The 72,089-nt window shown below is 40.7% G+C and overlaps 1 protein-coding gene and 1 long non-coding RNA gene across 3 annotated transcripts; one reads left to right on the top strand and one right to left on the bottom strand.

Moving 5' to 3' along the window:
* Window positions 1–3,966: 3,966 nt before the first annotated feature.
* LOC132994384 (uncharacterized) lies at window positions 3,967–43,788 on the top strand. Of its 2 annotated transcripts, XR_009676667.1 has the most exons (8): window positions 3,967–4,258; window positions 4,643–4,693; window positions 11,924–12,024; window positions 26,666–26,752; window positions 30,230–30,355; window positions 32,290–32,462; window positions 42,721–42,830; window positions 43,251–43,788. It is a non-coding gene; the product is annotated as an uncharacterized LOC132994384 (long non-coding RNA). The 2 variants fall into 2 exon arrangements; XR_009676668.1 differs by lacking the exons at window positions 42,721–42,830; window positions 43,251–43,788 and adding an exon at window positions 35,833–35,955 and having other exon boundaries at window positions 3,974–4,258.
* Window positions 43,789–51,677: 7,889 nt separating this feature from the next.
* On the bottom strand, window positions 51,678–53,734 carry bhlhe22 (basic helix-loop-helix family, member e22). The gene has a single exon (XM_061064692.1). The coding sequence runs from the start codon at window positions 53,455–53,457 to the stop codon at window positions 52,651–52,653; it is 807 nt and encodes a 268-aa protein (XP_060920675.1). The 5' UTR covers window positions 53,458–53,734; the 3' UTR covers window positions 51,678–52,650.
* Window positions 53,735–72,089: the final 18,355 nt, after the last annotated feature.

Here is a 72,089-nt window from a genome sequence, read left to right on the forward strand (position 1 = left end):
CTATTGTAGCCTACCAAAAACATTACTTTTTCAAATTACAATATCCAACAGCTATGGGTTGAATGGTTGAAAAAATAACTCGGACAGGAGTTTTTTTCCTCTATGATTTGATTGAGATTCCGGAAATGGGCGTGGCTAACAAATTACCTCACAGGTGTGCTTGTACGAAACAGTTTTGGCGGACACTTTCAACCGCTGTTTGAAATGTTTGGTACCTGTGTGTCATACCTCTGTGGAAAACTGCTTAGTTTGATTTATACGACCGACCAGTTTCAATCATAGGCTGTCTATGATTTCAACAGAGAGAAGTCAGATACTCGCAGCTTAATGGAGCCCTTGTTCTCTAACACTATCCATTAAAAACGCCGACAGAAAGGTAAGCTGCCAACAAACAACCTTTCATTCTGTCTATTTTTAGGTAACTTAAGTTTTTATAAACTTTTAACAGTTGTAAACACAATGCAGCACATATTATACCAAACACAGTAGGCTGTCATCTCTCCTTAAACCGCCTAAGATAAAAAAAAAAAATGTTGGCTACACTTTATAGCGCACCAGATAAAAATGGATTATCTGTAAACTTTAACATCTTGTAAAGAGAAATTTCAAGACATAACATATATCTTCAGGGCTGTAGAAGCATTAACCTAGTGAACCTCAGTTGCTATAGCTTCTGACAACCAGGTCATTCTTTCATGTTTCAGTGGTTGTCATAGTTACCGCAGCTGTTTTTGTGGCGGAATTAAATTGAAACTAGTGTAGTGTTTTGGTTTCAGTTTATTTCACCCTGTAAAATAAGAATTCATATTGGTCTCAAAAAGTCTTTATTTGTCATGTTGTCCACTTGCAGAATTTGGTTTTGCATTTGAATGTTACGGAGTGTCATTTTCAGTAGCAGTAAATAATTATAGGCTACAGACCATAGACTGTAAATAATATAATTATAGGCTACAGTCTATGCTACAGACAAATAAGAGACAGTGTTTTGGTTACTTTTGTTTCTTTGGTCACATTTTTCTGATGAGACAAAAAAATGTAAGGTACGTTTGAACCCTGTTAAACTTTAGAACCAAATGTTCCCTTTAGAAACCTAATAATGAAAATTTGAAGAAGGGCAATTGGGTTGACCCTGAGTGGAAATTTTGGCTTTGGGGTCTTTATATGATCAGATTAAATCACTCTGATTCATGAGTGGGATCACAAAACCCTCATTGCTTTGTCAGATGAGGATTTTAATTTGAGCCTCACCTGATGGATGCCGGTAATTTATGCTGATTAGAAATAAAGCATCATACTTTCCTTTATCTGCCCCCACCCATCCTAACAGGAAGATTTTTTTTTAGATGGGTATGAGGAGAGCAGTTGATTAGTTGTAATGTGACCGCTGTACCCCACGGGCTGAAATTTATGTCCTCAATTTGAACTGTGGCTGTGCGTGCTGTATACATCAGGTTTGTTAATGAATTTTGTCGCCAGAAGGAAGTCAATGTCTTTGGTTTTTCAACGCTGTGACATCTTAGTGTGTGAAATCTAACCTTTCAAACTTCGAGTCAGCACTTCTTTAATTATTGTCTTATTATTTTCCACATCAAAACATAAAACATAGTGCTTCTTTATGGGTTATTGCTTTCAGGCTGTTGATAAACTATAAAAAAAATAACAAATTATGCAAGTGTTATTCCATTATTGTTAATGTCTTGTCCTGTTTTTTTCTGTAAGTGTAACACCACTAGTCTGGATGAAAACAATAATCTTTTTATTAGTTAACTTGCAGCCACAATACAGTATACTACAGGACCTGCTATTTGTGTGGATGACTTGTAAAGTGAGTTTCAATGCTGTGCTGTTGTAACATGTGGAGCTGTGTATGCTGCTGTCCTCTCCATCCTGTCTATGAGTATATGACTGACAGGTGTCAGGCTTGTCATGGCTTCCCAGGCTGCTGTGGGTGAGATGTGCGAGGACAGGGAGAGATGGAGGCGGAGGAAGAGAGTCTGTCATTTCATTCAGGCTTTTCTCTTTTCTGACACGCATCCTCACCCCCGTATTGTCTATCAGCATCAGCAGATGACTGACAAAGGCACTGCTCAGATACAGACAGGTCCACATCAACGCTATGTGTGCATCTACATCATGTACCTGAATGGCTTATCCAAGTGTGAACATACACGATCGTGCCATGCCACCGCTTTGCAACATCAGCATATCCTTCCAGTGATAATCAGACCTTGCAGTGTAAGCATTCATCAAAGTTGGACTCAGCCTGCTGCCTGCTCTCTGCATGCCCTCACCTCTTCACACTCACTGACTGACTGACTCGATTCTGGCCATCATCGTGCTGACTGCTTTCCAAAAACTAGATTTCACAAATGGAAAAACAGCATCTGCTTTCCTACAGCTTCACATATGGCGGCCATAGCTGCACATATGAACTGAAGCAGGTAAAAAGGGTAGGGGGGGGCTGGCCCCTCGGGACCTTGAACAGAGGGCCTGACCCTTGGGACTCTGTTGGGCTACTCAGCAGTGAGGGCCACGCTGGCCAGAGCCAGATGAACCTGCATATGGAATGAGGCCATAGTGCACAGAGTCATGGGGACCATGAACATGTAGGAGAGAAGAGGAAGTACATCCTTTGTGTGGTACTTAGAAAAGACAAACATTTATTGCTAAGTTGAATTGATTATAAATTTGCGAAATAGTTAATGCAAGGTAATGTATTTTAGTTAAATAATATTCAGCAAAGTATAATTGTATACTTTTGTTTGGTCAAAATCACAATTTTATTGATTTTATTTCTATTTAATCAAAAGTTTGTTTTAACTTCTAAACTATAAGGAGGCGGATCGTAATCATTGTGACCTTCATCAACAAAGTTTGTTCACCTGTCAGTTTACATGAGTTCAGCAAGTTCAACAGTAAAAAGTCAATCAAAAAAAGAAGAGAAACTGAGCCATGTCCAGGGTGTACTTCAACAAATAGAGGTTTGAACTAGTGTAGTGTTTGACAAAAATTCTGATTTAGAATAGAGATGCACCAATCCATTTTTTTCAGTTCTTATCCGATTCCAGTACAAATGTACAGATACCGATACTGATTCCAATAAATTAATATTAATAAATAATGATTAGCGTTGTTGTTTGTATTATGTGTAACGCTACACAACGCTGTAGTAAACCCATCATTGCATTATGCTGGCTTTACATACAAACAGGAAGCAGCAACAACTTTCTCATCATTTTCAAATTAAATATTTTAAACTGCAAGAAGTGCAAGAATTGTACTTTTGATCATAAAGGAGGAGCTGTTCCAACTCGTCTGAATTTTGTAATGACTATTTGTGGGCACTTGCAGTTCAGTCTGAAGGTCTTCAAAGCAAGACTGTGTTGAGAATATTGTCTTAATCAGTGACATGGATCGGCGCCGTCAGTCCGATAGCTGATATGTCAATTACATCAGTATCTGACCCGCTATCGATATTAGATCAGATCTGTCCCATTTCTAATTTAGAATATTGAGGTTATTAATAATTAGACTTTAAACCAAAAGCCAGTTTCCAAAGTTAATGAATTCATGACGTGTGTAGCCTTCCCTAAATTCTTAGATTATCACCAAGCTCTAAAATGAAAGACTCAACATGAGGTGACTTAGTTTTGCACTGATATCAGTCAGATTGAATTAGACGCATAAAAATCAAACTGCTCTGCAATTTTGAGAGAGCTTTAGTTATTTCTAATGCTGAAAAGATTGTTCAGATTCTTGTTGTCTAACTCTGCTGCTCAATGTTACAGTGTCATAATGACAGTTGTATAATAATCATTTTCTAGTGCCTGCATTTTATGTTTGTTTGCAATTTACAACCCATTCTATTTCCTGTACTCCTGCTTTGTAAATCCAAGTTTTCGCATGAATACATCTAAAAACTGTCTCCAGACTGTGTCTACTCCTTGGGTCTCACATATTAAGGTGTTTTACGATGTACTTATGTTAACTTTTCTTTTGTGTGTGTGTGCAGACTGTCTCCCTCTCTCTCCCCCCCCCCCTCCTCTCCCCTGCCACTGGTCTCGCTCTAGTGGCTGCGTTACCGGTGATCACAGCCTGACAGACCGTCCTTGGGGAGCCAGGAGCACCGTTTACAGCTCTTTTGGTGTCAATGCCTCCTGTCTGCTCTAATTCCCACCTCCCCACTGTGCCTCCTACTCTTCCTCCACACTTCTCCCTACTCAGGACACTCAAATCCATTACACCGAGGAGCAGACAGGTCAGAGTGAATGTTGGAAGATAAATACACTGGTGGCTCAGGATTTTGCATAGTGCTCTCTTATGAACAAACATACAGATGCACTTGCTCTCTCACATGCACATGTATACCCATATGCAGGAATCAGAGATTAGCAATTAGTTTGTTAAATCATTACCCATTTACACCTGTAGACCACCCCGAGTAGAAATGTGTAATGATTGCTAATTGGCTTGTTAGTATGAAAACAAAGCAGCGTTTTTTTCATCAGCTGAAGGGCTAAATTATCAGGAAACAAACAAGTGGAGGGGAACATATGAATAAGGATGTTTTTACATGAGCATCTGTGGATACAGCTGCTGCTCGCTCTGACCATCCTGCCTTCTCCTCTCTGTTTTTTCTCAGGCACAAACAAACAAAGCCAAACAAGACAGCCGCCCCATGTGCCTGCTGCGGGTAAGTGTTACAATCTTAACACCCAGTTGTTTGTGACACCAGTTCATGCCTCTCTTACAGCAGCCGAGAGCCACATCCATCTACCTTTTTCATCTTTAAAAAAATATTTTGGGGCTTTCTTTAATTGAGTTTTGTATTTAAAAAAACAATAAAGAAAAGAACAACAAAAAATGGATACAAAACGAGAACCCATCCTGAACATCAGACATTTCAAGAATGTGAACATACATTATAAATAAATGGAACAATAAATACATATCTGAATACACAAGTGTACAAACGTGTGCATCTGCACACTTAGGAGTAGTTCAACAGTGTACAGTAATAAAGCAGGAAGTAATTATGTTGCACAGTTATCAGTTTAAAAAGTGTTACAGTTTTTTCCCACAAAAAATGCTTCAGAGTCTCTGAAGAAAAGAGTCAAACGCTTCCACAACAACCATCATTTGTCAGATGTTTGATTGAGGTCACGAGGTCTATTTGTGACATCTACATGTTGACCACTGGGACCTGCAGAGCATACCAGTTTAGAACTCCAGGAATACATTTTTGAACAGAAGAGGAGACAAGGGACATCTCTGTCTACAGCGCTGAAAAACCTTCCGACGTCAGGCCATTAGTATTGGAGTCCTATGAATATAACACTCTGGCTTACTTAATATTTAAATGCACTGAGGTATGATCTGATAGAACAATAGAATCAAAATGGTCGGCCTGGACTGCATGTAAGCATTTTCTAGTCTTGAATATGAATTACGAAGATGCAAATAAAATGTAAAGTAAGATTCATCCGATGCCACGATCAAACCGGAGAAAAATTGCAAGTAAATCACAAGAATGTTGTGTTAACTTTTCCAGAATAAAGAAGTGAGCCAGAATAAAGCCTCTGTAGAACTTATAGATGAATCAGCGCCATATCGCTATGGACCTCAAAAAATGACAGCGCTTATGTTGAAGTCATAGTTTAAACACCGCACAGAAACAGAAGTGTTGCCTGGAAGTTGTTTAACATTAATCACTGGCTGCACAGGAATAACCTAGATATTTGCTATCACAGAGGTTCCCAACCCCCCCCCCCCCCCCCCCCCCACACACACACACACACACACAAACACACACACTTGAATCTGAGAAAAGCTCAGCCCCCCCAGGACTGTCATGAAAATGATACACACTGTCTGACCTAACGACCTTTTGTAGGATTTAGGTCAATATGTGCAAATCTCTATTGACAGCCTCGGAGCAGACATGTTACCACAGCCACATCTTAATGATAGTGACAAATAGTACTCAAGGGAATTAGTTTCCTATCCAGGAGTGTAAAACTTTAGAAGTAGCTGCCATGCTATAAAAATAACACCCTCTTTTTTCCATGGTCCCTAATATATTTCCTTCTGCAGTTCTCTCCTTGTCCACAGACTAATGTGTTTACCTCTGCAGTCACCTGCCACTACGGGGGCCACAATGAGATTCGGGGGCCTTTTGTCCCAATCAGCTTTTCCTATCAGGCTAAATGCTCTCTGGAGACGGGGCTTATTATATGACACGATCCTCTGAGTAGATAAATGGCCGTCCATGTCACAAGCAGGACCCCGCTCGTGTGGGGGTGGATGGGGTTGAGGAGACAGACAGCTTGGGCCCCATGAGATGAAAGGAGCCCACAGCCTTACTGACGTTTTAATCAAAAACAGTTAGCACTGAATCAGAGTGTTTGCAGGCAGAGCTGCAGGGAGGCTTTTCATTGCTGCCCATTGGAAATATGCAAGGATTGAAATTCAGACCTTTCTGACATATAATTTACCTGCTGTCAGTCTGTATGGGCCTGTTTTATCATGAGGTGTTGTTGTGATCCCCCTCCCATCAACATCACCACCACCACTGACGCCTGGCACACATACACCCCCCCCCCCCCCTCCTCCTCCTCCTCACAGTCAGCCACCTGTTACAACCTCAGCTAAATCATTGAAAGAGTTTGGGCATCTCATTAAGAAGATTATCTTTATAGAGTTATCATGTCATAGACAAGGCTTCTCAACACTGTGTTATATACTCTGGTGGTCATTGAGAAAAAGGGAAAAAAACAATGTAAAGATCGTGCTATACGTATGGATGTGAGCATATTATTTGAAAGGCTCGTATGGATGTGAGCATATTATTTGAAAGGCTCTTCACACTTAACTTAGTTGTTTTCTGAATGAATTTCTTCAGCTGAATAGATCTGTACTTAGGTTGAAGGTGGGTGAAAATAAGCCGTGAATTCAGACTTTCATTTTTACAAAAGACATTTTGGCTTTAATTTGTGTACACTATTTAATGTTTTTGTCTCAGTTATTCATTAGCAAATTCTCTAATGTTTTTCTTCTGATGTTCACGTAAACATCCTCAAATTGAAGCTGAAGTCAGCACGTTGACATCATGTACATCTTTTATGTTTCAAATCTAATGTGAAAAAACAAAACGAACAACGATAAGCTGCCCTACAATGATCTTCCTGCACTAAGACCATCTGGCCACATTACCTTCAGCTTTAAAGGTTTAGCAAACATGTAATAATAATAATACTAATAATACATATATTTTATGTAGACGTGTAAATGCATCATGTAAACACAGAATTAGTTCCCTTTTTAAAGTGATGAACTTCAGTCATAGAGCCAACTGATGATTGTAGTAAGAACATCAAACATTGAAATACTGCTATAGATCCTTTAAAGTCAAATCATATAGTATGCAGGATTACAGCATTTTAGATATTGTTAGCATGTTTCTCTAAGGATGATGGGCACATGTATATAATTCATATCCAGTGTGTGCGTTATTTTTACTTCACAGTATGAAAAATGCATCACAGCATCTTTATGTTTACTTACCAGAGTCTCCTTCTGATGAATATGAATGTTACCTCGGTTCACATCCCATCTCTCCCTCAGGAAACGAATGTTGAGAGAATGTTAAACACCGGGAGGTTCAAACGTTAGCGTTTGTGATAAATTGTTCGTTTTGCTGTAATCCGACTCGGGGAAAGCTGTGAATAACTTTGCACACTCAGAATGATGCGACTAATTGTAAAACACACCCCACTGGGTTTTCAAAGATGTTGTCACAGACTTTTCATCAAACATTAACGCCTTGTTCCAATGGTTTCATGCAGTTTGCTCTTTACGTCTCGCTTTTAATGACACTCTGAAAAAAAAGAAAACATTCAAACTAATCATAAATTACTAAATGATAATGGGAGGAGGGAGGGGGAGAAAAGGCTCCTCTCCCTGGCCGGTCATAAGTTGATCATCTTAAGCTCCGAGCTGCAGGTAGGCAGTGACAGCTGCTTAATTTGGTTTTGTCATCGGGGTGACTTAATCCTGTAACGGGCCCCAGTGACTGCGGCCTCACAGACGGCTGAGAGACAGAACTGCACTCTGGTTGCCCGTTTACGGACGCAGCAATAGAAACCAAGGTCACTTTAATTAACTGCCAAATTACAATTTAAACGATAATACTAATCACTCACTTTTGAGCTAGCAAGAAGCTACTGGCTGTCATGTTAATTTAAAGCTGAGGGGGAAAATGGACGTTTCCACCTCTGCTTCACAGTGGGGTTTGAATCTGAGCTGTTCATTTGCTCTGTGTGCTTCAAGGTGCCCAAAACAACCCCAGTCTCTTTTCCCTTAGTGGTGGACAGTACCAAAGTACACTTTCTGAATACACTTAAGTTCATTCTGTGACTATCTGTACTTTACTGGAATTTTATTTTGGGGGAAACTTGATACTTTTACTTCACAACTTCTGAAAGACAAATATTATACTTTTGACTCTACTCCATTTCTATACATTTTCTTGATACTTTCTGGTGTTGCTGTACCCGTATCGCGCATCTCCATGATTGAACGTAGAGCAAACGTCACTCAGATCAGAAAATGTTGGGTGCTAACACAGATGCAGACAAATGAAAAAAGCAAAGGGCGCTTTAGCAGCCCCAGGAATATGAATATGCTGTACAATTTAATATTTCAAGAGGCCTCGCACCGACTGAAATGGCTGTTTTTTTTTCTCAGTGTAAAGCCTGGCTGACATTTTCGCTTTGATAATTTAAATTTAATCAAAGCCAAAACGCATTCACTTTCCACACCATCAAAAATAACAGGAAATGGTTAACATTGTCTCTTGAGGCTTTGAGACCTATCTTAAGGTTCCGGTTATTGGCTCAGCTGCATTTGAATGTTGGTGTAAGGCAAAGGTAAATATTCATTACAGTACAGTTTGTATATTATCACATTATAATTGAATATAAAATAAAAGCGCTGCATAAAATAAGTGATTTTTCCCTATCGTCAACTTGTATGATAAAACTGCCACTAAAACTTAAACTCTCTTTAAAAAGAGTGAAATTACTAACTCAATTTTCCTTACCCAGTTTGACACATTTGAATTGGGCTGTTTTGTCCAAAACCCATTCATCAAATGACAAGTTAACTCCTATGGGCTCTAAAATTCCAGTTTTAATACCAGCATTAAGTCACAATAAAAATCTTCAATGAGTAATCCAAATTGTTGCACTCTTGCTCATCAACTAATTGATTTCTTAGTTGATCTCTACCTTTATGACTCTGATTACCGAGTCTTTCCCCTGTGGTGGACTGTATCATGCAGTCGGGTGTGACGCTGTAGAGACTAGGTAAGGTCCAGACCATGGGATATTTATTCAAGCCAACCTCCACCCCATTACAGTTACTGCCCATCTGCCACTGCTGCCACTCGGAGCCCTCCTAAAGGTTACTCATTTACATATGGGTGGGGGGGGGGGGGGGAGCATCCACTGATAACAGAGCTTCAATCAATCAGTGCATCATGATTAGTCCCATGTAAAACCCCAGCAGTTGGTTAAAACTCTGCCCACTCTCCTCGATGCCACTTTTTAAATGAGGTCCTGGAACGCCTCGACAACAAACTGGAAACAACTGAATGGAAAAATTCATAATTTCTCAGATAAATTATGACGGGGGGCCTGAAATTGATTTATTATTGTGATCGTTAGCCATATGGCACTGGCTGCTTCCCCCCTCCTAACATTCAAAAATGTGCGATTACAGGGCTAGGTCAGAGCAACCTTTACCATTGCACAAATGAATCTCAGTCAGAAGGAAAACGGAGAATTCGCTTGTGTTTCTATGAGCTGCGATAGCACTGACACTTTGTTGTTTGACTCCATGAATGAATTAACTTTAGTTTTAGTATCTACATCTACAAGAACAGAGATTTCTTGTAAATTGGGGGCAGTGGAAACAATTTGTAAACCTTGACTTATCAAGTTTTGTGTTGATATGAGTTTATTTTTTTTAGGCAGCATGTTTCTTTATTTACACATCAGTCAGCTTCGGAGCAGCTAGCATTCATGTTGGATGCGTTTTTTTTTTTTCCGGCCTTTATGGATTTCAAATATTCACACTTCTTTTCTGCTCCACCAACTGCAGAGGAAAGTATTTGGTTCTTAAGCTATTGAAAACTACTCTATGCTCTTTAGCTTTTCCCTTTGGTGCAGAGCAGGGGGTGCACAGGGATTTTTGAGAGCCTGCTGAGAACACTTGTCTGCTATGTCCAAAAACGAACTAAGAGTGAATCCAAATGATAAATTCCTGCACTGAAAAATAAAAAAATGAGAGGACTGACAAACACTAAAATTCTACATAGAGTTTAATTATAGAGTCCTGAGGATCCTCTAAGTTTGTCACTATAAGAGAGATAAAAACACATTCTTATTTCAGACCTCTTGTACAACAAAAAGATTACAGAGGCTTTTTAGGACTCTGATTGAAATCTAGTTGATGCAGATAAGTTGTTTCTTAGGAAAAGTCTTAACAAACTGTTTAGCACTTGTTAGCATCCCTGATCAAATTGTAAAAATTGTGTTGTTTAATATTTAATGTCGTACTTTTAATCACCTTGTGTCGACATTTTTTTTTGCTGAAATTAGACTGACAATCATCTCTGTGTTGTGACACCAGTGGACAACCTCACATGATACTTTATAGATTAAATCGTTTTTTGGCCTGCTTCTCGACTCTGTCATCTTTTCAAAATGAGAAATGTCTCCCTCACGGGTCTTCACCTCTCCATTATATCGCTTAAGCAATTAAATCAAGAGTTGAAGCTTTAGGAAAAGATATCCTATTTGTAATTATTTGCATGTGTCCTGCCAACATTTACATGATCGTCTCTGTCTCATAGTAATTGCCTGGTTCTTCCCATTGGCTCAGGGCGATGTTGTATTAGATTGTTATCTCCAACACTGTTTCCTGACACAAACTTGATGTGTCACTGTGATTGGCATTGAGGAGATGACATGACAGAGCTGGTTTTGGGGGACTGACAGATAGTTGGCAGGTTAAGGCTCCCCTGTTGGGCGCTGTGCTGCCTCAGGACAGTCACCTGTCATCTCAGGTGAAGGCTCGTCATAGCTGATGACTGGGAGCAGCAGAGTGGATATAATGGGATGAGCAGACTGACACAGACGTAGTGCAGGACTCTCTTTGTCTGTGAGGAGGGGAGGAGGAGGCCTCGCTTCAGTCAAGTGTGCCGCCATGCCTGAGAAGAGTTTGAACTCTGTGGGTGATGTGCTAGCATGTACGGTGTGAGAACACGATCGATCCAAGTAATGCTCAGTTTGAAGAAGTAAAGTGTCTGTCAGTCACTTACATCAGTCCCTTCAGGAAGTTAATCTATGAAAGTCGCAACACCCAACACAAGTTTGACCTGTTCTTATGCATTTTGCGCGACCTTGCATTTATTCTTCCAATCACTGCATCCTAACTGTATATTTGCTGCATGAAAGGGAGACTCTGTATCCACATACCAAGTGTATTGTGTACAATTCTTGTAACCCTGTGGCTTTCTTTGGGAAGGTTTATGAACAATTGCCACAGTTTAAAGTATTTAAGTGCACCAGTAGTTTCATTGAAAAAAGAGCCTCAAAACATTGTAACTTGCATTGCAGTTTTTAAAAATGCAGAAATGACACATTTTATTTTCACACAGTCAAGAAACAGTACATGAAATCCTTAAGGGACTAAGTAATACACTCACATTTGGTCAATAACCTTACATAGTACATATACAACAATATATCCAATAACAGTTTTAGATAGTTGGCCAGATGTTATCTCTCGTATGACATCATACAACATGTAAGCATGCAAGAAACTCATGAAACTGACTCTCATTCTTGTTCTATTTCAGATCGATTATCCTGCTTAGTCACAAGTTTAAAACAAGCATTAAAACACATCTTTCCAGAGCTCATCTGGCCGACAAGAAAAACATCCACCAGTGACATAAAGGTATGTGCTACTAGTTTTTGTATTTGACAGTATAAGTGCATAACTGTGATTTTTGGGTGTCGGGGGTCTGGGTGGTGTCTGTGTGTGTCGACTCAATCGTCGTTGCCATTTTAGCTGAGTTGCTTCAAAAGACCGTCCTGCCAAGCACAGAGGGAACATGTGTCCATCAAAGTCAGGCTGATATGAGGCGTGAGGGCTGAGGCCTGCTCCAGAGATGGAAGGGTGGGACTGACTCACACAGAAGATCAGGAATCAGCATGTCACTCTCAGCACAGTGCATTGTCACATTGCATCATCACACACTGAGTCTATGGAGAAACTTCTGCAGTACATTCAGATACAATATGTAACGAAATCAAGTGATGAGCAAGATAAATATTACCAGACAAGAAGAACGATATGTGCCATGGCTTAGGTGGAGAAAAAGTTTAATATTTGTCACCAAACATCAATAATCAAACCTTATTCTTGTGTCTCTAATTTGGGGATTTTCTCATTAAAACAAGTCATAAGAGTAAATCAGAAGAAATCATTAGAAGTTGCAAAACAGCATTATTTAATATGATAGGATTTGAGGAAGCTTGTTCAGTTACTGTAAGTTTCTGCTTAACTCTTCAGCACATCTAAACATCATCCTAATAGTTAAAGAAAATTCATAAAGCTGACATAGCGGAAAAAATGCAAATCATCCAAAACAATAAATAGCTTAAAGCACAATCCTCGATGTTAAAAAGATATGTTGAAGTTTATCAGCCTGGGGACTGTAAGGTTTGTATCATTGTAGTTAATTACACAGATGAAAGGCTTTACATGTTTAATTAAATATCAAATGTACTGCATGAATTTGTAAAATTCTTCTGATAATTCCCTTTTTTCTTTTGAGTTTTGATGAGAGCCGTTGTAAGAACTGACAATTTTCCCGAGCTTTATCACATACTGCTCACACTTGCCAGCTGGTGCTCACCTGCCCGCTGTCCACCTTTTCCATCGTAGCAGGTTTCTGTATCTCCCTGTCAAATCATCCTATCAGTCCCAGAAGTCCCCCTGAGCGTCCATCAGAGAGGCCTGTCAGTTATGAGGTCTGATCTGTATTCATAACTTCTGTCAAAGCGTTCAGCTTGTCCTCCGAGATTCTGTGAAGAGCAGCAGTCACAGTGTTCACTAACCTGGAGATAATCTCTGTAACCTGCTCAGTTCAGGCTGCTTTACGTTCAGATACAGAAGTGCGCAGAAGTTTAAATGTTACCGCTTGACCTAAACAATGTCAGAAAACCTCAAAGCTCATGAGTCGAGCTACACCAAGAGCTGTTAATCTAACCTCTGACTGTCCCTCATCTGAATCATTCAACTTTTAAAAGGCTGTATTTTGAATGCTAGGGCTTGTTTTGGTTTGTAGATTAACAAGTGGGCACATTGATGATGTGCTATGATATACTGTATATATTTGTCAGTGTTTCCCCTAGGTTTACAGCGCTGGGGGGGTGGGGACAGGCCGACATGCTGACACGACGACACAGACACTTGAAGGAATCTTGGTGTTCATGCGTTACTTTTAATGACAGCTGTCCATTTCTATCGGAAAGGTATCCTTAAATGACTTCTTTCCCTGGTTTCCGACTCTATCCACTATCCTATCTCTACAATAAAGGCCCAAAAAGATTTTTTTTTTTTTTTACTTGACCTTCAGGGGCAGGCGGGCCGCCCCCCTCTAATATAATGATAGGGGAAATACTGTTTTTAATATATTTACTGATACTTAAGGATCTTTTTAAATATGTTGTCTTACCAGCTCATGTAAAAAATGATGATATATGCAGTACTATAATAGCAGAAATCAAAGGTAGATGTGTGATCAACATCACAGCAAAGTCCTGTATCACTTTGCAAGAAACTTGTTTTCACGTTGTCTCGTTGATTTTTCTCTTTTACTCTGTACAGGGACAAACTGTTATTAAGACATGTGTATTTTCAAAATGGGTTTGTCTGTCTTGGCAGTTGTGTTTCTAATGTCACTTGCTGCCCTTCAGAATATTCGGTTTAAAGCTCGCCACAGGAAGGTTGGTTTCCACCCATGTAGTCCACATAAAGGTGATGCCCACATTATACCTTTCCCTCTGGGGGACGGATTAAACAATGTTCAGTCAAGAAAGCCACTTGTTTGTTAATTAGACCTTCATGAGAGAGAAAGCCATACAGATTCACAACTTGGGAACAAAAATAGCCTTTGCCTGAAGGCTGTGCTGAGTATTTATTTGGTGTTTTTATTTAGCTTGTTTTCTTTTTTTTCGTCATTGAAGGCCCAACTGGGGGCATCTTAATTCTCTAAATGACTTTTTAAGTAGTGCTTCTGCTCCGCATGACCCAGCTGAGTGACAGGCCATTCTAATCCTTTTTCACAAGGGGAAACAGCCTTTATTGCAGCCTCTGGTCAGTTTGTTTTCCCCCAGCCCTCAACATACGGCATTTAACACTCTCATAATTAAGTAGCTGAAGCCAAAGTGCTCTATCCAATCTGAGGCCATCGGCTGCCTGGCGCTGAGTGACAGACGAGCAGAGGGGCAAGTCCTGCTGACATTTTACACTTTTTTTTGTGCACAAAAAGAATATTCAAACAGTTTTAAGCAGACCTGAAACAGTAGGGTTTTTGGATTACATAGTAATAACTGAGAATAATATTCTCATATTTTATGTTGTTTGATCAGTCCGCTTTTTAATTCAGCAAAATTAAAGTATTTGACTGAGATAAGCACTCACGCAATAATTACATGCAGTATCGGGGAGTCTCGACAGCGTCCCTGCTTGCCGTTTATCCTGCTCTTTTCTAGCCAACTGGGTGAAGGATACTCTGCCTGTTTCCCCACCCAAACTCTAGGTCCCATCTGCTCACAGAAAGGCACAACATTTGTCAAAGTAGACTGGATAATGGCTTTGGCATCCTTATTATAATCTCAGCATAATCTTCATTTGTCCACTTTTGGCATTGGGACACTTCTGGGTTTGGGAAATCGGTCAGGACTCTTAAGTGTCCTCGTTTCGTTTTCATTAGCTCAAATCTAGGCATGAAAGCTCATTTAATCCCAATTTAAAATACAACAGTTCTGTGTTTTTTTTAGAGGCACACAGAGAGCTCAGGTTGTTTTGTCTTTTTCTGTGATCAGGCTGGAAAAAATGAAAAAATACAACAGTTGTAAAGAAAAACCCCCACCAACCTATAAGTCTGATTGTGCTCAATAATTCAGGCTTGTCTCTTGACAACGGGTTCTCTCTGCACATAACAAAAGTCGTAGAGCTTTTTCAAAAACCTTCCTGCTATCATGAAATAGTCAGAACAGTAGAAAAAACCAATACAATACTAGCTAAACAGACTTCATTTCCACCTCTAAGTGTTTACAGATAATAAAGGGACAAACTTGATAACGTGTCTCTCCATTCCCCATTAAGATTGTGGCTCTCGGTTGACTACTGCTCCCCCTGTATGTGGGTCACAGACACAGTTCCCAGCTGTGCAGCCCAGTCAGCTGTGCCTTTTGCCATGCCCGCCAACATCTGCTCCACAAAAACAATATCCAGCTTTTAGCACTCAAATGGAGGTTGCACCATATGCCAGCAAGCCACTTAGTTTCTGCCAGGGGAGCTGGGGCCTGGCTGCACTCGTGGAGGTAACAATGAAGGAGAGCATCACTAGGATGTGAAGGAGAGCTCATCTCTCTCTTCCTCTTTTCTTCTAATCCTTACTTTACCTGGAACCCTTATTTTTTCTTCTCTTTTTTTCCCCTCAACCTTTAATCTTTTATTGCACTATCATATTGTTTTGTGTAAACCTTTCTGTCCCTTGCACTGCTTTCTCAGCAGCTCGTCACTCACACCATCAGTGTGTGCCTGTGTACATCTGCTCAAGGTGCTTTGGCAGCGTCACCTTTTGAATATTAATGCACCACCTAAACAACAGAATCTGCCACAAGGTCTCAGATATTTGAGAATTGTTTTGTTGAGACACTATCAAGCATATATTTTATACGGTTGACATGAAGGCTTGAACTACTTTTGACATTTTCTTGACTTCTCCTTTAAGAGAACTGGAAGACGAATTGCAGGAAAAGCAATTTGGCTGTTTAATACCAATTAAGAGTGCAGTTCAGGATACTTTGGGCTGTAGTGCTGCTCACTATGCTGAGAGGTGATAATGGATTTTTAATTAAATATGGGAACCAAAGGTCCCAAAATGGGGCTTACAACTAACCAAGCAGTGACCATTTGGTGACTGTACAGACAAGGTCTATTATAGTCTCTCTGTCGAGCCTCCTCACTTCTCGCTTTGCTCTCATGTCCACACGCTGTCCTTTCCTTCATGACAACCAACACAACTTCTTTTTAATGAGTAGAAGTGGAAGCTAAAAACAAGGTCGATATTACTAGATCAAATGCAGGATAGACGCGGGAATGTGGGAAATAATTCATTTAAAGGTGTTGCTTTGTTAAGTGACTTGTAACTTAATTAATATTCATATCTATATATTATATCTGTCATCCTACAATGTATATCTGTACAGTGAAACAATTATTATAATTTTTTTTTACTAAAGCAAACAAAACACTGATGTTTTCACACACACACTGACACGTCAACATATTGTGCCTGGGATAATCTTATTCACTTCCATCCAAGCTCTTGTCCTTGTTCAGTCTTGGGGGAGGCAGGAGAGGAGGAGGGGGCGAGACAGACAGAGCCACACGCTAGGGGGGGTGGATCCACTGAGAAGCTCTGGGACGGAGGGTCGGGGTTGCCTTCTGCAGGTCACGGTTTCACTTGTGGGTATTAATTTGGGAGGGCCCAGCACACAGCAGCTGTGTGTGTGTATATGTGTGTGTGTGTGTGTGTGATGGCCATGGTGAGAGCTGTTGGAGGAGATGTGAGAAATCACCTTGACAGGGCCTGTACTGTATATCATACTTGGAGCTGATGCCTTTCATGAATGCTGATTGAGAGTCGACTGAGGGTTTAATTACTTTCTGCTTAGTTGTTGTTGCTGTTTGTGGTTTGAATCTTGGAGGAGCAGTTTGTACAGACTTTGAAAAGATGGAAAATGTATCTCTTTGGCTTGAAAACATTTTTTTGAGCATCATCTATTTACCAGCTGGTTGAGCTTAGAAGTATAACAACACCAATAAAACTGGAACCAAAAGGCTGTGCTGGCAGCAGAGATATATTTTTCCTGTTGAAAGATAATTTTGTTAGCAACATACTGTGATTAATTTTCCAAGTTGTTCATAACCACCTCTAGCTTGTATTTATTTAATCCTATGACTATTTTTTTTCCAACTTCACACATTTGTCACATTTCTTTGATGAAATCATGATCGTCTCAGAGTCACTGCTCGTGTCGTAGAAATGCCAGCTTTTGGCAATGGCGGCAGATTTCTGTCAGTGTCTATCTTTGAACACCTCCCACATCATTTTCTGAGGAAGTGATTCCTCTCCACTGCCAAAGGGGTGCAGTCCAACTACAAATGGCACTGGATGGGTGGGGGCTGGAGCGGGATGGGGAGGGGTCTTGCAACCACAGACTGTGCACTGACAGCAAGTAATGAAAACCAGTCTTCAAGTCACTTTTTCTTCAGACATGTATGAACTTTAAGCTGTGATGAGGAGCAGTTTTCTTGGTTGTGTGCACTTCCCTGGACAGTCAGAGGAGGGCAGTGCTTAAGTGGAAACAATGCAAAAGCAGTCCAGATACACTGAGCTCCATACAATGTGTGTGTGAAGCTGTGTGTGTGTTTATATTCTGTGAGCTGTGTGGATCCCTCACAGGTCAAGACAAAAATGTGTGGTCTGCTGTGATCTGAGTGTGTAGCATGCTGCTGGATGTCTATACAAGGCTATTGTACTATACATCACAGTAAGTAACACGGACAAAGTAGAACAGAAATTATGCTAATGATGACAGTAATTATGTTAATATGACTTTACCAGTCCTGTGCAATGTGGTTGAGCCTACATGATTATGAATAAGATCACAACATGTTAGATCATGTAATAGTTATGATATTCTTGCGGTCTATATGTGAATTGTCTTTGTTAAAAAGCTACACACCAATTTAGGAATACCCATTTGTAGTGCTTTTAATGATGCAAATATCTGCTTCTGACTTGAGGTACAATATAGCAGAATTTAATATTTTCAATTCTCAAACATATCAAATCGATTGATTTCCTTCTTTTACTTTTAAAGGAGAGTTTGACATGACGTCTGTGTCACATTTAAGGTGAGAAGAAAGAGGCTTTTATCTTCTCTGTCCCATCTGTGACTTCTCTGAGACATCTTTTTTTTTTTTTTTTTTTTTAAGGAACATAGCATGACTTGCTCAGAACGAGAGTGAGACCTCAACAAATGCGTTTGGCCAGCAACCACATCTGGGTGTGATGCATCATGAAGAGCCGTCAGAAAACTTTGATCCTGATCAGCGTGAAAAGTGTAGACAAGGATGTAATATTGAACGTCCAGATGGTTTCCAAGCACAGACAGACGTGCAGTGGCTCGATGTTATCTTTAATTCATATCTGCTCAGCCGCTCTCTCCCGGCATTGTTAGGCCCTATCTCTGGGTGCTGTGAGACGCTCAACTAATTTAATATGGGGGAACAAACAAACTAACTTTAGTCAGTGTCACTTTAGCTGGCACTGCAGCTAATTTGTGTTAGCAGTATTGTGTATGATATAGTGCAACATGGTGAGTGCTTCCACTTTCAATTGGAAATGACTTTTTGGGGTGTGTTGCCAAGAGCTTGATGATGATGATGCTCAGAAGCCCAGTATGGTTCACGCCTCAGTGCTTCAAACAAACTGCTAAGCTCTTTTTAATGAAATGACATACACTGTTATTGTGGTTGACTTAGTCTCATATACATGTAAATGCCTTATTTAACTACTTCCTGCTTATTCATACACAAAACAAAGACTACAGTTCCGGAAAATACCAACTACTCACCAGTGCCGTCTTTCTCTGAGCCACAGATCATCAACCCTGTAGGTCTTGGAGAGCAAAGGTGATAAAAGATTCAGATGGTTGGACGTGCTCATCTGCTATCGATTATGGTGCAGATGTGCATGCATATTTGTGGCACTTTGACTGGCGTGATGTGAGAGTGCCAACAACAGAGCAGCACGCAAATGCATGTGAATAAGTGTTCCACCTGCAGGGCGTGCTGCTGTTTGTACATCTCTTAATTGAGTTGTTAATTTATTCAGTAAGATATGGATACACTATAATCAATGTTTGATTCCTTTTTTGTGAGACATACAATTTCAATGCCAATACTTATCAGATGTTGTGATGATGAACTTTCTCTCCTCGGAGGATAGTTGGCCTCCAAAATTCAATGCATCTGCTTTTCAGACGCAAACTGACAAATGTATGTTAATGTGTTGGCAGGGTTTAAAAAGTGAAATGAGGCAGCCCATCTTTTCAGATCAGTCATGTGTCACAAAGCCAGAGCCTCAGCTCTTCCCCCTCTCCTCCACAGGGCCGGCATGACCTCAATAATTAAGTGACAATTTTAAAATGCATTCTAATTTTCTACCAGACTGAAAAGCTTTATTATGGAAAAGCTGACAAAAACCCTCCCCTTGAATGGGGGTGACTCCTGGGCTTCCACTAAACTGGTCATGAATGCACAAACCATCTGTTTTTCTGGCCGTTTGTCAGTGTGAGCGTGGCGGAGGCAGCTGTCGGAGTGGCCCTAGTTTGAATGATGTAGCACACAACCTTTGTTTTGCTCGGCGGTGGCTTTGTGAGCTCTGGCTCGTCCCGCTCAAGCAGCCCTGCGCCGGAATAAGGCGCATGGTTTCTGTTGTAGGACCACCAGTCGCCACCAAGTTGCCAGAAAGACCGAGTCACAGAAGCGAGAGATAGACTTGGAGAGAGCTCGAGGAAATTAAATGAACAGAGCCAATGGATGAGGGGGAGAGAAAATGAGGGGATGGACAGAAGGGATGTGGGGAGAGAGTTAAAGAGAAGAGAAGGTGTATAGCTGGTGAGTGCATTGTGTTGCTGAATGAGGATCTGGGGCATTGTGTGCCAGCCAATCTGTAGCTCAGTGGGTGAGGTTGTCAGGAGCTGGAGCCAAGGATGGGGGCCAGAGGGCCAGGAGAGAAAGGTGAGAGCAGCCAGCAGGGCTGAGGAGAGTGGAAGCATGAAAAAAAAGATTGAGTAGAGAGAGGAAACAGCAGAAGAATGTAGATTCATTTAGGCTTCATGGCTATGGTGCTTGGTCTGGAGCATTTGGCGCTGTGAGGTAGTTTTGTGTCGGGGATAGGAAACTAAACTGGGAAAGTAATAAAAAAAAAAGTGGGCAGTTGTTTCATTTGTCTGTGTTTAAAGGGGGGTGTCCAAAAAGTACACATTCAAAACTATTTCCAGGCCACAGTATCATATTGAGAATTTCAAATGAAAGGCCAGCACTTTGTGTGACCAGCATGTTGTTGGATGTTTTGGTATCTATCATGCACAGCATCACTCCTGCTCTATATGCGTTATTATCTGTTGTCTTATTCAGTAAGGTGATTCTCTCCGAATATTTTATCTCTGCGCCTTTATTCTATCTAACATTTATTAAGATACTGACAATGACTGTTGCCCCCCTGTAAGTGTTACACTGGCCAACATGACCTAATTGCATACATTTCCCTGGCTGATTCACTTGACCGGAACAGAGAGGCTGATTTTAGGATACAGGGTCAAGCCGTGCAGAGGGGGGGGGTTAGAGGGTGTGCAGCGTGTGTGTCTTATATCCCCTGACACTAAGCCAGCATATGTCAGCACTATAATCTAATTATCATAAGGGGTTTCCTGTGTAGAAATAAAAGATTGCAATCATTGAGTGACATCGTTGAGGTTTTTTGTTTTAGTTATTTAAGAAAAAAAAGTTTATGACCTTTTTATGAAACTAACTTTCTAGCCATGGTCAACGATAGAGTTATGGATCAAAGTTGCCTGAAGGCGCCAAAGAAGATTTTGTCCAGCTTTTCTTATTATGTGTAGTTTAAGATCTAAAAGGAAGAGGAGCTGAAAGGGTCTGTTGTTAGCGTCACAAAGCAAAGCTTATTTCACCTGATTTGCTGTTTAGTCACAGACTTATTGTGTCTGTGCTGAGAAAGTGGCCTCTTGCTGTGAGTGGTTTAATGAAGTGGCATGCATTATCCTTTGCAGTTTATGAGCATTTGTAGAAATTGGTAAGATCAGTAAGAGCAGATGGTAAAGAGTTTTTGGGTGGGTGGAAAATAAGACTTAGTTTTATGGGTTTTAAATTGAATGACAAACAGTATGCTGATTGGACTTAATGAAATCCCAAAGCTTTGGAATTCCATTACTTCTGAGCTGTATGTAAAATTTTGGTTGGTGTGGGTGTACAAATATAAATAACTTCCCTTTTAATAGTCTTATTGCCCCATATTTTCTTGTTGAGGCCCAGCCATACAGGCTGTGGGCTGGTAGAGCTTATGGTGGTAAAGCAGAGCTTAGCAGAAAGCAGTTGTGTTCTCTCACATGGCAGTCTGAGCATGGCGTTTTTCTGTAGCCCCGGGGCAGCCAGGCACCCAGCGCTAGCACTGGCCATGCCCGGCCCCTCCCCATCTGTGTGTCACGAGTCAGATCTGGTTAGGGATGACGGCTCTCTGATGTGGACAAATTGTCACTAAGGGGGGACCTTGAGACTGAGAGACACAGCTTTGGCTACTTCGAGGGGAGAAAGTGTAGGGGAAATGCGTGTGCAGAGGAGGCCCCCCCAGAGACGGTTGGAGGGTGAATACTGCAGTCTGCTCCGTGCTGTGAGGTGTGGAGTATCTGTGGGGCCTCATCCAGCTCCTCTGTGGTCTCATGTGTAGATAACTGTGTGTCTGGTGCTTATAGCAGCCAGGAGCTTTGGTTAGGCTACTAGCTGCATTTACTATGAGACAGACTAGTCTAGTTTCATCCATATCATGCAAATGCCACATGCTCATGGCACCACCAGGATGGGTACTTTACAGAGATGTCAAAAATATATATATCCCAATTTGTTTGAAAATGAGAACGTACTTCTTTTTAAATGGAACCACTCCAGCAGAAACAAAACAACCCCTTTCCCCTTCAAAATGGATGCTTGAATTGCATCAGGTGCAGATTCTCACTTCTATTGTGTGGATGGAAACCTCCAATAGACTGCCAAACACTCATTCATGATCTCACACTTTTGTCTCTTAACCTCGACGGCCCACAATAGACAGTGTGGTGACAGAGTGGCCCCTCTTTTAATGGTTAACGGGCCAAGAGAGGCCAAGCAGCAACACCAGGCTCTGAGAGGAGGCTGGAGAAGCATATGGAGCTCTAAATAAAATTCGGATCAAGCACAATGATAGCTGTGCTCTGCTTTGTGTTGGGGTGACATGGTGAAAGAAAACGGGGAGGAGTGGAAAGTTAGATCCCCATAATGAGATCGTGAAGCATGAGCAAATGAATGTATGACTCTGTAATTTGGCGTGCTTTGGAGGCAGGAGGAAATTTGCAGAAGCAGTGTTATTGTCAGACAAACTCTGCTCTTTATTTCTCTTCAACGCTTAGATTCAATGAAGCCTCATCAACTGCCCAGAGTTCTGCTCCTAATCAATGACACTGACAGTTGACAGATTTTCCAGGCTTGCAGTCTTTTGTTAGAGGGTGATGACCTGAAAGGGCTTGGGTGGTAAGGCAATGGAGAAGATGTTTAAAGCTAATAAATAAACCCTCCAGAAGCTCCTATGGTGTCTGTGTGTGTGTGTTGCAGTAGAAGGGGTGTGTGTGTGTGGGGGGGGGGGGGGGATTTTTCCTTTTTTTTTCCTTTTTCCTCCCTTTTTTTCACACTTGCAGAATCTGCGGCCTTTGAAGGACTTGTGAAGCCGAAGGCGTCCCGTTGCTCAATCAAACAGATTAAGTCAGTCAGACAAGCAGCGATCTGTCCCATTCAATAAAGTTACTTTTGTCATGCTAGATCTCAGAGGGCCTCATATATGCATAACACCAGGCTTGGACATGTCACTGTTTTATCACACTGTGATGGCTTGGAGATTTATTTTTTCCTAGGTTATTAGATAGTTACATTTTTTTTTAATTTTTGCAAATTTAAAGCATTATAAAAAATAAGTGTTTTATGCTAGACAGGGTTTGATTTCGTTATACCACTAATTATTTTGAGATAACATCAAAAACAATATTCAAATAAAAAAAAGAATCTTTTAATATTTCTTAATCCTCTAACCCAGGAATAGGGGGGCATGTAGTATTTCATACGCAAATGCAACCCAGTAATGAGGACATCTGTTTTCATATGGTCCTTGACACGTAGCACCAGAAATTTGATGTCATCCTGTCCAAACTGGTACATGGCTGGCAGACAGCATGGCATCCTGTGATTGGTTCTGACAAGCCAGTGACAGCTCTGGAGGTGAGGAGGGTGCATGACAAAGGGCAAGCAGGGGATGAGGGGGAAAAGCGTCAGAGTAGAGGTCTGCTCCTCTGTCTGTCTGCCAGTCTTTTCTGCCGCCTTTACCCGCAGCCGCCTCACAACCTACATCATGCTAATAGACAGACAGGCACTTTTGTTGATTGTCACTGTCTAAAATAACACCACGGAATTTGTTTGCAGCATTCCCAGCGTTAAAAATTCTGGACAAAATAAAAAATGCATTCCTAGCTATGTACATATGGAAAAAGTTGTGCTACATTGAATGAGTAGAGAAATAACTTAACTTAATAAGACAGTTATTGTGCAGTGAATATAAAGGAAATGGTTAAGGTGCAGTGACTAAATAAATACTTAATAAATACTAATATTGCAGTTGCTTAAGGAGTCAACAGTTATTGTGCAGTGACTGACTAAATAAATAAACGGTAATACCAATAAAAAACAATTTGTTATCAACACTCACCCTCTGTCAGTGGTAATAATCAAACCAATCACAGCCCTCGATATGACTGTTTTGCCCTCTTCATTTACTGTTGAACCAGATTTAGTTAGCGTGCAGAATATAAGGTAGCATAATGTGTTTTTACAATCTTGTTAAATGGACCTGGCCACTGTTCTATGACAGATATTGTATGTAGACCTATTTAATGTAGGCCTCCAAAGATGGCCACCTGCCATTATGAAAATCAGGGTCTGTTATGCTTTAGCACACAGCTGAGCACTATGGGAGCTGGCGAAGCCCCCTTGACATTGAGCGTACAACAGATTTTCTGGCAGTGATATCTCTTTTATCATTTTCTCCTCACACGGACATAAAAGGTTCCCTCTATTTTACAGAAGCGCCATTTATTAGAGCTGCTAATGAAAAAAGGACCCTGTTTAACACACTGACATTTTATTGTAGGGCATGATGACTACATCAGTAGTGTGTGTCTGAGTCGGGCTCATAAGGCAAATTGTATGTCTGTTTTCTCCTCATGTGGCCAGTCTCCAGTGTGACCTTGCATTAGTGCATATGCTCACAGCAGGGTCACTGGTTGAGGGCATGATCTGTCAGCCTTTGTTTATGAAAGGCAGACAGCACAAGCCTGTAAGATAACATATTTCATGCAATTAGTTGTCTGCTGTATTGCTTTACTATTCCTGTGCAAGCCTAGTAACAAGAACATTAAAGTGTTAGTGTAGTTTTTATTTATATGCATTTCTTAATGTGGTACTTCAAGACTTCATTTTTTCTCCTCTTGTACTGCTTGACTTTGGATGATATTCAATTTTAATCAATGAAACACTATACAGAATTGATGTAATAAATATTGTTGAATCATGTTAAGGTATAATTTAAAGTATATTGTCATTATTTAGTATTCAGTGTTTCCCTTAATGGCGGCAAGTAGAAATATTGGCTCTCCTGATTTCTCATTTGAGGGATTTGATTTACAGAATGTTTGCAAAAAAAAAAAGTGTTTTGAGTCTGGGAGGAAGGATGGATTTATGTTCAAATATGAGACCAATAGTTTGAATTCCAGAGCTATTCATTTTTTTTTTTAAATACAGAAAATATTTACATTTTTTGCACGTTTGATTAATACGGTAAGTTGCATAATGAAGAAGCAGACAATCAATTAATCCCTTTTTTTGTTCAGTTTTAGTTGTTATGGCGTCTTCAAAAACCTCCATGTAATCTATTTAAAACGACCATATATGGTCACAGAAAAGTTACATTTTCATGATGAAATATGAAAACACTTAGTTGAGCTCAAAGTGAATCATTCATCAGAAAAGAATAATGATAGCCTTCAAATGTTTTTGATGTAGAATGTATACATGTTGGATCTGTATACTTCCTGGGAGAGTTTGATGTTCATATTATTGAGACGGCTTGGATATGATAGAGAGAGGTTGACAGAGTCTGTCGGTGCGGAGTCGGCAGCAGCTCTGACGACTGGCGCCCTCTGACAGTCGCTCTATAAGGCTTGGTAACCAGCCTTTTTCCTGGGAGGTGTTTACTGTCACTGTGCGTTGTGGGCGCCTGGCAGCAGTATTTCTCCAGGCTGTCAATCTCCACAGACACTAACCTGCCATGTTAGATTTGACCTCCACAGGGGAGATTACTGTCTGCAAGCTTTGGAGGCATCCTTCATTTTTCTTCTGCTCTATAGGGATACCTGGACCGGACGATATGCGCAAGCACGCGATATTCTCAACATTCAGATTAGGCCTTTGTTCCCTTAAATAAATATGATTTTTCCTTTTTAAAAACACAATACTACACAGGAGCTGTTTCACTGTAATAATAATCAGATTTTGTTTTTTCTTGAAATGCAGCACAACAGTTCATTTATAATGGAGTTGATTTCATTTTCCAAGAATACTCTCTTACAACAAGCAGCAAGTGTTGCAGGAATGATGGGTTGTGTAGTAGCACTTCATATCCTCATATCCTTGTTTCTGTAGAGCAGAGAGGAGTTTTGGATCAGGACATTGGCTGTGACTTTGATGCAGTATGTGTGTGGGAGGCCTTCGAAGCGCCTGTTAATTAACGGTGTTGCATGATGACTGTCGGCACTATCAGTATAGGCTCCAGACAGAATGAAGCTTCACTAGCTAGTATTTTGGGATCTGATCATTTTTGGAAATACACCTTTTGCCTTGTTTGTGTCGTTGTTTGTTGTTCATTTTAAATATAAGAAACTAAATAAAAAGAGGTTTGGGAATGTATTGCCTATAAGAGCTTTGAATATTTTAGACTTTACCCTTTTTACCTTTGACTTCTTAAAAATGTTGATCTGATCTACTGAGTATATATCTCCTCCTTCGTTTACTCTAGTAATCAGATGTTGTTTTGACACATTGTTAATTCATCTTTGAAACAATGTCTTTGTCAATGTCATAATATCATTCTGTTTAATATCAATTACATTTCTTTGGTCATTGCAGGCCACCGTTTATCTGTTTTTCTAACCCCTGAAATCTTCCTCAAACACTTTTATGTTCTTGATCGCAATGAGATCCATGCAGCGTGCACTGACACCCTGCACATACAGTTACATTTATTCACTAAAAAAAATGTTTTTTCTTTGTAGGCATCTCTTTTTTACGCTCATAAACAACCCACACAAAAGTCTGTCTGTTTGTTTGCTGACTTCCAGTTGACTTGTGTCACCAGGGCAAACAAACAGGGCTGAAGAAGAAGATGGCACTGAAGCGCCCAAAACTGTAGTCCCTCAAGTGGGCACTTGAGGCCTGATTCAAAGTAAGTCAATATTTATAGGCTTCATATTAAAACATACAAGTTACCGATAAAATAAACATGATTACAGTCCTTGACAAAAAAACAACTTTAGTCTCCACAGTTATCATCCATAGAAAATAAGCTGTAAAGGTGTGTAATATTTAGAGAAGTCATCTGTTCATTTACATACAGTAGAGGCTGTCATTTACAAGTTGCATCACTTTTTGAGTGGCAGACGGATTCTGATTGCTGTCTGATGGAGATCACCTCTGCAGGTTTAGTAATACAACTCTTCCACATCCAGATAGTTCAGATGTTCTGTCGTGATTCTGAATGGGGAAAAGGTCCACCTGGGCAGTCGTAGTCACATGATCTTGTAATGGGGAAGCTTTCTGAAACCATTTAAGCTAATTTCACAAACAATCATACTACACTTTAGGGAAGGCATGATTTTTTTTAAAACTGATAATGCGATATAGCTTTTCTTTTTGTGATAAGATATATTGGGATATTTCTGAATACAGGGAATTATACCAGATAAATCCAATGTATTTAGAAAAAAGTTACAAAATTAAGTTACAATCATCCTTTTTTTTTACATTTGGGACTTAAAGTTAATCCCCACACCTCACCCCCACCTTGTGCAAATATAAAAGATTAATAAGATAGCAAGACATAGTGTAAGTCTGTGTTCAGATATTACCCTTTTTGTTTCTTTTACATTTTCCAGCTCAGGATGAAGGTTTTGACAAAGATGCTAGGAGTCTTTTTTTTTTACAAACTTTTTCTAATATCCTCTTAAAACAAGTTCAGAGTGTCTAGTGTGGAAACAGCTTCCCTACCAAAGGCTGGTTCAGGCTGTAATAATGTTGTGTAAGATGGACATCACATAAATTTACAGCTTTCTCCATCCTTATCGTGAATTGACTGGGGCTCCAAGAACGGCGGTTATACAATCATATAAAACCTCTGGTTATGGCCTGTGTTCTGTTTAGTCCTTGATAGAAACGTGGTGTTGCTTCCCGCTGTATTTCTGATCATGAAAATTATAATATGGAACAAAGATTAGAATGAAATTATTGTGGCCGGAAGGCATTTACACGCCGTACTGAGGCACACTACGCGGGGTTAGGGGAGGGGGGAAAAACCCTGGTCCCCAAGAATAATGATAATACATTAGGCTGTGAGCGTGCTGGTATTATTGCTGTACATTATGTATGTTCCATTTATACTACCTCACACAGCCCAACCGCTGCTGACGGATAGGTCATTACTCCCCGCACCGATGAACACTTATCAGGCCCCACTGCTGTTTATGGCCAGAATGAAGAGCACTTGTCAGTCAAGGTCACTGCTTTGTGTGTCCTCTTTAATAGTTCCTTCTTCACAGTTGTTGAACTTTGTATGCTAGCTCAGGCCCCCCTCTAAGTGCAGAGAGAGAGATGGGCCGGCTGCTTAAACAGCGAGATTCAGGCTTTTATGTTGTGTAGAGGAACGTCTCTTCCGACTGTGTGAAGAACTGCTGTGTGTTGGTCCTGTGCAGATTCTGGAGAGGTCTCTGTGGTCCAAACACGTTGGAATTATTGTCCTTTGTGTGGGTGAGATACTGTTATTTATATGAGCGTAGTTTTGATAGTGATACCAGTGCTGGAATTGTGGGGATGCTGCTAAAGATTTTAGATTGAGTGTTGTCAAGTATACCTAAGTCTGGCCAGCATTCTAACACAGTGTTTTATAAATCCGGGTATACTACTGTTTTGGAGCAGCAAAGAAGAACTAATGAGAGGCTGCAAGCCAAGCTGCTGCTAATGTTATCTTAACTAGTTAGAAGTTGTTCTGCTTATTTGTAGGTAAGCAATTCCCTATTGGTCATAAAACAGTTTTTAATCCAGATCTGAATGTAAGACAGAGGTCCTTTTTATTAGAAACAAACTGAGCTACAAATTGAAAAACAATAAAAAAAAAAAAAAAAAAGATTTAATATAGCAGCTCTACTGTATAAGTTAAAAATCGGTTTCACTAACTCTGTCAAGCAGACTCAAAGAACAGAGATATGTCAAACAAATGTTCTCCATTTCAAATCATTATTTGTACTTGGATATGTTTATTTACATATTCTTCCTCAATTACAACTGACTGCCAAACGTGGAATATTAAAAGTTCTGTCATACATGCGAAAATGAAAGCAATCAAACCATATCAATACAGAGTTAATAGTAAACAGCTGTTATTTAAGTCTTAAGCTTGAACTGGATTGGTATGCCGTATCAGCCGATTCACAAATTACTGTCAGTGTGTTGGAAATGAAAAAAATATTAAAACAACTCTAATTGATGTGCCTCAATATATATATATATAAAAAGACAGAGATAGAAAGAGACTGGTATGAAACCTATTAGTGTCTGCGTTATTGCTGAAGCAAATGAGCGGCTTTTTCTAATGTTTGTGTGTGAGTGTCTGGCCGCATGAATTTCTGTGTGTGCGTGTGTGTGTGTGTGTGAGAGTGTATGATAAGTTCGGGTGACAGGATCCTAAGAGCCAGCTCTAACTGCAGGGCCAATGCTAATGCATGGCTGGTTGCGTTACACCAGCTAGTGCTGAAATCAGAAGTGGCCCACAGTGCAGTGCAGAGTTTGGCCCTGGGACAAAAACAGATTTTTGGTTGCCTTGGATTTCTATAGCCTCAAGCCTGCTAATATTTATCATCACTGCACAAGTCATATCTGTGTGTCTTGTAGCACTATCGGCCTGCGCGAACAGAGACACACACACTTGTTTATCTAGACTGCTTAAGTAAAAAGGCTTGCCCCATGGTAACTGTCCATGTTGTTTTATGTTATGTTTGGATCACATTTGTGCCTGCTGTACTTGTTTTCTTCACTACAAAAAAATCATCACTCTATTTTGTAGCTCTTGTTTTATCGATACAAACCTTTTATTCTGTAGTGTCCATTTTTCATAAAGACATTAAACAACATTTTCAGATATACTGATTTTTACCATTGTGGATACACGAAGCAAAACAAACACAAAGAAGACGAATGATGCGTTAGATTTTACCCACCAAAGTCTAAAGTATTCGTAAGCACACTACAAACAGGAGAATTCCAGTGTCATGTTAGGTTAGCATCAGCATCGTTGCTTATGAGATAAGAAAAGTGGATCCCGTAAAAATCACTCGGGTTTGTCTAAACAGTCAACTTCAGCCTCTGTCACTTTTTTGACTCGGCTGTCATAAATCCAAAATGGCCGAGTTTGACAAGGTGCTTTTCATTGTCACCATTTCTCCTGTAAGTCACCCAACGTAATTTACAGTCCTCACCTTCCCACCCTGTTGCCCCAGAAACCCTCCTCCACCCAGTCCTACTGTCTACTGTAGAAATGAACAGTTCCTGTTTCTCTGCTTTGATGCAATGCTGACAGGAGTCACTTTGATATACTTCTGAGTATGAAATTTCGATCTGTCCTGTTTCCCCCCCCCCCCCCCCCCCTCCCCAGGCTTCATCTTTGCAGACATTGGGAGCTGTCATTGCGCGACACCCTGTGACGTGGGTGACACTCAGCCGATATGACAGGTGCTGGACAGCAGACGCACTCCCAGGCGAGCTGGCTATATTTCTTCAGGTAAAGTGCTGAAATGTGTAAATATATTATCTATAAATTTATCACAGTAGATTTTTTTTAAATATAATTTCCCACATTAATATCAGAGACGTAAAATAATTCTCTAAAAGAAAAATGCTTAACAATGCTTAACAAACATCAGATTTTTTGACATGGTTGTTATTATGAGCCATCTAATTCTTAAGCTTAACTCTAACAACTCGTATCATTGATCAGAGAGTTTTTTTTTAAAGATTCTTATTGGACCTTAATGGATAAAGATATTTAAAAGATACCCTCAGGCTATTTAGTTAGGCAGACTTTCTTATTTACTGCACAATCACACATTTTAAAAGTCTTAAAAAAAACTCAAATGTGAAAGAAATTCATGAGAAATCTTAGCATACTAGAATTTTGTTTCGGTATATCAACAGTTATGGCTCATTAACAGAAAAAACTGTCTTGTTAAGATGGAGGATTTGTTGCAGTGTATTCTGGGGCGTTGGTTCTGCAATGCACTGTGGGAGCCCACAGGGTGTATGTTCACAGTGTTTCCTGGATTAGACACCTTAGTATGGCCTGTGGAGAGATGTTGGTCGTCCCCTGTTCACACAATCTGCCTGCTACAGCTGAGCTGCCCTTTGCCAACAGGCCTGGAGACAGGACGGACAGATTTAGATCCACATGTCGCAGTTCTCTTTTGCTGCAGCTCACCACTTATTGTACTCACGCTATTTATGCTATTATAGTTTAAGGAGATCTTTATTGGACAAATAAGAACCTCTTTTCTTTTATACTTGGCGCATGAATGTCTTTTGGGAAAAAGAGACTTTGCGGATGTTTAGATAGCTCTGTTATTCAGCAAGTAATTACAACAAGTGGTGTTACCAGTCCATCTGTGTGAGGCCAAGTTCTGTGTACCAGTCAGTGGAAGAATGTTCCAGAAGTCAGTACACATGCATTGTGCGATAGTGTGCTTTTATGCATTTTTTTTGTTGTGTAGCACAAGTATCTGCTGAGATGTACCCATGCAACATTTTCTGATCTATACATTTTGGTATCGACTGACTGGTTAAAGTGCCAGTTCTGTCCGTAACAGGACTGTTCACAGCTTATGAGGCCTATTGTTTCACCACACACAAGCACACACACACACACACACACACACACACACAAACATGTTGACATGCTCATCTGTCACTAGGAAAACTGCCACAGGCTGTGGCCTTGGCACAAAGACATTCTCTGAGCTGAGTGAAGATGCTTGGAGCCAAGATGCGCCCAGTCAAAATGTTAAGAATTTCAGATGCCAGAGTAGACAAGCACAGGCGTTGATTTGAGGAGAAATGATGTTGAAGCAACTGTAGATATTTATTACAGAGATGTGATGCTTGTTTCTGACAACTGTGTGCGCTCACTGGTTGCTTTTGTTACGGCAGTGAAAATGGAGAGGAAAAGGAATGTGTTTAACGATGAAAGAAAGAAATAGTTAGCTCTCACATAATAAATCTGTTTAAGCATACACTTTTTTCACACTTATTTTCTGTGACAAATCCTGCCAAAACCCCCTCGCTGCCGCTAAAATTAAATCACCAAAAGAGCTACAGCAGAGCTAATGAGACGCCATGTGCACAGGGTGTGGTCAAGAAGCGTTGTTTACTTCAAAGCAGGAGCTGTAAGCAGGCGTTATTATCATTATTTTGCATCTGCATTCGTTCAAGAAACAGCTGTTGAATTTTGAGCGAGATTTAAAGTGGCAGGGCCCGGAGTTGTTCTTGTTCATTCAGCTAACTTAGCCTTGACATGATGGCTTCTGGCAAAGGTTTGTGCTGAACTCAACATCTCTGACAACCGTCAGCACCACTGACCAGTCCTCCCTCCCTCTCTCTGTCTCTCTTTCTCTACTGTGTTTACACATTTCTCTTCTCTGTCCTCCATCTTTCCCTGCCTTCCAGGATTGCCCATTCTGGGGGTTAAGACCAACATAAAAAAAGTGGGAAAAACGGGAACCTCTGATGCCACTAGATCAGTTTCCTCTGCCAGTATTCATCTCCATCACTGCCACATCAGCTGGTCCCAAGGTTGTGAGGTCATCCAAACATCTGGCCCCTCCGCCATGTTTCCTAAGGTCAGTGGGTAGCATCTGTTTATGGACCCCACCACCTTCAATGTCTGACAACCAGGATCACACTGAGAATCAGACAAAATGCTTTGATCAGTCACAAGTGTTGACAAGCTTTAAATCTGATGTAGGTTAACCTGTCACAGTCGATGCTATCCCTCTACTTATGGTGTGGTTATATCAGAGTATATCAAACCAGGATAAAAAAAAACAATGAATCAATGCTACAAATATTGTTGTACACCTAACAAAACCTGAAAATCCTTGGTGAAATGGAGCTCAATTGTTATGCAAAATCTATAAAAGCTCACCCGACTGTTGCACTGGGTGACATTTTCCTGCCGGAAAATATAGATGGACAATGTATTTTTTTTGTTTCAATCCCAATTGCCCTTTCTTTCTGTCGTAAATACTCACCAGCACACCGAATAGAACATGTTGTCTGTGTAAGTAAAATGAGCTTTCTGTTTTGGGAAATTACATCTCAAGGATAATATTTTTGAGTCATTTCAAAAATAAGTGTGTGAATAGGAATACATTGGCTTGAGTTGAAGAGTCAAAGCAAGGTTCAAATGTATTCAAAGACAAATTGATACATGTTCAACTTTGAGGATTTGTAGGCATGTGAAAATATATTTTAGACTTCAAATGATTAAATGTTTCAAATCCAAAAAGCATAAAAAGTTCCAATGGTGAATCTTATCAGTTGCATCAAATTTCTGCTAAGCTGTAAAACATGGACGTAGTCTCAGTGACATCACCCATTTGTTTCTGAGCAGGCTTTTTGAAGCCCAACTCTAGCAGTTGCCATATTGGAATTGCTGACTCCAAGGACATGGAGCTGAGGCTGGTGAATGAATATCTGGTCTGTTCAAACACGCCCATCTAGCTCGAATAGCTCGTCCACAAGTCGGCCTATTCCAAACAAGAAAAACAACGCCATCAAGTCAGTAACAGGATTATGTTAAAGTGAAGCCTCCTGGTTAACAGTTTCTACATGCCTGCCTGTCAGTCAGCCTGTCAAATTACCCTTTATCAAGCCTAGTAACTCATAACTCTAAGCCTTCAAATAGATAAGTCACACAAAGTCCCCCAACATAACATTTTGACGATAAAGAAATGACCTATAGAGACTACAACAGTTTTTTTCACCAGGTTGTTACCATGTTAATTAAAATGTACATTTTTATATGGGCTTTAATGGAGATTCCTTGGCTTCTGGTGCCAGCCTCAAGTGGACACTTGAGGAACTGCAGCCTTTTGCACTTCCACATTGGCTTTATTTTCCAACCTTGCTGCTTGTCCTCAACATAAACTCGATTTTTTAGCAGTACTGTACAGTTTGAGCTCAGGTGACTCTGCCTCTGTGTTGTTTTTATTTAAAGCTCACAGATCTGTTCATTGGTTTGCCCACCCCCATGTACATGACACACAAACATGATGCAGGTATTTAAACTGCCATGTTGCTGCCAATTTATATAATGTGAAATCTAAAACTCTAAATCTAAATAGGAGAAATAAGCGTTTAGGTTATGCTCACAATGTCTTTTTAATGTTTGCATTATGTTTCGCTACTATCAATATCGTTTCACTTTTTTATAAAGAAGGAGATCATTTATTTGACATATCCAGGAACGACAGGGCCTGTGATGTAGGTGATGCATGTTTATAAACCAGATGATTTGGTAGCAGGCACCTGTCCCTTCGTGTCTGGTCCCGGTGAAGTTTGAGCAGCAGCCGTTGCTGTGATGTCAGGGGCTCTTAGGGGTCAGGACAGGAATTATTGAACAGAGGGTGGCTGACAGAAGGAGCTGGCACTGGGAGCAAACAGATGTTGCAATCATAAAGAAATACACAACCTCTGAATTAAATATGAAGAGTGGGGGCAGCAAAGAATGGGCAATGCAGGTGACTTCTCTGCTTCCTGGCCAATCACAGCGGTGTATTGTTAGTTAAAGCGCCACTTATTGGTCAGGTTTTGTTGTTGTGATGAGAAAAAAAGGTGTGTTCTCTCAAATTATGCCGCTTTCTTAGTAAAGACCTGAGAGATGTGACAAAAAGCCTTAAAAAAAAAAAACTTCTTGCAAGAAGACAGCTGTTGGGAACATACTGGAGATTCATTATTCAGGAGCAGAGGGTCTCTGGACGCAGCACGTTATGTCAAAGTGTTTTAAAGCATTTACGCCACAGCAGCTCAGTGATGAAATCTGTAAAAAAGAGAGGAATCTGACAGAATGTCCTCAGAACATTGTTTTACCACAAGTGTTTTGTTTCCCAGTCATTTTACAGGGCTCCTCACCCACAAGAACTACAAGTCAGTCTGAATATTTGATGGCAGCAGAAACCATTCCTGTCTTTTCTAAGAGAACGAGACAGTTGAACGACTTCTGAGCAGATAAATCACGTCATTTGTACCCCTAGTTCTTAGAAACAGTACAAGTGAGAGAGTGTAGTGCATCTGTGTGATACTGTTAACTCTGAGTCATCCAGTTTAAACGTTCAACTCTATTTGATAACTGCTTGTAGAATCAACAAGAAACAAATTCAAATTTGATTGGTGACATAATTATACAAAGTACAGTGCACTGTGAGATGGTTCAGATCAATCAATTCCCTCTGGTCTTTTTTCTGTGTTAGAACAAGAAGTATGCAGCAGGGGTGGTGACAAAATACTGATACAGCAATACATCCTCATCCTGACTGGCATGATACAAGTATCAAATTGTTGGTGCCAAATATCAATATTGTACTTTAACTCGTAAGGGGCATTTTGTATTCTTTAGTGAATTAGATATTGTGATGTATTATTATATGATTATTCTGCGTTATATCAATTATCACAGAATTGCTGTGACTTGATATTATAGTTCTGATGGACCTAATATCACATACAGTATCATAAGCCCTGCAGTTCCCACCCCTAGTGTGTAGTATGGATAAGTATTCCTTCACAAACTATACATTTATCATGTCATGTTTAAGACACAAATACATTATTATGTGGAAAATCACACATTAATGGACCAAATGAGAAAGTCATACACAGTATATTAAGAAATATCAGAGAATCACTGCTTCACACGTATGGAGAAAATTATTCAAAATATTGCAGAAGATATTGTAATATTATATAAAACACTAAAAATGATGCCCTAGTAAAAGTGTCAAAAGGTCTATAATTATTTGATGTGTTTATATCATCGTTTTGATCATGCTAAGTATGGACCTTAAGCATGCAGTTTAACTACACCTCCAGCAAAGGTTTTCTCATATATTGAGATGCTAGCTAAAGAACACATTTAAGATTTCTCACTGAGAGCACTCCTTTCAACAATTTATGATCTTAAAACATGATGTATTTGTGCCTCCAACCCAGCGTTAGATATCTCTCCCCGTTTATCTCCGAAGTGGATGGCCTTCTGCCAGTTCGGCCTGGCTCCGAGTGCTGCAGTGTCAACAGTGAAAAGTGAGGGCCAGAGGGGTGATGTAAGTATTGATACACTCCTTGAAATCACTTTGTCACCGCCCGAGATACCAAGCTGCCGCAGAGACACAAGGCAGGGAAGACGATTGTGAATTCTTGGCAGAGGGTCGAGGGATGCCATTAAAAAGGCAAATGTGATTAATTTTTCGTGAGAACGCCCTCTTCTTGGTGATTGTCAGCGAGGTCGGGCTAAAGGGATGTGACACAGAAATTACTCTTCCTCCTGGCGTCTAATGTGGCTCGTCACTCCGCGGAAATGTCTCTGAGACGGGGGAGAATGACAAAAACGCTCTCATCTAATAGACTAACTATTTGTCCGGGGCTCATGCGGCAGAGATCTGGCTCAATAGCGCTAAGTGATCTATTGCTTAAACACCACAGATCACTTGTTATTCAACACAAACAAAGGGGTTTTATCTCAAATCAACGCTGAGAGCTTCTTCACATTTGTATGGATGGGGGACAAAGGCAATTTAAAACATTCAGGGAAGCATTAAGTATGCACACAACACATTCTCAAATTCTCATGGTCTCATTGGACCTCATATTTTGTCCTTTTAACACTCAGAGTGTCTTGTTATGTGTCAGTGCTGTCAGGGTTCTCTTTAAACCTCTTCGAAATGAGACAACACCCCCTGTGGAGTGACATTTTCCAGGCAACACAAGAGCGCCGGCCACACTTTACCCGACTGTTCATAAACACAGAGGCAGCACTAAGGCCGCTGCACCTGTCTCTTCATGTACATGTGCTAACAACAAAAGACAACTCGCAGGTCACACTAAAGGTTACGTCTGTATCCATTTCGTGCAGTTGCAGATGCATGCTTGTTATAAAATGAACACGCCACATTTTCTGTGAAAGTCGACCGTAAATACATTGGCAGCAGAAGTTATTCCAGGCAGCCTATTGAAGAAGCACATGTAGGCTAAAAGGAATTTTGCTTCTTGTTCCTATAAATCATTGTGGGAGTTATTGATGCACTTTTTAGCCTCTGCAGTTGTGTTGTGTTGAGCATTTGTCTTCGATCCAGAATTGATTGCTGGATGAGAGTAATTGTAGCGCAGTAGTTTTAATTATCTTTACAGATGTACCATTGTCTTACATCTCATGAAATCAAATAATCTTTTTTTTGTTGATTGTCACATATGTGCATGTACTTGGCCCAACAGTGACAATAGTTTTTTTTTTATATGGTTATTTTTAAATGATATTTAACAGTTTGTCATTTAATTGAAAAAAAATTGAATACAAATGTTGATGATTCATCCTGCACTCAAGGTTAAAACCTAATTTGCATCAAATGGGGCTTCTGGTTCAGGCCAGTGAGTAGAGCGCGCTCCTGTTGTTACCCTAACCCAGAGGTTACAGCAGAGTCAATACTCCGTCCTTTTAAGCATGTCTCCATATTTACAGTCTATGGTCTCCATACTCTTCTCACCACATTTATTGGCTTTCTTCCTTTATCCTGTCAATTAATGTAAAAAGGCCCAAAAAGAATCATCAAAATAACCCCCCCCCCCCCCCCCCACCACCACCACCACCATGTAAAAACCAAACACATCAACAACCACATGTCCTGCTTCAAAAGGAAATACATAAATATGCAGAATTAAAATTAATTAAAACTTTATAGTTAACATGTTCAAGAGTTTAAAGTTTAACTATTACAAAAACTGACTTCCTAAGTCATTTTTTACAGTTGAAATAAACCTCACACAACACTGACAATGATTACAATTTTCATGGCGAGTTGTTAAAATTGTATTAGTAGTTATTTACACATCCATCCCTAACCCTAACCCAACAACAACTATATTAGTATTTATGTAGCATCTTGTAAGTACTGTTTATGATGTCAACCAACTCAGGTTTCTCAGAATGTCAGTGTTTAAGTGCTAATAGAATAATCTAAATGTTATATGTGCTAGGAAATTGCTAAGTTGAACAATGTATTTAAACCTCCATATTTTTCTGTCGCTGATCTGCAACTGATCCCCTAGACAGCCATGTACAGAGCTCAACTTTCGATCTGATCATTTGATGAACCTTTAAACTCCACACAGAGATGTGAAAATGTAATTTTGTCATCTGGAAAGAATAAAATTGTCCTGGAGGGTAACAGTTACCAGCTGTTCTCTCTGAAAAGGAACATTTTTCTGAGTGCTGAAATTATTATTAAAGTCATATTATAGTCCATCAGAGGTGACAGTATCTTACACCCTTTTTGCCCATAATCCTCTAGTAGTCCTAGGTTTGTGTGTTCTCTTTAAGATATAACTATCCCGCTGCTACAGGCTGGCAGGACAGGCTTCTGCACACACAGCGCTGTAGTTTACTTAGCGAGAAAACTGCTCACGTTCTTGTATCCCATTACCACGACCACCTTGAGATAAATGGCTCTTTCTCCCCTCTGCCATAAGGTTTTATATCTAACGACATGTGTTGAGTATCTGACTGCGGGTTATATTGTTTCTGCAGAAATAAAACAATCACTTCTGCGGCTGTATCAGTGCGCCTGCCTGTGGTGTGTAACCGCTGGACCAACTATACACACTGTTTATAGATGTAAGGAGGAGGACAGTGGCAGGTGACAGGTTAACTCTGCTCTGTAAATTCCTGGGCCGTGTATGATGTAGCCTGTGATCCTGCAGGCCTTGATTAGATCTGAGCTAGTAAATATCCTGTGATTAATCAAAAGGGCTTGTTCTGCGTGTAGCGTCCCTGTGTCACCTTCACAGCTGGGGAGCCAGGCCGCGTTGTTTACCGCACTCCACCTCCATCTCAGACCCCATCCTTATTTCATCACAGCTCACAGACGGCTGGAATAACAGGCTTCATCTTATCTTAAATCTCAATGCAGTGGACACTGTGGTTGTATTATATTGCATTTAACATGAGGTGGGACAAAATATTGATACAGCAATATTTCATCATCCTGAATAGTTTGAAACAATTATCGAATCACTGGCACAAAGTATGGATATTAAAAATAAATGCAGTGAATGAGTACATTAATCCTGAAGTTTAACTTTTAGTCAATCAGAAGTCATGATGTATCATTAAATGATTGTCATTTACTTCCTACATAGTAGAGTCCCACCATCTCATTTCTGTTGCACATAAATGTAAAGAACTATTTAGAAGGTACATATGTATTTGTGATAAGTTTATTTTTATTGAAGCTCATTTAAGTACAAAACCAAAGACTAATTTCAACTAATAAAAAGTTTCCTTTCCTTTTTTTCCTCTGTTTAAACACCTTCTTTTTTTTTTTGAATTACAGTTGATGTTAAGTAGATCTCACACACACCATCCTGTCACCTAAAATCAAAGTGTATTCATCCACCGCTGAAAATAGCCCCTTACTAATGTTTAAGTAATGTTTACTGAATTTCAATGTCCAGCTTTGTGTCTCTTTGAAAATGAAAATACATTAACCAATTTTTCAGATTGACATCTTCAGCTGAAACACATTTTTATCGAAGCCGAGTGCCACAGGAAAGCGTGGATTGAAGACGTTCTTGCTCATTGTTTGCTTTTGGCCTTTTATAATGGGATTTGTTAAGACGCATAGAAACAAGAAAGGCTTATCCTCACAACACAGAGTAATTAGCACTCGGAGAATATCCCCTTTGAAGGGCTCTCCTACAGGCTTGTAACATCCATGAAGCTTGTTCAAATGAAAGCCAACATGATAATGGGTGATTATAGTAATTAATAGTCTGAACTAATTACTTTATCCAGTCAAGATTAATTTAATGCTGATGAGTAAGTGGTGTGTTTTGAGCAGCGCTTGTCCAACTGAAACTGAACCATTTTAATTACCCATCATGCTCTCCTCCTAACTTACAGTAGTGGTAACATTTTGTTTCTTTGTATTTGTTGCAAAAAAACTCCAGTGTGGTGTTTTCGGCATCTCCTTTGTACGCTTTGGAAAATGCGCCGTGACGTCCCGACTTGTCAACACAGTCTCGTCCTCAGAGCGTGATTTAACTGATTGCTGCCCCCCTTTTCATGATGACCCTGTGATTGTCATTCGAAGACGGCGTAAGGGACATGCATGTCATGTTAATAAAGACATTAGACCGCATGTTTCCCTCCACCATAGAAGGAAGTCTGGACCTGTCTGGGAATATAGATCTTTAATTGCTTTTGCGTGGTGGTGCAGCAGAATTGTGCTTCGCAGATGTCACCTCTGCCAACCCCGAGTGCACGTCACTGTCAATAGGCCTGAGAAATCTTCCTAACAAGCTCACGATTACATAAATCTACGGCCGCTGTGAATATTGCACTGAAGAGACTGAACAACTTTCAAGGAGACTTTGTGTTTGATGTTCCTGGGTTTGATTACTTTTTAGAAAGGAAAAAAAAAAGAAACCTGCTCTATTGGCAATGTGTCCAAACAGTCTAGGTTTGCTAATTTTGTCATAGTCAATTTGATAGCGTGGCCGTGAGAATGGGCAGCGATGGAATGAAGTTCCTGAGTGCTTTGCAGAGGGGCGTGAGTGGGTTTGACAGGCCCGGTGAAATATGCTCCTCTGTACCTTTTTCCATTACAGGAGCAGGGACCAGAAATGCAAATCGGAGTCCTCTCTCAGGAGGTCATTAGAAAAGTGACATATCAAACAACTGGCTTCAAGTGGCAGACACAATCTAACATTATTGCTACATCAGTGTTTTTCATATTTTAATTTGTGCTGTTATTACCGTAGCTTTTCAAACTCTCTCACTCTCAAAGAGAGAGAGAGAGAGAGAGAGAGGGCGCTGCTTTGTTTTGAGCAGCTCTCTAAAGTCATTCTATGGATCGAGTCTGAGCGCTCACTTCCATGTTTAACATGGCAGAAGTCCTTGATGATCAGATTAGTAACCACATCTTTAAGAGAGTTACTGATAGACTGGCGCTGTCTCGTGGCCTTCTATGAGGAGGTGATGAATTGGCTTAATGGCGAGCAGACCAGAGTGCAAAGCTGAGGGGGAGTGAGAGGGGACATTAAATGACATGGTTTTATAGCCTATCAGCATTGTCATACCGCTGCTGTAATTTCAGCCTCTATTTTCTCTGCACCATAAGGCGGGTTGGATGTTAGGCCCCAAGCTCGGTTAAACACACCACTCTCAGGTATCTGGTACCTAGTGGTGCCATGTGTCATCACCTGTAAAGGAAGTTGACGTGCTGATTGAAGAAGACTCTCCATTCATACAGTCCATCACTTTAGTCCAGACTGAAGTATCTGAAAACTGTTGAATTGTCATAACGTTTTGTAATTGCTGAATGCTGAAAACAAATGTAACCACCGTTAAATAACCCAAGTTTGTTTAACAGATGTTCTGAAGCCTCAAGCTTTTATTTGCACCCGCAGATCATTTTGGTTGCAGGAAGAGTCACATGTACTTAATAAAGCACAGACAATGCAGAAAACATAAAAAAAGTGCATATGCACGGTACATAGGTGAATGTACTGTTAGCTGCAGAATGATAATGTTTTGTTTGTTGTTGGTCCTCTTTCTGTACGTAGTCTGCTGTCTTACAGTTGATTGAAAATGAATCAACTTTTATTTACAAACAGCTTTTACAATAATTAATTCACCGTTCACGGTTTCTTAAATGTGAAATAATGATGTGTTGTTGTTTTTTTTGGTCAAATGAACAAAGGAAGGTTATCATATTCAGCTGAGAGGGTTGAGCAGGAGAGAGAACTAAAAGTAATACAAGTTATACATGCTTTGATCAAAGCTAATTCATTAGCTGGCTAATGAGCTAGTTTAGCAAAGTTACAGTAACCCTGTCATGCAAAGTTCAAGGAATGCAGAAACAGATATCTTCTGATTTAGGCTAAGATATGAATACTTTAACTTCATTATTCAGCTTCGATCACTATGCCCACCTTACATCAGCATTGCTGTTAATGAACATAAATCATTAAACTAAGCAAACTGTGCTGTGTAATACTGACTCAACTAGCAGTGTGGCTACAGACTGTTAGCATGCCGCAAGATGGCCAACAGGAACTCCAACATTAGTGTGACCTAACATGTATTCAGTTTCTGTTGTTTTGAACTCACTCTGCATGCACATCAGAAGCCATGAACAGTGAGAGCCATTAGGGCGAGTATTTACCAGCCTGTTTTCAACACAACTCATTATTTGTGATAAATGTGCGGGCCTATTAAAGGGAAACGCTCTAATTTGTAAATGAGTGGGATGCACCTGTCATTAAGACTCATTCACTAATAACGACTATCCACTGAATAAGTAACGACCTTTCTAATTTCAGTTGACTTCTCAACCGTCTGTCTTGTACGAGTCTACCGTTTTTCTGTTAGCTGCAGAATGATTATTTTTGTGTTTGTTGTCAGTCCTCAGCCTGTATTTAGTCTGCTGTCTAACAGTTGATTGACAATAAATCAGAAACCTTTAATAAGAACAGACTAACCCAACAGGCCATACTGTTTCTCAAATGTGAAATTCTGATGTTTTTATTTTTTAGTCATATGAGCAAATTATTTAAATGGTTTTGGACGGTTGGCCAGTATTTAATCTAAGGCTGTAGAAACCGGTTTCTATCCTTTGTCCTAACATTTCATAAATAAATTGATGTTTGGACAATGAAAATAAGCACAAGTTGCCACCTTTGAGGCCCCCATATCAAAACAATGTCTACACCGTCACCGGAACTCAAATGATTGATATCTAAAGGCAGAACATTTCCATAGAAACTGTGACATTGTACTCTGCACCTGAGACAATTTAGTACAATTTAAAACCCTCTTTTATGCAGATCATGGAAAGTATGAAAATCATAAAACATGAAGAAAGAGAATCTGGTTCCCTGTTAAAAGATACTGCCCTGTAACTTTGAAAAACCTAATCATAATACAAGACAAGGGGGTATGTGACCTTCAACCATTAAACTGTTCTGTTAATTGTCTAATAATAAAATGTTTTTATTGTTCTGAAAGTCTTTGGTGTAATTGAATTTCACTCATCTTCTTTTTATTTCTATCTTTTTGCTGAGGCTGTGAAACATCACCATTACCGCTTATAATGATAGTGTGGGATTGGTTTTTCTGGATTGCTCGCCATCCGTCCATCCACCTCCCCACTTTCCTCCCTGCAAACTTAACATTTTAACCGCTCTCATTACAGCACAGATTACAGAGTCCTAATGGTCCTTATTAGCACCCACTGATCCTTGGCTGGGCCCATGTCCTAACATCTTTTAATTAGCATTCTAGAAATCTAATCAATGTAATAACTCAGAATAATCTCCCCTTTTTGCACTTATTTTCGCCTACTCTTTTATTCCAGGATGTTCTTGGCTCCAAGGCTCAAAGGCTGATGGAACAAGGCCCAATTTCTGAGGCTGCCAGGTACATGACCAAGGAGGTGAGGAGACCTTGAAGAGCTCATAGTTGAAGGGCAAACAGGATCATAGAGCCAGTCTGTGAGCTGTGATCAAATACATATCTAGACAACACAGATTATGCAAATGAGATACAGAAATAATTGTGTTTTTTACACCACGTGTTCAGGTAAAAGAAAGTAGATCTTTGAACTAACATGAAAGGCTTTATATACCTGTTTGTGACAGAAGTCGACAGAGGCTGAGGTTTTCCTCTTAATGCCACGTAAAGCCTTCAGTCCTCTGCCCGGCCCTCTGGTGTGATATGAAGTGAAAGCCAATGTGGGGTTTGGCACTGGACGGCCATTTTGTGTCTGGTCTGATGCATGGTTTCACTGGGTGTCACTTTGGCTACATATCAGAATCCTCGGTGGCGGCGGTGAGCGAAGCTGCAGGTATCATTAAACCATTTTTACGGCAACAGTTGAGCAGAAAAAGACAGACAGTTTGCAGGGTTATGGCATAAAAAAATCAAATGAATAGAATATTAAACCATATTGCTCCCTCGATTTGTTAAATCTGGTTGGATGTCAACTCAGTTGTATTCTTCCTGTAAAAAAAAAAAGAAAAAAAAAAAAGGATGCAGTTATTAGGCCATTGTGACCAGCATCAATGTGGGAGAAAGTAGTCCCTGCCAGCCTCATATTCATACACCTTTTGTGAACAGTGCAGTGCTGTTTCTATGCCAGGTATCCAGGGCAGACATTTTGGCGCAGCTTTGGCAGAACTGACAAAGACACCAGGGTATAATGGGACGCAGACCTGCCATTTCCCAGCAGCACTGGTATGCCCCTCACTGTAGGATGATGAATGGTCACATGCTTACGACACACATTTGCTCATGCACTAAATGACACACATACACACCTACTCATATACACGCTAACTTACAGGTGACCCTCCTGGTTAGGTCAAGCAGATCTTGGCGTATTAATAAACACACACACAAGCGTACAATCAAACCAAAAACAGGCAGACGTTCTCACTGCAGCGCTGTATTATTCAGAGCCAGGTGTAGGAGGAAGGGGGAATAAGGTTGTGTTTATTAGCTGCTCCCTTGGTGTTCCCTAAATTGCCTTGTTTGCTCGGCACAAGCACACAAACAGATGCTGTCCTCTCTGCTCTGGGTAATTCTCAGGGTCTCTGGGTATTTAGTGAAAGGCCTACTGTACCACACACACACACACAAACAGGCATGTACACACACACACACACAAGCTTATTTGTGTCTGCACATACGGTCTACACATGCAAACACACATCAGACCAGGCCACTTGAAAAACACATTTGCGTGCTAATTCTGCGCTGACATTCAGAAGTTCAGTTTGATTCATGCAAATAAGAAGACATTGTCTCCCCACATAATTGGAGGACCCCCATACAGCAGACTTCACAGTCCCCAACCCTCTCAGCAACACAATTTCACTCTTATTAAGAAAATCTGCATTTAGGAGGGACCAATGCTATCAGTCGAAATTAATCTGCTTTGACTGATTCCTAATGTGACCACAGTCATCGAGTAATTATTGTCTGGATGGCTGTGCACCAGTCTCATAACCACTGTCCGCCTCCTCCTCCATCCTCCCCCCTGAAATAGGGCCATTCTTGGTGTGCAAGTCCCTCTGCAGTGGGCTGGTTACAGTGGGTACGGCAGGCATGTCATTTAGCGCTTGATCAGTGAGTCGTGATTAGCCTGCCCTGTATTATTGTGATTAACGTCCACCCGGCGGACGACTGTCCTGTTGTCACCAGTGATACCATCTGATCTGAGACTCTGGGATCAGGGCCAGTGGAAGAGCCGGGTAGTGTAGCAACACGAAACTGCTCACTCTGATGAGCTTCTCTTAAATGCACACAGAAACACACACTTCAACTTCTTTCCCGTCAGTCACAAAATCTAATGCACGTAACAATGCACGGCTTCTTCACCGTGCAGCCATGTTTTGCCCGTGTGTCCGCTCGGATTAGTTAAGCCACTAGCTCGTTCTGCAGCCTGCGTGTTGTAGAGTATTTCCATCAGGCTGGATGTCTCTGAACGCACAGAAATCCAAAATCTCAGCTTACTACAGTCCACTGTTTCCCTCCTTCATCTCACACTCCCTCGGCCAACAGTCGATCTGACCACGGCTGATTATAGTAACAAAGGCAGTCCAAGAGAATATGCATGTTCTCACTGTACGTCAAATTAGATCACAGCAAGGGAGGGGGGGGGGGGGATGCAGCATGCTGACCCCCGTCTCTTCTCCTCAGACAGCCGGTCGCTTACACAGAGGAGGCTTTTGAAATAAGGCCTGTGGACCAAACTGTGGCTGTTGGCTCATTGCTGCAGTTTACAGGACAAAGAAACGTGTGGGGAGATAAAAGGCTCAGATTAGATGGCACCTAGTTAAAGTGTAAGTCATCTTTTGGAGAGTTTTTGTGCTTTATTCAAAAAAAGCTGCACTTCAGAAGCAGAGAATAGTCGTCTTTTTACAGTAGCATCACTTTTTTTTTAAAAAGAGTAAATATAGAGAAACAAACTTTTTTTTTTGTTCACTTTCAAATATTTCTAATGCTGAATAAGGAAATTCCAAACAATTCTGAGTTTGTTTTTCCAAAAATGATGATTATATTGATTTGTCGTTTTTGTCCAAGAGCCTCTGTGTGTTGGTTTCATTTCTCTGTAATTACTCGCCTAAACTCAGACCCCTTTCTCATGGCTGTTGTGCATCCGCTGGTGGAAAAGAGTCAGTTTTGATTACAAAGTAAACGCTGCAGCATGAGACAGGATGGGGGGTGGAGGGGGGTTACATGCTGATATGCATTCTATCAGGATGATTTATGCAAATTATGCACATTATTCCCGCAGGAATGTCTCTTCTGAAAGTGCCAGGATAAATTGCCGGAAATTAGCCATAAAATTCACTGTGCAGGGAGTGTGAGGTGAAGGCCGCCGCGGAGCCAAGGACATTGGGCCGCCTTGGTTACGCTTGGCCTGGCCTGCCTCCCCCATGCTTGGCATTCATGGCTGTTAAAGACCTCTGCTCAGACAGATACACTGAAGCCTGGAGTAGCACTCTGCACATCAGGATGATCAGCCAAGCAAGTGTTAGACTAACGGCCGCAGTTTCATGCTCTACTAACATGACAGATTTTTCAAGAGGGAAGCAGGTCGCCTGTTTTTTCTCTCCACATGTATGTCAAAATCCACTTTATAATCTTATATCCCTAGAAAGCATGCCATTGATTGAATTTCAGTGAATGAACTGGAAGCAGTCCGTGTTTTCATTGCTTTTATGCCTTTGTTTACTATGTAGTTAACCTTGTATGCTGTGCATCTTAATCTTCAGATTAGAGTCTAATCAGAAATCTGTCCAGCAATCAGGTAATGAATAGTTGTTTGATAAACACGTAAACAAGTAGCTGTCTGTAACCACAACACACAATTTAGGCTCTATGAGACAGTTACCTCTTTATAGCTTCAACCATAACTCTCTCTTGGTCAAGCCTTTCATTTCTCTCAGGATATCTGAGCCTGTGTGTGTGTGTGTGTAAGAGGGAAACAAAGAGAGAGTGTGTGGGTCTATGAAGTGAGCAGTGAGTGATTCACGCTGTTATTGTGTCATCTCATGTCTTTATTTCAATCTGGAAGCCAGAGTTAATGACTATCAGAGAGTGGAGATGAAATCCACCTCGCTTTAGCTTTAATGAACCCTGAGAGGGCTCGGGATCTGCATATTGATAAGGACAAGTGATCCCCCAAAACACACACACACACACACACACACACACACACACAAGTGCCCATACACACACAGACCTACAGCACATGTAGAGAACCCAGCAAGCCTGTAGTGTTACATTTCCAAATTCATGTTTTTGCCCCTTTTATTTCAGTGTGACTGAAGTTTTTAGTACTGTTGATAGAGTCCCTGTGTTTTTTTTTTCCAAGTCTGTTCACATGATCCAGAGAGGCTGCAGTGTCAGTATGAGCTCTCTAATCAAACAGTGGTACATTATTTCAATGTGAAGGTCACAGGAATGTAAAGTTCAAAGCTGTCTAGGAATAGGCCATAATAGACCAACAGTTAATTTGGTGGTACTGTATAATTAGAAATATCATAAACTGTTAATTGCATACTTAAACATATAAAATATATTTTTTAATAATATATTTATTTTGACCAATTTAAGAGACATTTTCAAGCAGTTTTCTTGAGGAAAAAAAAGATCAGATAGAAAATCAAGGTTTCTTTGAGCGACGGCGTAACAGAACAACCAAAGACTGGATGAATCGTCTTCAGTCAGCATTTCAAATATAATTTATTCTGTTTTGATATTTGCGCAATGAAAGCACTTTACTCTAGTGCACCTGTGTTTGTTTACTCAAAACCAGAGTGAATTGTTGTAGTGAAAAAAAAAACAACAACAGTCGACTCAGTCCAAACAACATCACAAATGCCTGCGCTCTGCAACGACATGTTTCAATCCCAGAAGAATAAAAGAACATCAGATTACGGCCCCAAAGACGGAGCCATCGGTAAACAGGGATTAGGGGATTGGGACTGTAATCTGATTAATATGGAGGCAGTTGGAATATTAGAGATGTTACTCAACAATTGTATTCCAGATGAGAGGATAATCACTCGTTACTACGTCATTTATTGTACCCTGTTAGAGCTTTCAGAGCTAAACACGCCACCATATGTTTACCTGACCTCCAGGCTGCTTTAGAGAGGAAAAACATCCCACTATAATGAATTAAGAGCTCATTAGGTAACCAGCAAAACATACAATTAGAAATGTACAGCAAGCTTTTTGTATTACAAGAAAATTGGCCTGTTGGAATTTCTTCTTTTTTTTGATGTATTAATGGTTTTAAGTGTCTGAAGCTAAAAACACGGTTTCTTTATATCCTGGCTGTTTTAGTCATTCTGTCAGATTTTTGTATCATACAGCTCCGAGGTTCTGAAAACAATCTCTGAAGGGAAAGACTGTATCTGATTTTTCATATAGAACAAAAAAACACACAACAAAAACAGGGAAAGATACAGGAAAGACGAACTCAAATAAAGCTGGAGTGTGGGGACTGTCCCTTTAAAGATCAATGAAGGCATCGTAATATATCGTGTTAACAGATGTGATAAAGATCATCTTTGAAGTTTAAAAGTTAAAAAATGAAGTACATTCATGATTTTTTTTCTGCCATTTAAAGTGCTGTATGGCTTTGTTAAAACAGGATGACAACAGTGTTACTGAACCAAGAAGAGGGAGAGAGTTCATTTGGCCTCGGTTAAGTGTCAGCTGTTGCCGGGATCATCAACTTATCAGACTTTTGAAAATTGTGCTACAAATTTAGAACAATACCAAATAATATGAACAAGGTGAAATGGGAACCTGTCTGCACTTTCAAAGTCAAGACTCTATGAACGTTAAAGAAACACAATTGAAGAGTCAGACTCTGTAGTAGGGTTAGGGTTAATCTACCTACCCTAACCCACACTGAAGTTTCTTGTACTACTTAAATCTCTGATCATGACTTCTCCGCTACATCCAATACCAAATCCATGTGCTGTGCGTTTTTTTTTTTTTTTTTAATACATGGAGAATATTTCGAGTACAGTTGTATAAATACAGAAGAGGAAACTGAGCCGTTCTGTGTTTCTTGGTTTGCTGTCACGAAGAAATTGGTTCTCTATTGTGGAAACTATTCCATATGTAGAGCATGTGTATGTAGAGCTATTTAATTAATACTACGCCGCCACAGCTTATCATAAAGGATAAAGTCTTTAAAAGTACTTGGAATACATTAAACCAGATTTAGTCCTATAGTTGCTCTGTTTTATTAGCCTGCATTCTGTGTACACGATACAAAGACAACATTATGCACTGCTATCAGTGGCCTGACAAAAGTGAATTACCAACCAGCAGTTGATTTGGAGCCTCAGCCGGTGCAGCACATATATCTCCAGACTCAGTGTATGACACAGCATGGAGGGATCCATCGCCCCAGTTTGGACTCTTACTGATATGAAGAGGGCATTTCAATTCAACACTCTTATGTATATTTTGACTTTCATGTTTATCATCTTTGGCATTCATCACAGCCGCGTTATGAATAGACGCCCTGCTGTCCCTTGATATGGTAAATTGGACATTTTATGGTTTATGAAAAGGGGCTGTTTTTTATCTTCCACTTTTATTCATGAGCCCCTAGACTCGCTGTAAACGCCTTTAAGACAGATTCAGCTTTATTAGACTCATGAATAGAAGCCATGTAGCCTGTTATGACTGCTGGCTGTGTTTGGTGGACACTAAAGGAAACTAAAGCCTCATGATTTGACTCTTTTCAGTCCTGTCTGACCCACCAACATAACATTTCCAGGACCTTTACATGTAACTCTTGTGTTGCTTCAGCCAAACATGATCTTCCCTTTTCTGGATGTGAGATTGTCTTTGCCTTTAAACTGTTTTTTTTTTTTTTTCTCTGCTGTGGTTTGCTTCCTTTGGAAGTGTGTTCTGTTTTCCCCACGCATATGGCTCTGTCTCTCCCCTGGGGAATCTCCTCTTCTGGGCTAATGTGAATATTAGTATGGGTTAAATGCTCCAGTCATTTGTGCATTAATGCATATTGCATAATTAATGCTTATTGTGAAGTCTCAGTTACCAAACAGTATTTCTCTTTCAAGTAGGTGGAAATATAAATACATTTCTACATGACAAGTTAAAATATCAGAGTCCAGATGAACCCCCAACTGTGCTGCTGACAGGATTTTCATGCCAGAGCTGCTCTGATGTCTCCTGATTATTTCCATTCTTGATTAAGAGCTGTTCTGTGAAGATTCGAGGCATACAGGAGAGCATGATGGGATTAAACAAGACACTGTAATGACCCTGTTGTCCGAAAAGCTCTTCACACTGACACAAAGCTGAGATCATCTCGAAAACCATAGTTCGCTCTTCAGAAAAATGTTGTTGTTGTTGTTTTTGAGGAAAAAGAGATAAAAAAAAAACAAATCATGGATCAAATGTTCCATCTAATCGTTTCTGTGGTTTGTTCTTATTTATCTGCTGCATTTAAGTCCATTTGGAGAAATGGATATATATTTGGATGGATGTAAACTTCTCTGGTTTTATTCACTTATAACTGAAACATTTCTTCATCTGGACTGAAAACAACTGCAAAGAAATATATTTTTTATGCTTCCACAGAATTACTAAGATGTGTGTTCGTCTCTTTTGTGCTTTAAAATGATCCTCACTATCAGATTCAGATTCCTTTTATGACACAACATTAAATCTAATATAAGGAAAGTATAAAGTCATAAATACTAAAAAAGTAAATACTCCAATGAGTGAAATCTATAAATACTAAGATGTCAGGACACTAATAACGTTATTTCTAATTACATAATTGCACAATAGGTTTTGTTAAAAATCTGTTGCCTCTGTCCATGGTGCTGAACTATTTCAAACGCACTGGCTTTACTTTCTCTGTGGCAAAGTATTTCTAGCCTAATCCTCAATGAAAATGTGGTTTCTATTAGGCAATGACAACTTTTCAGATTATGAGTTGAATACTAGTCTCACGGGATTTGTGCTTAATGAGAAATATAGTGACCAGTTGACCTTACAGGGATTCCACCAGATTCAAAAAGGTGATGTCTTGATTCTGAAGATCGATATTCACGAGGAGTTTCTGCTTTTAGTTTGAGATATGTCAGGGATGTTTTAGGACTGTTGTCTTTATCCGGATGTTATGATGTGGACAGAGACAGTAGGAGGACAAAGGGCGCGTGGATGGCTGATGGCTGCGTTATGATTAGACACCAAATTACGGCAATGATCAGCGTCGTAATTACATTCCTTAATCACATTCTGGAGCTCTAATTGCCTTAACGATGTGTTTCATTACGTAACGCCAGGTATTACAGTTTAGTTTTCATGCGCACTTGTTTTCGAATTAACATACTATTACACAGCGACATGCTAATTCTTTTAACAATCATAATAATGGTCGCTGGAGTTTTTGTTTAGTTTTTATCCGAGGAGGAAAAAACATTAAGTTTCTGCCTCAAGATGAAATTCACCAAGCACGACTGGACCAAAAAAAAAGAGAAAAGTTACCGGTCCTGATGGAACAGAAAATGAGCATACTGGACCCTGGACTGACAACAACAAAGCTTAATCATCCCCTTAAACAGACACGATAAATGTCTAATTTTTTAGAACAAACGCTGAAAAATTGTACAACCAAAATAAAGTAACAAATTAATTTAGAAGATTCTTTCAAAAATTAAATTAAAAGTCAGTATACTTTGATTCCACTAAACGTCACACCAGATAAAAAAAAAAAAAAAAAGAACAAAAGTTTTCTGTTGTTCAAAATATTTTAATAAAGCTTTTTTTTAACACTGAAATACATACAAATGGCCCTCTCCGTTCATATAATAACCAAAGTATCAACAAATAGTCCACAGCTTGACCTGACAACGCGATTCATCCGAAGATCTCAATCGTTTGTGTGAGAAGGAAAAAAGACGCAACAAAAAAAACAAAAAACAGCCTACACCAATTTAGAGACTACAATGTGCAATGCAGCGAAATATCCCATACAAATAGCCAAATAAATAAATAACAAAAAACAACAACACATCGTAAGAGCTGATAAACCTGGAGTCATGCTCTTTTAATTTGTCTGCCATTTTTGCGTCACAATACCTCCAAAAAGAACTTAAACTCTCGTGAGTAACTCTTAACACTGTCTGGATTAGCACATAAATATCTGACTGATCTAAAGACTTATCATTTTCATTGAACTTTTCCTTGACCGTGACATTCCACGTGCTCAGTCGAAAAGTTCATTCGTCAGGCCTTCAACCAGTTAGCAAAGCAAAAAATGTTTCTGATGTATGAAACAAAATAGGCCCAATAAAATAAATAAGGGAGGAAGCAGCAGAAAGTGAGGATGGAAGGGGGAAAAGTCGCAGGTTGTCAGGTCACCAAAATCTCCAAAAGGTCCAGAACAGAGCAAGTGATCAACAACTCTCTGTCATTCATAGGCCTACTGACTTCTGTTTGGTCTTCTGTCATTCATACCAGCACTTCAAGGATGATTTATATACACAATCAAGTATTGTTTGAACAAAAAAAGCGCGTTGTGAATGCATTTAGTAAATATTATAAAAGTATTCATCGGCATTACTTCTTTGTCTCTAGCCTACTGACTTGGACAACAGCAGCCTCGCAGGTTCTCCTCTCCAAAAGTGTCCTTAAAAGTGGTGTCTCTTCTCTTCTGTGCTTCTTAGTGAGTCCGTGAGCCGAAGTTAAGGCTTGTCAGTGCACTGTTTGCAGAGGCTGGAGGTGGCATTGTTGAACAGGGCACATTTATCGGGACAGGAGGACCCGGCCACTCCGGTGGGGAAGGGGTATCCGGGCGGCTGGTCGTACGCGCCCAAGCCGGGATTCGCAAGCGCAGTAGTGGCGGGTATGGAGGCAGCGGAGATGGCCTGGCCCTGGTTGAGATACGCCACCAGCCTTCTCATTTCTTCCAGTGCCTGTGCCTGCATGAGGATGTAGTTTTTCGCGAGCAGCAAAGTGGCAATTTTGGAGAGTTTGCGCACCGACGGACTGTGCGCGTAAGGGATGACCCCTCTGAGCTCATCCAGCGCGTCGTTCAGATCGTGCATCCGCCGTCTCTCTCTGGCGTTGATGTTTAGCCTCAATGTTTTCTGCTCTTTGGTTTTCTTACCTCCCTCGCCTTTCCCCGCGGGCACCGTCCGCCCGTCGGCCAGGAGCACCATGTCGCACCTGCCGTCGCTGTCATCGTCGGGACTCTGCTCTCCGCCGCTGCTCTCGGCCACCGAGGTCCTGTTGGCGCTCTCGCCGAAGTTGACGCACAAAGATCCGGTGGGCAGACCCAGCGGCCCCCCTCTACCTCCTGCCAGTCCTCCCGGCTGGATCGGGTCCTGGTCGGTCTGGTCAAAGCAGCTGATAGGTGACTGGCGGTCTCTTGCTGGCAGTTCTATGCCCGCCGACGACCTGAAATGGTCCATCTTTTTAGTGGATACTGCGCTGAGAGTTTTGTGAAAAATGTCCGCTGCGCCGCCGTTCAAGTTCATCCTTCTGTCCATAGCCGCGTGGATTCCGCCCCTGGAAACTCTTTACGCGTCTCTCTGAGTTTTTTCCCCTTGTTTGACTGTAAAGAGTTTAGTTGTGTGAAGTTGCAGGCTGGCCTGACTTGTCAGCTGAGGTGTGGAGACGAGGAGGAGACTCGTGTATTAAGTGCTGCTCTCTCCTGCCTCTCTCTCGCTCTCTCTATCTCTCTCGCTCTCTCTCTCTCTCTTTCTGTGTCTCTGATTCACCTTCACCGGATCTCCACGATCATCCTCGTTACGCACGAGACGCCCGAGTCTTTTTACATCATTATCTCGAGGCGGGTTATTAAAAGGGATTCGCCTATTGGGATAGAGACACCCTCTCCCCCTCACACTCTCCACCCAATCATGTTAACGTTTTAATTAATGGCAGTTAAACGATGACAAACAATACCGCGTGCGCGCAGTCTCTCCCTCCGAGTGTGTAAAATACTCTTCATAACGGCGCTTTGTGCGAGGCCATTTGGTTTTTCAAATGAACAAATTCAGTGATTTCATTGTAGGACATTTATTTTGCGAAGAAAATTTTCAAATCAAATGAATGTTTTCCTTTTGTCAATCTCAACCTAAGCATTTATAGAAGGGGATTTTCTTTACTTAGTCACAATAATTCACAACATGAAGACTTTTTTTTTTTTTTTTTGGCGTGTTTAAGGACTTCTCGTTGTTCTCTTTGATTGTGATACCACAATCCATGACATGTTTCAGAGCAAAGATCACATTTTCTTTTTAAACTTTACTGATTACGCTTCAGATTGTTGTTGAGATTTTGTTTCCCAAAATCCTAGCACTTAAAAAAAAAGAAAATTCCCAAACGTGCTTTTACTTCTGAGGTAAATTTCTACAAACTTGAACATGGATTTCTGTTTCTGGTTATATATATGTCTATCTTACACAAAGTATCAGAGTTCCCATTACACAGCGCCCTCCCAAATATTAACTTGTGCTTATACTGCCATCTAATGGGCTGTGGGGTGTAGTGCAACTGTAATGGAAGTCAAACTTGCATCAGGATCATCGAGATTTAACCAGCTTTTTTTTTAACCCCATGATCCCTGTTGGAATGTTGTATAAAGTAAAAATAGCAATATATTCTTAATTCTAGTGAATATTTCCATTCATTATTTAAAGTGTGTGTAAAACATTCATCTTAAGTAACAATAAGCTTTAAACAATTGTGCAGATGCAGAATATGCTTGACGTTTTACTCTGCCTTTGCTCTTTTAAACTGATAATCGATAACATCACATGTAACCTCAGTGAGCTTGTGAATTCAAACTAAAGGGAAGTCTGGATGTCTGGGCAACAATCTGCCAGAAGTGATGTAAAGAAAGTTGTTTGATTGCATATTAGCTTGCATTAAGAATCTTATTGGCAGACCCCAAATATTCTGAAAGCAAAACTTAAAATGACTTTAATATTCCATTTAAATGACAGGCAGAGATCTATTTGCAGGCACTTTAGGCTGTCGGTGGATAGTAGAGCTGTCCGTGGTGCTGTTATGTCCTGAGCTCTTTTACACAACAGACAAGTCTTATCTAAACTCCAAAGATATCTTCGCTGTTGCCAAGGGAACCCCAAAGTACATGTGACCAACTCTTGCACAGGGGAAACATTCTTCTTCACCTCAGACTTGCACAAAAAACATTTTCTGTAATGACTCTCCCCTGGAAGCCATTTGTAGATAACTGCCTCAAAGCATTAAGTACAAAAAAAAGTCTTTCCACTTCCAAGTTACCATGGCTAGTTACCATGGCATGTGTGCTGCCCACATTAAAGATACCTTTAGCCGTGGTAGCAAATGACCCCCATATATATTAAAACCACAACCAGTGTGGTGTGGATTTTTTCACCCTCAAGAGATGCTACCCTGGCAGATACATATTGTGTTGTTAGATCAGAGCTGTGAAGAAAAGTCTGCACTCCCCCCTCCAGTATGTCACACACTGAAGACAATAATGTTTGCCAAGAGAAACGAGAAGAAGAGAGTTTGTTTAGAGTCCATGTCCATAGTTTGATAACATTAAGACAAAGAGAGAAGGGAAATGTGCAACATTTGAATGTTTCTCCGTTTAATCATTGTCTGGTTCTATAAATAATGCTGAAAATATATTTCACTGCTCATTCTGAGTGCAGTTATGGCATAGGTCATCGTATCTGTCCTCACACAGAAGTTTAGCTCATTTAACCTAGCTTCATGTCGGGCGCCCATAGCTCCCTGTTTATGTTTCTCTTTACTGTAAAAACCTGTGTACTGTACTTCACCACTTGTGACTGCTAATAAAGTTGAAAGAACAAATCCTCACCACAGGAAAAAACACTTCTGACAAATCTTGTTGATCACAAAAGGTCTCAACAAGAAACAATATTTACTCACTGTGTTTTTGAGACAACTCAAACAAGTCCCCTGTATTTAAAATGTCAATTAACATCATTCATGATTTAAAAATTTGTCACAAATTAATCCCAACTTCCACATCAACTTATTACTAACAATGACATTCTTCATCAACCACATGACGGGTGCAATGCAACTCTTATTTATTCATTGATTTTAGACACATTAAGTATGCAGTATATAATGTTTTGACAACAATACCTCCTTGTGTTTAAAGATATATATTTTTGCATCTATTACTTTCAGCTTTTCTATAGGTACTGTCATGACATTTGCCAATACATTATTTTTGAATAATATATACACTATGGGAATTTAAATACCAAATATCTGGTCTGCTTACTTAATTTGTAATCAGAATAAAAGTGTTTTCATGCTAAATTGTCATATTGTAAATAACTGGGGCTGAATGTTTTTTGCAGCAGCATCACACATGCAATAGGCCAACACTTGCTCAACACATCCAAGGTGAAGGTTTTATCCCCTTTTCCAGCATATTTCAATTAGTGTTCGTTTGCTCTCTCGGCTCAGGCTCCATGAGAGGCCATGGAGGGCAGAGTAGTTGAGGAGTTATGATCTTACGAGTGGCAGAGACAGTCACTTTATCCTGAAACAGCAAGAGAACACCTTCATGGCCAATCAGGTTCGGCTAATGAGACAAGATGGGCCAGGATGCTGCTACAGCCATTACAGCCACAGTCTGTCAGCACTTTGGTAATGAAGAGACCATTGAAGGCTAAACTGGGTAAGAAAAGAGAACAAGTGTCCATTAAGACTGGAACAAAAGACAAGTTCAGACACAGAGTGTGTCTCAGCTGTTTAAAACCATATTTATACTGTGAAGGATTTTTACCACATACTTCTTTTTTAGCAATAACAGTTGTTAGACTGCATAATTCCAGATACAAAATATATACTACTACTTTCAGAAATATGATCCAATTTCGCTGTAATTGTTTTTGTTGTATGCTATAAATATAAATATAAGACTTTATCTGCTACTATGTTATTATTTCGAGCGCCCTAGTTTTATAGTTTTCTACCACTAGAGAGCATCATTTGACTTATAAAGACAAACGTACTTCTTGCTGGAGGGGATGATGGGAAACAGGAGCATGATGAACATGCTTTACGGCATCCCCGTGGATTTGATTCAACTTTGAAGATGTTGGTTATCAGTGGAGGCCAGACTCTCAGGCTGTACAGAGCAGATATGAAAATTAAATTCGGTCATGTTTTGCTCTAAATCCGGAACTTCCAGTGTAACGTATTCATGACATGGCATGTAGGCTGCTCTATTTATTTAATAGGAAACCAAAATGCTGTTTTAGTGTCGCTCCCCACCCCCCTCCCCCCTCCCCTCCCTAGTTCTCGTGTTATTACAGACGCTGTGGAAGTTGATCATACCTAATATATATTTATTAATGCCTCTTTCCTTTACTTATTTGCCTCTTTTTTTATCACTTCTAATTTCAGGATGTGTTGTTTTTTTATTTTTTACAGGATTTTTATTATTAAAGTTGTTTAAGGAAATTGAAACACACACACGCACACACCAATCATGCCCTCCATAACGTGTGATTAATCAAAATCTGATTTATGGTGTGCAGTCAAATTCCGTGAAAGAAAGCCTGTGTTTTTATTTTTTTTTGTATTTAAAAGCAATTAATTATGCATGCTTGGGATAGTGTAAGTTTTAAGTCTACAAATCTTGTCGCGATTTCAGTTGTTCTATCGTGAAACGCTCAACTCTGGGGTAAACCTGCGTCTCCACCACGATTTAAAACAGGGTGCAGTTCCACAGAGGGCCGGTAGGCGGCAGACTGAGACAGGAAGATGTTATTTGATCCGATAAAAATACCTTAACACTCTTTCAGTTGCTGGACTTTGTCTCATCAGTTCCATCAAATGTTGTGTTTCTAAAACATCTTTTATGGCGATTTAATCGGACATTTGAGTTCGTTACTGCTCGAGCTGCTCGACCAACCTCCTCATTTACATTCACACTCACACCGACTGCATGGAAATTAATATGCAGATCAAATAAATCATTATTTAATATCCATGTCATGCAATGCCCGTTTTAGGTTATTGCAGAATGAGGAAAATGTACTTTTTTTTAATTTTTTTATTTTTTTTACAAGTACTGCTTCTCATGTCGCTGGAACACGATGTTCACTGACTTCCACTGCAGATTTGATCACTCTTGAAATAAACGACAGTACATTTGAGCTAGGTTGTAAGAAAAATAAGTAGGCTATGACGTTATGTTAAAGATATTAGAAGACATAAATATAGTATTAAAGGAGAGACTTGAGACGACAGAATTGACACCTCTTTCACATCCTTGTTGCAGATTTTCCCTTTCTCATTTGTCTACAGACATGTCTTCAAACGAACAGCTAGACGTAATAAAAAAACAAAAATGAAGGTTTTCTGGATTTTTTTTCCACACCCTCGCTTGTGTTGGTGTGTTTCCTGTGTACATTCAGGTAATACGTCGCCGGGTCCGGGCTGCATTCCTGTACCACTGTAACACAGTCGAGGCCCTTTTCCGCGTGTGCTCTGGCAGGAGAGTGAAACAAAAGGCTGCTCGGTGGTGCGCAGATTTCAGCACCACAGAGGGTGGACAGCGCTCCCCGGCAAGCCTGTGTGTGTGTGTGTATGTTAATGGACAGCTCCAGCTGACACACACACACACACACACACACACTTCACAAACGCACAGTAGCCATCAAATGAAGACAACATAGAAAACAGAGCAGTAAAATGGTTGTGTGTATTCACTTTATTGTTGAAGGAGAGGGGAGAGTGTGCAGTACATAAATCATGCGGTACATTTGGAAACGACAGAAATACCTGCAGTGTGTGAAAGACACAAATATGCTGCCTTTTCAACAAATAGAAACAGTAGAGATGTGACAGATTCCGAGGTAGGAAGGATCATCTCTTGGCATTCACCGCGTGCCTTAATTGTAAGACATTAAATCAAGGTCCGCTGTGAACACGGAGAGACACAACCCGCTTGTCTGAGTGTGTGTATGCATGCACGTGTGGACGAGTGTGTCGACCATCTCTATTCACTCTACTGTTGGAAATAGGTACACACCTTAAACCTTCAGCGTTACTCAGACTTTATAAATATCACTTTACTATTGCAGATTGGAGGCCGTTGTCATGAAACTACAACATGTATCAGGATGTCAAGTTGGGCTAAAAATAAAAAATAAAAGAATGCCAATATTCCCACACGTATCCAAAGAGATCAAATCCTCTCCCGGTTGGTGTGCAGGCCTACCTTATTTTGTACAAAATCATTCAACATGAAGGGACGAGGTTAAGTTACATGACTTGGACGCAGAACGACCAAGAGGTAGTTGGCTGACAAAATGATTATACTTCCCAGGGAAGCTCTCGCAGTCGAAAAATGGCTCCTGTGATGGTTCTTATTCGACAGCTTCTTCCAAAACTGCAGAAAGCTTTAAAGTCCTCTTATTATCCCAGAATGTTCCTGCAACAAAAAAAAAAGACAAGAAAAATGCGTCATGAACTTCAAACAGAAATGCAAATTGTAGAATATCATATCCCACATTGACCTGTATAAATTAAAAACCACTTGGCGTCCATAAACCAGAAAAAAAAAAGTCACATTCCATGTCCGAGTTATTGATTTTCCTTGTCACGCATTTTTTTCTCTCTCTCAGCACGCACACAGACACACACGAGCATGCAGCGTCTACTTGCGGGTCACACGTTAAAACTGCCGCAAATCACACTTAGAGCAGCCGAAGAGTCTTGATAACTGCGGGTTTCCTAAACACAGCGTATAGGCGTCTCTGCACGCGCTTCCCACCACGGAACACCGACCGGAACACCACGAGCCCGAGCTGCGCAGCGCGAGCGCACCATCGCCGCCGCCTCAATGGGACTGATCTCTCTCCGTCCGGTCTTTTCCTCTGACTTTGGGATTAATGGAGCTTCAGCCAAACAAATGAGGCATCTGCCTTCAGCACAAGAGGATTGGGATGAGGGGGGAGGAAGGGGGGGGGGGGGGGGGGGGTGACGTCACTGGGCAAACAGATGTTCCTCTATATTACCCAGCGTCCTCTTCATGACTGCCCCGTGTCCTTGAAACTAGGAGGGAAATTGACGACTCCAATTCGAAGTATTATTAACGTTGATCGCCGATATGTGGTAATAGTTCTGCGGGAGGGTTGGTATACTCGGGGCGTGCGTGCCTGTGTGTGTATGTGTGTGTGTGTGTGTGTGTGTGTGTGTGTGTGTGTGTGTGTACGGACCGGCAGAGGAAATGCCAACAATGGCCCCGCAAATTGTGAAGCCCTAAATCTGGCATTGGCTGTGAACGGTTATGCAACATTTCACTTGTCAAAAAAAAAAAAGGGAACACACGTGTACACTCACACTCACGATCATCATACTCTTACAATTGGACATGCGCACATGCACTCTTACGCTCTCTCTCTCTCACACTCACACACACACACACACACACACACACACACACACTGATGTAAGTGTAGGTTGCTTTAAAATCACTCCATGTGATGAGCTACAGTTGATGATTTGTTGTCATTGAAATAAGATTTACATAATAGTCTGTCTGTTATGATAACTAAAGGGTCGATTCATGTGATAAATGACTTTAATGAAAATAGTGACACAGGGATGACACAGATGTAAATGCAGTTATAATTTGGTATAATCGGCAGTGCTGTAGCATACACAGAGACTAATGAAGGCTAAGATCTGCTGAAATTCAATTGAAGACAGTGCTGTCTTGTCATAATTAGAGTCTCGCCTGCTCTCAGGTCTCATCCTGTCAGAGCCTCTGAGCCCATAATACAGATGACCACTTCTCCATCTGACAGCTCGTGTTCCACCATCAAACATCGGAATCCACTTGCATGTGAATCAGTGTTCTGCAGATACAGTAGGAGTGAAGAGGCGCAGGCTCGTAGATATGGTAATAGCACAGAATTACCCACTCGCTGTTATAGAGAGTAGAGGGATGCAGAAACAAAGGGGAACGCCATTTTAGACGGAACGTCCCCATCCCCTGAAAACCGCTCGACTCTCTCGCGTCGACTGTAATGTGGCGCTTTATCGCGGCGCATCGTCGTGTTTCTGCTCTCCGCGTTTCTGACCACCGACAGGAAAACGACCTCTATTGTCCTAAAGCACCGCGCAACGGACAAACGACGAGGCTCGGAATTGCATCGTCCTCCTCCTGTCTCTTATTGATTATGCAACCGTCGACATAAAATATCTATCCGCCCCGCTTGATGTTTCGCTCTGCTGTTTTATCATCTCCTTTCTTGAAAATGGTGTAGGGTTCCTTATAGCCCGCGATAACAACGGCAAGTGCAACGTGCAGGGGGAAGAGTACAGGACCAACATCTCTCCAAATGATCAGCATTCACCTCTAATGCATTGTAATGCACATACACGCTACTAACGCGTAAAGTAAGATTGCAATTCATTTGATCCATACATGATCAAAGAATCGAGCATTCAAGCGAACGCAAGCAAAAGATACTCACCAGGATCTTGCTCCACGCCATATGGTGGATCCCAGCACACCGTGCACTGTGCTAACATGTATCCTCTGCTCTGCTGTTTGATTTCGTCTTGTAGGCGGTATCACTTCGATGCAGATCTTTACATCACTGAGGCATCGCGGTGGCTTGTATTCCCGGTTTCCTGTCGGGTGTGCAGAGGCGGGCGAGCAAAGTGTCCGTTCACCTAGGAGCTGGAGCTACTAATGAGAGCGATGCTGGAGCCTCCGCAAAGCATGGCTGCGCTTTCTCGCCTTCTTTTTTTTTTTTTTTTTTTTTTTAAAAGAGGGCAGGTCGTTCTGTGCATTACAATAAAGTCTCCCTCTCTCTCCCCCCCCTCTCTCTCTCTCTCTCTCTCTCTCTATCCTCACATGCACACGCACACACTTTTATGCATACGACTGCGCGCTCGCTCACACTGACAGGCGAATATTAATCCTATTCGCGCTTTGCAATAGGCCTTTCCTATATTCCTGCTTTGATGTTATTATTTGTGCATGATAGTATGTAATTGTTTGCATTCATTTTACGGCTACTTTTGTGGCGTTCATAGCACTCTGCTGTAGGACTGTTGTATTTTACATGTGCATAAATATTATAACCCAGGAAAGCACTGTACTGTAGCCGGCCACACTTAATCACGTTCAATGCCGTTTGTCTTCAGAGGTCCATTAGTGCGTAGCAGTTTCACGCACCAGGCCGCTAGGATTCAAACACAGGACCCATATGCTGTGGAAGTCCAATTTTACATTGAACCTTGCAAGACAAACTGAGGGAAATGTATCACCAAAGATTGAAAATGAATATGTCCTGTCTGCAGGCATAATGGGAAAAAAAATCTTCTCTCCAGCGCATGTTAAATGTTTAAGTTGTGTTTTCTTTGACAGGTCTTTTCTTACATGCAAACTATTTCTCCTCAAATTAACACGTGCAAAATGTGAGGAGCTCTAGTTTTCTTCTTTTCTGCTGCAACTGTAGGTAGTAATTGATTAAAGCAAGTGGCAGTCCTGCACTGCTCGTTTGTATCCCCTTCACTTCCTGTCGTGATTGACTCCCAGGCAAAGATCCAATCGAAAGCAGGAGCCCATGCATGATGTCACTTAAGTAACCTCACTCACCCTGAAACACACAGGCCTGCTAATGCCTACTTATACCTTCAATCTATTAATACTAACCTGATTCTAGCGTCACAAATAGCCTGTAGGTGTTGTTCACGTTGTTTTCCCATTCTGTCAGTTCATCCACACCCTCTCCTTTCACAGTTTCTCTCTAATAGTTGTTTTTTTTTTGTTTCACTCTGTTACAGTGTTGGCCTTTTGACGGCTGCAAGATCCCACTCTGCGCAATGATGCAACATTTGTGCGTGATGCAACACGGGTGAAGACACCATTTACAGATTTAACGTTTTGTCAACATGTTTGATTCCTTATTTAAAGGGTTAGAGGGAAAGTCTGCCGGGGCTTGCATCAGGCTACATGTGGAGGGAAGTTTGAAAGCTGCATAGAGGTGTGTGTGTGTGTGGGGGGGGGTGGGAGAGAGCTATTGTTCCCTCTGAAACAATAGGAGCTGCGGGGCGACATGCAGCGGTGCACAGATGAATGGCAGGGCTCTGGGATGTGTGTGTGGGTCAGTGGCCCGGGGTCTGCGTCCCAAAAGCCCCCTTTCCCAGAGCCTCACAATGAACCTGCACAAGGTCGGGGCTCCTAGGGGTCACAGGGGCCACCCCCTTTTGTCCCGCACTTCAAAACACATAAACATTTATGAATCAAGAGGCAGCCACTGGGCCCCATGGTTTCAGAAAAAAAAGGGGGAGCAGGGGGGGGAGACAAAAAGAAGTGAGGGGGAATGAAAGTAATAACTAGTGGCTGCAGATGCAAATTCCATCATTTGGACAGAGGATGAAGTTTGTAAAAGTTGAGGTTGGGGCTCTGCGCACATGGAAACAATCGGCTAACTGGATTTGGACTACTTATGAAACTACAGCTCGTTCATCTGTTTCTCTCGGCTGTTGGATTTGCCTTCCACGTCTTTGGGATGGGATTTCTGTCGCAGTCAGTGAGACGTTGTTTTCCACACTTGAGGACTCAAAGGACTAAAGGGGGTATAACTGTCTGCACGGCGCTGAACCGATGTGACAAAGTAGCATCAAATAATGCTGTGAGGGGTTGCGTTTTCTCATTTTGAATAGCATTAGTTTGCACCAAAACACACCGGAGCTGCCGGATTGTAACGCCCTTCACGTGCACAGATTTCTTCACACGGTGTCCACGTGAACTTTAAGACATTAAAACACAGTGTTTCCACGTGTATTCTACGCCGAAAATACTTCTTAGTTGTGTTCTCAAAGCAAGGCTTCTTCTTTAGGTCGGCCGCATGAAACGCACTTGTTGGAAAATGCAATAAAAAAAGGAAAAAGCTTTTTTTTTTTTTTCACTCGCGATGAAATAACCGTACGCACGCTACAAGATAACGTAGGCTGCATGAAATGCAAAGAACGGTGATTGTGGGCATTAAAGAATCGGCCTTGGTCTTTTTGGGAAGCAGTGTATCGAAGTGTAAATGAAAATCTGTACGTGTGTCCATAGGGGAAGGTGTCCATGCTGCTACAGGCTGTGTGCTCTGCAGCAGTAAACGCTGTAGTTGCATCAGTTTTAGCAACGAGATGCTTTAATAACAGCAGACTTTCTGTCAGCCCCCCCTTCATTTTTTGCATCATACATCGGGCCTCCCCCACCCAAACACACACAGCCCAACGACGCTACTCTTTGTGCTATGCTCTCTACACCAAGGCTGCTTAGGTTGATAAATCTAACCTAGTATTTATCACACCAAAATTGTAAAATAGTATGAATTCGTCATTTAGCCTTATAAGTTTGCTTGGAATTTTTTCTTCATTTTCTCCTCAGTCATAATTTGATTTTAATGAAGAAAAGCTCGTTGTTTTGAACTCAAACCTGATTTTAATATTTTTTTTTAGCTTTCGTTTTTGTGTTGATGATAAATCTAAAAAAGCAACTTCAAAGGAAGTCTTTCTGTCTTTTTTTAAAAAACAAATTCTAATATATTTCCAAATGAACTTAATTCTATATGCTATATTTATAGTAATTTTGTGGTGGAGCAGTCAGTCATATCCTGAATATTCATGTTGTTAAACTGGAACAAAAAGTTATTGTTTCCTGCCTTAAATGAAATATGACTGTCTTATGTTAGATAAGCATTACAGACATGTAAGCATAGCTGCATAACCAGATAGGAACAAGGGGGCATACTGTATATTTGACTAGAACAACATGAACTATCAAATAGTGGAAGATTTGGAGAACAAGTTTCTTAAATAACGATGAAGTCTTCAGTCATATTTGTAATCTAAAAATATTGAACATTATGAATTTGAGAACATTTTGCATCTACTACCTTTAATAAACAATTTGAAATGGTTTCTTATTTCCTAAAGATAATTAACTTCATCTATAATTACAATGCATTCTCTTTGTGTTGGAGAATTTGTCACATAATTGAATTCAGTTTGTTGATAGAAATATTTATATAAAAAACTATTTATGGCTTGTTTTTCTCTCCAAATAGTAAACACAATTTTCCTATATATCACAGCATATGTGTGGTTGTCATGGGAACTGTGCAGTGACCACAATAGCAGTAACACCAATTTAATTGATTTAAAGAAGTAATAAGCATCATATTTTAGAGCCACATTTCTTTAGCCTCTTGCCTCTCATAAACAGCTTTGAGGCGTACAATAAAAGTATATCTTTAAGTGTAATGTAAACAAAGACTATGTGGTTTGTGATGTTGTTTATTCAGCCAGGCCTGACCTAAAATAAGTACTACCCAAATTTTTTAGAAAAATCCAGGAGATCCCTCTTTGTTTCAGGACCTGACCTGATTCCATTTTATGTTTTTTTAACAGACAAATCCTGACTTCACCGTGCGCCTGCCTCTCCTGAGCAGGGACAGTACGCTCCCCAATCTAACATCAAACACCAAACAGCAGTTGTTATTTCATGGTTGCGTGCAAGCAGAACCAGGTCATCTGCACTGGGTTACAGGCCTGCTGGCTGCATCTGTAATGTTCTCTAAAGTTAGCAACTTTGCTTACAGACGATCATTCACATTCTTTTATTGTTTTTCTTAATTACTTTTAATTATGCCAATTTAACAATACCTGGGATCTCAGTAAAAAAAAAAAAATATTGTAGAGAAAGGGAATAGGAAGAATCTCGCTTCTTGGGCTGAAATTTTGTTATTTGACTTAAAGTAAATTTAAAGGACATCAAAATGTGATCACCCACACCCTCATATTTCCTGCTATGATGCATTATCAGTCTGTTTGTTTTTGCAGTGGAAACTGTAGCTTGAATTTTATTGCAATACAAAGCATACATGGTTTCTAAAATTAGGATATTTTGAATGAATTGCATCTTCTGCTTGATAAAGATAAAAAAAAAAACAGGAAACTGTAATAACTGAGACTAATACCTGGCACTAAGCAGCCTTGTAGTGTTTTGTGTGAGTGAAGCAAGGGTGAGTGTGTGGGACCTTCCCCCCATCTGACATTAGCAGGGGGTCAGATGTGCATGTAGGGCACCTGGCTCTGCACCTCCCCTGTCTCTGTGATGTTAAATGTCAACCAGCAGCGTCCACAGAAAGCAAAGTGAGCCTCCATTCTGATGCTTATGCCAGAAGAGGATCACATCCCACTCCCAGAGCCATGTTTCTCTTTTGTTGGGCAATTAAAGTTGTAAGAGAGGGGAAATTTACAGAATCATTAACCTGAGGTTTTGTTTTAAGTATAGGAAGTGATGCAAGGGTGGATGTCTGTAGGGAAGACCCTTGGTTTTAATGTGAATCTTAGACATGGAGCATTATCTTAATTTGTTGTAGAAAGGTGTATTTAGAGCTCTAAATCACTTGAAATGCAGCGGGCAAAAATAAATATTAAATGAAACAAATATATTGTGGCCACAGGTGCCCATGCTTCTGAAAATCATTTTGCTCTAATTCTTGTGTTCCAACACCGCGGTGGCCTTGCGTTGTTTGTCCACTGTAATATTTTATTAAAATAGATGCAGCAGGAGTGATATGATCAGATTGCTTATTTTACAAGGCGCAGTGCAGATTAATATAAAGCTGAATAACTGCATTGCAAGCTTATCCAATTTTCCCTCTGATTGGAGATACAGTCCAGCATTGGTGTCTCAACCCAGGTGAAGTAGAGGGGAGATGTAAATCTGCACTATCAGTCTGAGGAGCAGCAATGGCAACAGTCAGGACCTTCCTCTCTTCCCTAATAGAAAGCCTATTGAGGCCCAATCAGCTGCTCTGTTTCAGGCTTGTAAGTGGATTTCTCCCATACCCCCAAGGTTTGTGAAATGGGGGTCAATGGGTCTGTTATTGTTTTTTCTCCGCCTCTTTATCCCCACATAGCTCTGTGATGTCAACAGTGAAGTGACAGAGAGAGGAAAAAAACCCAGAGAGGAAATAACTACTATTACTGTGTGTGTGTGTGTGTGTGTGTGTGTGTGTGTGTGTGTGTGTGCGTGTGCGTGTGCGTGTGCGTGTGCGTGTGTGTGTGCGTGCGTGCGTGCGTGTGTGTGTGTGTGTGTTTTGACTCTCAACCAGGCTGCAATTGTTCCAGTGGGCATGGGCGCGTACCCTTATGAAGAAGGGAGAGAGGTGGATATCACTTATCCGACAACAGGAGGGAATGAAACGGTAGTCGCTGAAACAGAGCTGCTGAAAGTATTGAGTTGAGGCTGAAATTTATCAGTAAGCATAACCCGTATTGTCTGTCAGGCTGTGTATGGTTCACTGTGCAGTAAGGTTCCACCTGAATGATTTAATACGGAAACAAAATTGTCGCATGGGCCATTTGTAAATGCATTATACTGTATATTTCAAAGCAGGGGCTCTATTATCTTCTTTTTATTAACATTCACTAAAGCAGTGTGCACATTAACTTTGATGCTTTCAAAGAAAGCAGGAACCAAAATGTATAACCTCTAATGTGACACTAAATACAGACATTTTGAGCTGATCGCTTTCTGTCAGAGGCAACATGGCATTGTTTTCTGTTTTCTTTCAGCCCTACTGCCATTTATTAAATGAAAGTGGGTATCCGTTATGAGGTGGAATTTTATGCCTCTGCCTGCAATGTGATCATTGCACCAAAGCAGGGTCATAAATTTCCTTTGATATAATTGTATTAATGCAGCGAGTAATGGATGAGCATATGTTTCACACTGATTACTATCCCTCTCTGACTGTGTGTCCTAGTTGCCTTCCCATCCCCTGACTGTCGGAATGAGGATATGTGCCTTGAGTTAATGCTGATTGCAGCAGCTGCCAACACATGAATCTCCATGGCAACAATAATGGTTGCCAGGCAACCATGCTCTTTTAGGGACACTGAAAGAAGCCCAAAGGCTTACTAAAAATATGTATGGCTATAGTACTTCTTCCACGCCTCAGCAGTATGCACGTTATGCACACAGTGACAGACAGTTAAATGCATTAAAACTGTGCGTCTTAGTTTCTTCTATTCAGCTGCAATGTGTTACCCTGATGTTCCCCTACTTTAGCATGAGCGCTCTGCTCCAAATGGCAGCCACAAACACTGATACTTCTCATGACATTAGCACACAGAGGCATGACGGTGGAATGAATGCCCCTTTAAGGTTATGTTTTGTGTTCGGAGCCGTGGACAGCCTGCTTCCATGAGATAGTGATGGTTTTTTTATGCACTTGGAAAATGGGGCAACTGTCAGCCATCTTGGCTCCTGCATTGAGCTTCCCCTCGCAGCTCGCGCAGACCCAGGTGGCATGCGCACACGTGGAACAAAGCATTCCATCAGCGCAAGTGACATCACTGCAGTCAGCTCAGCTGTTTCTGCCTGCGCTATAAATAGTGAGGCGGAAAGAGCGGCTTGCCTATGCAGAAAATATTTAACTCCTGACCCCGAGCCTTCAGAGAAATACTCTTTTTTTCTCACTCGGAAGTGGTGAACTGGATCTTTGCCAGTGCATCAATCATGAAATATTGGTGTTTGTTCATGCTCGCCTTGTGGTTGTAATCCTAAGTGGCTGAAAAAGTGTGATGTATTATCTCATGCTCTGTGCTGAATCCATGAGCAGTGACTAAGCTTTGAAACAGAGAGAGGGAAATTGTGAAGGATATATTCATAGTGAGCATCCGTATTTAATAAAAAGGGATTTTTTTTCAGATGAAACTGAGTTAATTATAAATATGTATTAATAGATTTAAAGATCTTTTGGGTCGGTTTTTATCTCTATTGTTATTTTATTGTGTACAGAATCTAACATTTTGCAGCAATTCATATTTTGTACAACTTTCCATGGATTTCTTCCATCTTGTTTTCTTGCAGGAACACACATTGCAGCCTCTAGTTGTGCAGCTTGAAATTACACAGAGCAGTGACATTTGGATACCTTAAAGTGACTCTTAAATAGGTCAGACCTGCACCTATGATGATAAAGCACCGTGTATCTCAGACAGGGATCCTCCTCTTGTGGAGGGGGGGGGGGGATAGTTGGGCTTTTAAAGCAGGGGATCCAATCACAGTCATCGATAATGTAGCCTGTCAGCTGGCCTCATGCACACTCCAAGTTCTCTTTAAAACTAACACAAAACAGCTAAGTAGCACTGGAGCAGCCTGCCAGTCCATCCAGCCAGGCTGAGGGTCGTGGTGTGTCTGGATGGGCGCCAGGACGTGTGCAGGGGGCTCTGCCATGGCGTTGGCCCTTCCAGGCTGGCAGCATTGAGGAGCGTAATGGCATTCAGCGGCGTGAATGTCCCTTTGTCTCAGAGCAGCGTGCCAGGCTAGCTCTAATGAGGCAACTCTTTGTGGCAGGCCTCTCAACATCAAGTGGGCTGGTGGACTCATTAACCTGACTACTGCAAATAAAGCAGGCAGGCACAAGAGACGCCTATGATAGCACACTTAAGACCCGGCTGAATCCCCCCCCCCCCCCCCCCCCCCCTCCTCCCTCTCCTCCCTCTCCTCTTCTTCCCTCAAGTCTCTCAGGCTTCCCAGGGCTCCTCTGATAGGAGGAAATCAGCCTCTGGCCTATTTCAGGTGTCCCGAATAGGGATGGGGGAGATTTCCACTTTCCTTCTTCGCTCTCCTTCTTACCTTGAGCTTTAATCAGTTCTTGGCTCAGATCTGTAATCTGGTTTTTGTTGAAAAATAAATGAGCTGGGATGGGTTGCTTCTCTGGAACAGATGTAGCGTGTTGGTATGGTTTCTTGCATATTTCTTTATTGTGGTAGAGAACACACAAGTATCATGTGCAAGCTGTCAATACATTTGGAGCAAAGGAAACAATTGGTGTGCAAAGCTTTTTGTGGGTTTGTGCCCTAAACAATGAATAAAGTGATTTGACTAGAGGTCTATATTAGTTACATTGCCATCGCATCAATCTTTTATTATCTGCTGTCCTGCTGCTTCAACGTTTCATTGCAGTTTATACTTTATCAGCACAGCACAAGAAATGTAACTACAATGAGTGTGGAATATTTTATGGGATGGTTATTCTTAAATAAATTAGAGGAAAAAAGAATGATGTGTGTGGTAGATAATGTGTATTTCTCCTTTATTTGATAAAGCAGGTCCAATTTCTGATATTTTTTTATTCACTCTTTTCTGATTAATTTGTTTGTTGGTGAAAAATCACTTCCCAACACATTTGAACTACCGTGTGTCTGCTGCTTTCATATTTCTTTGACTATCAGTTTGAGCTGCTGTCAGTCTGATTTCAGTTTCACGGTTAATGAGTCAAGTCTTTTTTTATAACATCTTGAATCTTTTAAACATATCAGCTTGGGCAACGTGTTGATCAACTTGACTTATTGAGGTCAGCGATGCCTTCAAGAGTGCTTTCCCAGCTCATGTAGCAGTTGTAATGTTGAAACCAGAGATTGTAAGCAAGTCTACTGCTATAGACTCTTTCCCTTGTTTTGATGAATATTTTTACAGTGGCGTGAAGTCGTACATCTCTCCTCTGTGTAATGTATCTGCGTAAAACTGGGTCACAAGCAGCTGTTCTCTGTTCTCTGACAAGGACAGGTCAGATGCTCATGTCACCTATGATAGTGTGTTGTTTTATATTTCTCCTTATTATTTATTGCTCATATCTCGGCCGGTTATTAACGCTCAGCGTTATTGCTTATGGGTGTGGACCTCCCAGATATTGATTTGATGTTAATGTCATGTACTGTTTGATATATGGCCTCTGAAATTGCTCAAGCATTTGATCAGGTTGCTTGTATGTAGATTAGATCCATTAGATATTCCCCCCTGCTATTTTTCATGATGTTTCCCGGCATTCATTTTAACGGCCTCTCGTTGTCCTCCCTGCAAAGTAAATGATTTTAATCTGCTGCTGCTGTGGACTCGGGATAAGCCCTACTCAGACTCAGGCAGCAGCGCAGGAGGCAGAAAGAGGCTAACGCTAAAATAAGCACTAATCGAGCAAGTGCCTCATTTTCTGAAAAGGAATATTCATACCAACATCAAAGGGCTGAGCGCTCCTGACACTGACAAATTACAGATGAGGTTTCATTAATTAAGTAGGCCACTAATGTTTATTTAAATGAAATTTTGGAATTTCATTATTTATTTGCCACTGCAAAATTATCTGACAGGATGCACATGGGTTGTGAGTGGTAGCTGTCTGCAGAAAGTGGGAGTGTGGATTGGGGGATGTTTGGCGGAGGTCTTCATGGGTTTGAAGCCTCAAAAATCTATCATGGGAAACACGGAGAAAAGTGAAAAGAACCTGTTCATCAAGATGCCTTTACCTACATATCCTCAGAATAAAGCCAGAGATTGTCGTATAAAGGGATGCTTTGGTTACATTTAACTTGCCAGTCATTTGGTTGAAAGTGTAGAGATGGAAAGAAGTCCTTGCAACACAATCTCTGAGGGTCATGTGAATGGAAGTGAATCTGCCAAAGAAGAATTTGACAGAGGAATATACAATAAGAGTGACAGTGCAAAAACAACGGACAACACTGAAAAGAAATGAAGAGATAAAGTGTGAGAAGAGGTGAAACTGAAACCCCAGATAGTATTTAATTCATCATTTGCATTTGACCTTTTATGGGGTATTTTATATTCTTCTGTTAATCAGATATATTGTATCGTGTTATGTTTATCTTATACCTTATTTAACAGGATAGCTGTATTGTTATTGTGGATCTCTTATTAGGTATTGGATCATATCGTGAGTTAGCCTGTGATTCCTGAACAGAACACGTCCAATTCATTTGACTTCATTTTGTTGAGATAACAGTAGAGGCTCATATCTGCTCTCAGTTTAACCAACTCTAAGTGCTGATTATCAACACCAGCTCTTCTGTCTTTTAATACAGTTATTATTTATAACTCAGTCTGTAGGGACTTGGGTTGGGAACAGGAGGGTCGCCGGTTCAAGTCCCTGTGCGGACTTAAATACTGAAGTTGTTCTGGTAGCTGGAGAGGTGCCAGGGCAGTTCCCGAGTACTGCAGAGGTGCCCTTGAGCAAGGCACCGAGCCTCCAAGCGCTCTGGTGCGCTCCCTGCGTAGCAGTGTGTCGCAGCCCCACTCTGATATCTC

The sequence above is a fragment of the Labrus mixtus genome, chromosome 19, assembly GCF_963584025.1.
Source record: "Labrus mixtus chromosome 19, fLabMix1.1, whole genome shotgun sequence".
Taxonomy (NCBI): domain Eukaryota; kingdom Metazoa; phylum Chordata; class Actinopteri; order Labriformes; family Labridae; genus Labrus; species Labrus mixtus.

Excerpts from the sequence above, each read along its gene's own strand:
- bhlhe22 (XM_061064692.1), bottom strand. The coding sequence starts at position 53,457 with ATGGACAGAAGGATGAACTTGAACGGCGGCGCAGCGGACATTTTTCAC.